The following is a 72,089-nucleotide window of genomic DNA, read 5'->3' as shown; positions in this document are numbered from 1 at the left end:
AACTAGGAAGTTCTGCTCTAATTCATCAGGTCTTACAGAGTCTCAGTGCATAAGCTCTTTAGGGTTTGCTGAGCCCGGACCTTTGAAACACAAAAATAAGGATATATTTAGAAACTGTGATGAGTGCTATATAGGAAAACTCAGCATATCTTGAGAGAGTACAGGAGCCCTGGTTCCGGATGAAGGACTCTCTGAGGACGTGACAATGGATTCTGAGAGTGAAGGTGCATAGAATTAGCTAGATGAGGAGCCCGCAATGAGCATTGCAGGAAGGGGTCCCAGGAGATGCCTTGAGAGAGAAGTGAGAGCGAAGGAGAGACTACAGTAAGTGTGAATTTCCAACCCAAAGAAACTAACCACCAGCTGTGGTCTCATTGAGACTCACTGGCAAGAGGTCAGAAAAGAGACTCAGACCTTTTTTGTTCACCATCTGTCCCTGCCATGTGCCCCTCCACTGGCCCCCCTCCCACCTGCCCCAGCACCATCAAGTCCTGCTGCTGGGCGCCCTGCCTTCCTTGATTGTTCTCTTCAGAATACCTTGTTCCACTTGTCGACTGCTACATAATAAACCCCAACGTTTAATTCTCACAGTTTGATTGGTTGGTTGGTTGGTTGGTTGGCTGGTTCTTCTGCTGGACTCACCTGGGCTCACCTATGCAGCCTACTCGGCTGGCAGGCAAACTGGGGCAGCTTGGCCGCCCCACACCGCTGCCTCTCCACCATCGCCCCATGGCCACGTCGTGTATGTGTGAGTGTGTGTGTGTGTGTGTACACACTGAGGGTTGGGGATCCCCAGGGCCATGACCTCTCCTGAGGGCAGCCTTTCCTGAGCCAGGACCACCCAGTCCAAAAGGTCCAAACTCCATGTTTCCTAGCGTATTCATGCCTATCTGGGTATTTCTAAAGCTCCCTTCTCCACCAGCAGCCATCAGGGAACAGAAAAGCAGAGACCTGGGTATGTGAACTTTTCATTCTCCCTCTGGTGCCATTTTCCTCCACAACCCCTTGGGGTGAGAGAGGTGGGAAAGGGATTTCCCCCTCCCTTATATCTCCTCTCAGCTCCAGCCAAGCCTTCGTGATCCATGCTGGTCGCTGCTCTGTTCCCAGGGGCCAGCACCGTGCCTTGCACACAGTGGGTGCTCACCAAGTGCGCTCTGGATGAGTGAATGCCTTTGCTCCCTTCCCTGACTCTGATCCAGGGGTGCCAGGCCCATTACCCGCCTCCCCAGCTCTCCTTGGCAAATCCTATTTATCCTTCAGACTCCAGCACACACCCACGTTTTCCAGGAAGACCTCCCGTCCCCTCCAGCAGTCAGAGTAACTTGGGGAGGTCCCCTTTCTTCCTCGAGTCTCTCCCCTATCCTCTGGCCCTCTGTTTAGAAAGGATTTTGTTCAGCTCTGTGTTAGAGGGAGTTGCCTATGCATCCTACTCCCATTCTAGGTGTTTGTTACATGTTGATGGGAATGGGAGACATTTTATTTCGCTTTATATTTATTCCCCTTACCTCTTACCCCCATCTCCAGTGGCCAGCACCACGCTTGGCACGTGATAGGTGCTTAATGAATATTTGTTGAACTAATAATAATTATTATTATATTACATATATGTATATATACATTATATATACTATATATAAAGTATATATGTAATATTATATTTTACTTTATATATATATAGTATTTTATGTATATATATACATTATGGATGTGTTATATATATCATATATACAGTAAGTCCCCTACATACGAACCTTCAAGTTGTGAACTTTCAAAGATGCAAACGTGCATCTGGTTCCAGCAAGGAACCAGAACCTGTGCCATCAACGTCAGGCGTGAGTGAAATTGCAGCTTGCCCTCCGTCTCCTATTGCTGACCATCTTTCAGCTCTACCATCTCCCACCTCCTCTCCCTCCTCCAGTCAGTAACTCTTCTTGCCTGTTCACTTGATGCCAGCCCCTGTATGCCAGTCATTGCCCTGTACTACTGTACTTTTCAAGGTACTGTACTGTAAGATTAAAAATGTTTTCTTGGGGCTTCCCTGGTGGCGCAGTGGTTGAGAATCTGCCTGCTAATGCAGGGGACACGGGTTCGAGCCCTGGTCTGGGAAGATCCCACATGCCACGGAGCAGCTGGGCCCGTGAGCCACAATTGCTGAGCCTGCACGTCTGGAGCCTGTGCCCCGCGACGGGAGGGGCCGCGATAGAGAAAGGCCCGCGCACCGCGATGAAGAGCGGTCCCCGCACCGCGATGAAGAGTGGCCCCCGCTTGCCGCAACTGGAGAAAGCCCTCGCACGAACCGAAGACCCAACACAGCCAAAAATAAATAAATAAATAAATAAATAAATAAGAAAATCCTTTAAAAAAAAAAAAATGTTTTCTTTATTTTTTGTGCTTGCTTGTTTTTTATGTATTATTTGTGTGAAAAGTATTATAAACCTATTACAGTACAGTACGATATAGCCGATTGTGTTAGTTGGGTACCTTGGCTAACTTCATTGGACTTATGAACAAATTGGACTTATGAATGTGCTCTTGGAACAGAAGTCGTTTGTATGTAGGGAACTTACTGTTTATGTGCTATATATATCATATATTCTAGTTACAATAAACGCTCCTCCATCCCAAGGACAGTTCTACATTCTTTGCATGTTAACCCATTCCATCCTCCCAGCCGCCTTGAGGGTTGCCCCAGGCCATGCATTTAGTACCAGAAAGAGCTGGGACGCTAACACTGGAGACTGCCTGGTTTTAAGAGTGCATGCCAAGGAAAGAGTATTGGCTATTTGGGCTCAGTAAATCCAGGAAGGCTTCTTGAAGGTGGAGGTAGATTCCCTGGTTATCTAAAGGGGAGGAAGAAGTTTTCTTGGTGGTAATGGACAGAGAAATACAAGGAAGAGTAGGAAGTCCATGGGCAAAACCATTTGCTTTTTTTCTGTTCCTCACTCATCAGGCTCTAAGTCAGCAAACTTGAAAGAGGAACTGCTTTATTTGGTTCCAGGGAAAGATGGTTCCACCGAACATTATCTTGATATGCTGACTGTACCAAGTATCATCACTGCTGGAAAAGGCGCCCCCGTCTCGGCATATCAGACCTTTAGTAAGAGTTCACGGTCAGTTATCAAGGTGAATTACTTTCGCATAGGTATTCAGTGAATGGCAGAAACACCATCCACTGTAGCTAAAGGGCTCCTTCTCCATCTGCATAATTCCCCATGCTGTCAGTCGGTGTGACATGTGTGCGCCGGGCCTCTCACCGCCATCTGGCAGCCTCTTTGACATCGCAGCTCCCCCTGCACCCCCGACCCTGCCCTCCATCAGCAGCGGGTCCCAAGCCAAGACTGTCGGTAAAGCAAGATCAGGACGTATGGACGCCTCAGAGATGACAGCTGTGATTTAGCTGAGCCAATTGCTTTCTGACGTTTCCATAGCTCTTCCCAGCTTTACCTTTGTGGCTGGCCAGTTGAGAGCTGCAGGAGGCAACAAGCAGAAATTGAATTTTCCACAGTGCACTCATTTGGGAGGCTCATTCTTCAGTTCTATAGGCAGCTGCCTGGGAAGTTTCCAGCAGCTGCCGCTGCCCTCCATGCTCTGCCCTGGCCAGCCGCCCTGGGGGGAGCGGACCCCACCCAGGAAGGGCAACTTGGCTCTGGGAACAGATGGGGGTAAGAGTGTTCTCTTCTCTGAGGCTACTGGAGGGGGTGTCTGGAGGCCCTCTCCTGAGTTTCCTGAGAAAGCCCGGGAGAATTTCCCATTTTGTTGACAATTTGACCACACAAAGGCTCCCAAGGGTGTCATGGTGAGTGTCGTTGTGGGAGAGACACCTCAGCACCCATACTTAGCCAACATCAGCGTGCACGCTGGCCAGTTCTCTAAGTCCCTCAGACAAAAGGATATTTGCCCACAGTGAAGTTACACAAGAATCAGCAAGGAGGAGACATTCCCTTTGTCGACCTGACATCAGAACAATAGGCTGATGTGAGGAGACACAGGGGAAGTTAGGGTGCCAGACAGACTGGTTATTTGCTTTTCTGTAACCCTAAATCCTCTTCCTCTGTTTCACTCTAACACCCTTGACATGTGTAACATGCCCTGAGAGATGGCTCCCGAGTTTTGGTGTGTAAAGGAATTTCCTGATGGCCTTGTCAAGACCTGTCTAATCTCCGGCGGTTCTAAGTTGCTTTGAGGTGAACCCAGAAAAATGAATTTTGAACAAGTACCATGCGGGGCTCTCTTGTAGGTGGTTCTCAGCTGTCGTGCAAGAAATATGGTCGCTACACGCCGTCCCTTCCTCCTGTATCGAATCTGTCCTTGAGGGCGACGACAGGAATGCCAATTATGGGATGTTCCTTGCTTCCTCCTTGCCACCCCTTAGACATCGTGTCTGGTCCCAGGACACGTTACTGTGGTCTCCCTCCTACAGCATGGCTTGCTGCTCTCCCAAAGCGGGTGCCCCCCTCACGAGGTCATGTGCTGGGTCTCCACGTGGGCAGTGGTAGAAACAATGCTCTATTGCTCTTCATGTCCGAGGGTGCCTAGCGTGGCGAAGGCCTTACTAAATATCCTTGAGCAATGACATTACCTGGGTATTAAATACTTACCTCGCTTCAGGGCCTGGGCTAGCTGCTAATGAGAAGAAAGAAGGTAGACAATAATTTTAACCCAAACTGATAACAGGGACTAATAGTATAAAGCATCAAACCTATTAGATCCGCAAAGACTGAAAAAGAGAAAACCCCCAGTTTGCAGAGATGAGGCGAAACCCTGACAATATATGTAGGATTGTAAGTTGGCAGGACCATTCTGGAGGGCAATCCAACCCTATGTGACTAACATCAAAATCTCTATTCCTTTCATCCTAAAATTCTAGTCCTAAGAACTTTTCCCAAGGAGACAATAGAACGAGGACACAAAACTGTTCATTTAGGTTAGTCCCCAAACATGTATTGAGAACATACCGTACACAGGGCATGAGCTAGGGACCAGGCAGAGTGTAAATCTAACAGGCAGGGGGATGTCAGTGAGAATGGGTCCAAGGAGAATCACCTCAGCAGGGTTTATCAAAGCAAAAGGCCGGCAGCAACCCAAGTCCATCCAAGGAGGGCTGAGAGTACATTGTGCTACAGCCAGATAACTGAATTCTAAGCAGCCCTTTAAAATGTTGCCGTGTGTCTATAGTCATTGGGGGAAGTGCTCGGTGACATCGAGTGAAAAAAAGCAAACTGGGAAACGGAAAAAGTCTCACTGTGTTGAGTGACACATAAATGCCTACACAAGTACATACATAGAAAAAAGTGTCAAAAACTTCACTGCCAAACGTCAGAGTGTTCAAAGGATTTGTTTCTGGTTGATGGAGTGTTTTGCGTTCTTCTTTCTACCCTTCTGTATTTACATTTTCTACAAGAGCATGTACACAGAATGCAAATATTATCTTTGTAAACAGAATGAGTGAATGAATGAATGAGGAGAAAGCAACTTCACATCAGAGTTCAACAAGAAACTAACTTCTGGGCAAGGCAAAATAGCCTCCCCAGAAGGCCTGGTACCCTCTTATACTCTCCTGGTGAGGATTTGAGCTCCTGGAGGGTAGGGACCGGGGCTGACACAGGGCAGGTGTCCAGCAACCGTCTGTGTAGTTGTGTGACTGCTACCCTCCTGCTGTGTCCCAAGGTGAAACACTCCCCCCCAGAAAGCTTCACGGGGCTCCTCTCATTTGACAACTGCTGGACTCTGTGACTTTCCCAGGCCCCTCGCAACTCAGAAGCTGAAGCTGCTGTCAGCCCACAAGTGAAATCAATCCAGGTCCGACGTCGGGCTGGGAGCTGGCCCGCTGGCCCTGGCCCTGGGCTGTTGTTTCTTATCTGCCGAGGCTCCGTTGAACTGGCCAACTGATGGGGCAACAGCTGAGGCCGGTAAATCTTCCCCAGCAATGCATGTGCTGTCAGGATTATTCACAGTAGCTTGCGTCCCCTGCCCAAGACCCTTTTTCCCCTTGGAAGATACCCTTCCAAGCCTGAATCATGGCTAATAAACCCATACCCAAATTGATCTCACAGCTGTTCTTCAGATGCCGTGCCAGCCCCTCATCAGAGCCAAGCTGTTTGGACCTGCAATAAATAGGGGTGATTTTTCATCTGGGGCTTGTCATTGGTTTCAGAAACTGTTCTCATTCAGCAAAGGCCTTTTTAACACAATTTTTTAGAGCAGTTTTAGGTTTACAATAAAATTGAGAGGAAGGTACAGAGATTTCCCATATACCCCCTGCCCCCCATCCACGCATAGCCTCCCCCATGATCAACATCATTTATCAGAATGGTCCACCTTGTACCAAGGATGAACCCACATTGACATTATAACCACCCAAAGTCCAAAGATTACTTAAGTATTCACTCTTGCTGTTGTACATCCTGTGGGTTTGGACAAATGTATAATGACATGTATCCATCATTATAGTATCATACAGAGTATTTTCATTGCCCTAAACAACCTTGGTGCTCTGCCTATTCATCTCTCCCCAGCCCACCACTACCCCTGGCAACCACCGATCATTTTGTCTCCACAGTTTCAGCGAAGGCTTTTCAGTGGAGACAGTAACACATCTTGGCAACATCATATCATGAATTTGGAAAACTGGCTTTCTCCTACCATCAGATATACTGACCAAAAAAGGCCCCTCAGTCTAACATAGTTTGGTTATTCCATGGCTGTATGATTCGCTCATGAGAAGGAGAAGAGGACAGTGAATGGCCCCTCCCCATAGCTTCCCTCCATCGATTGAGGCACAACTTCAAACAACATGGCGCCGATGTGAGAGGAACCTGGAAATCAAACACCGCTAATCAACTCAGTACTAGGCAGTTGGGGAGAGAGAGGAGGGGTGATTATTTGGAATGAGGTTTCTGGTGGTCCATGAGGACAAGAGCTGCAGACCACTTAAGGACAGCAGTGATACAAGTCCTAGAAGCAGTAGCCACAGTGGTGGGAGAAATAACAATTATAATAACAAACATTTGTGTAGAGCTTTGCCCTTTACAAAGCATGTTTCCATAGATAATCCTATTAGCTTCAATTGAAAAGACAGTTTTTCCCTTAGATGCAAAGCACCCAATGGCCATTCATTCATTCATTCATTCACTTACTGACAAACACTTACTGAGCTCTCTCCTAGGTAATCGTATTAGCCAGGGTACTCCAAAGAAGTGGAACTTACAGGATATTCATATATAAAGGGAGATATTTATTTTAAGGAATCTACTCATGATTATGGAGGCTGTCTAGTACAAAATCTGCATGGTGTACCAGCAGGCTGGAGACCCAGAAAAGCTAATGCTGTAGTTCAAGTCCGAAGACCACCTGCTGGAGAAATTTCCTTTTGCTCAGGGGAGGTGAGTCTTTTGTTCTATTCAGACCTTCAACTGATTGGATGAAGTTCAGCCACATTGTGGAAGACAAACCACTTTAATCACTTTCGGCCGATTTAATTAATCTCATCAAAAAAACACCTCACAAAAAAAAAAAAAAAAAAAAAAACACCTCACAGAAACATCCAAAATTCTGTTTGATCAAATGTCTGGGCACCAGCCCAGGCAAGTTGACACAGAAAGTTGACTTAAAATTAAGTATCATAGTAATGCAGGCACTGAGCTGAAAAAGCCCAGCCCTCAAGAAGATCAAAGACTAGTAGAGAAGCAATAGCACGTGCTAGAATAGTAGTACAAAATAGAAAGCAATACATGCTATACAAGAGACACAGATAACAGTGCTAGAAATCGAAATTTAATTCCTTTGACCATGGGAAGGAGATAAAAGAGCAAAGAGTTCACAGAAGCCTTCCTGGAGGAGGAGAATTGGAAGTGGGATCTTGAAGAATTTGGATGGGTGTATATGGAGGAAGGATCCTGACACTAAGTAGGTGGGAGAGCACGAGCAAAGAGAGATATTAGAATCTGTTCAGGAAGCAGCCAGGAATTGATTGTAGTTGCGGAAAGAATTAACAAGCGATATGACAATCAACCGAATAGACGAAGGCCATTGCACCCTGTTTGAAAGTGGTCTCTCTTGTCCCATTCCACCTTCCTGTTCACTGAGGTCTGACTTATTTCTTTGCACAGTTATGGTTGGCCATGAGCATGGCAGGCTGTGGAAGGCAGGCATCTCCCGTGTTTGCCCCAGCATCCAATAAACCCTACCCATGGCTACTCTCGGGGGAACCGCTCACTCCCTCGCGGATCTCCAGCCCATACTCTTCAGTTTGAACTCTACCACTGGCTTTGAGATGGACCACATGACCCAGTCCTGAGCCAATCAGAGCCTCACACTCTCAGGGCTAGAGTGACTGGTTAGGAATGAACATGTGACACCACTGGGGCCAGTTATACTCTGTGAACTGGATTTTCACTCTTTTACTCTCACCATGAATATGAGGTGATAGAAGTAGAACTAACATCCCCATGGAGTCTGAGACCGAAGCCCACAAATTGGTGGGCAGAGCACAGAAGGGAGAGATGATGGGTCCTTGTACCTTCAAATACAGCCCACAGAACATGGAGGAGGCTACTGAGAGACAGAGTGTGAGCCCAGGGTCCATAAGCAGCTGGTGATGATTGAAAACCCTGATAAGAATATTAACAACCACTTACTGAGCACTTACCATGAGTCAAATACTAACATATTTTGTCTTATTTATCCTCTCAACCCTGAAGGGTAGTTACTATTATTCCCCATTTTATAGCTGAGAAAACAGCCTCAAAGAGTTTCAGAAACTTCCTCAAGGACACCCCTCTAAAGGTAGCAGTAAAATCGAGTTTCAAATGCAGGTCTCCCTGATGTTGAACCCCAAGCTCTTGGCACCTTTGTGGTTCAGAAACGCCTGGGAAGATTTTAAGAAATTCCAGAAACCTAAGCCAATCCCTAAAGATTTGCATCACTTGGTCTGGAGTGGGTCCCGGGCATTGATATTTTTTCTAAGCTCCCGTGGTACTTACTCCTAATGGGCAGCTGGGAGGAAGAACTATTGCATGAGATCATGGAGACGCAGTTCCTATTTCTGTAAAGTACTTTCAGCCACTTGCACAAAAGCATGTGACCTCCCAAATTCCCAGCAACTCAGGGCAACCCTCAGCTTGACTAAACATCGCCATTTGGATTACACGATCCCATCACCCCTGAGTGATAGAACTGCCATCTGACCTAAAGGCTGCAAATGAGGGGTGGGGGGGATGAGCGAGGCGAGAGAAGAGAATGCTCCTTTCCTTTTTAAATGTGGCCTGTCATTTTTAGAGAACACGCTTTACAGGACTATGAAGTATAAAAAGTAGCCGCAATGAGAAGAACTCAGGGATATTCGCTCCCGGCTTGTCCCAGCCATGATTCGTGTTCTGTTCCACTCCTCTTATAAGCACAAATGTCCTTGTGATGTGCAGGGAACAGTATACACAGCTGAGCCCAGCACACACACATACCACAATGAGGGCCAGGAAAGGGACTGGCTAAGGCAGGGCACAAGCCTCTGCTCCATGTCTAGGGGCTGTTTGGTTTTTGAGTTGTTGGGCGGGTGGCGAGGGGGAAGTAGGGGCTTGTTTGCTTCTTTTCCAGGGTTGGCCAAATGTAACCATTTAGGACTTCCTTTCTGAACATTCTTCTTGCTTTAAAAAAAAAGATGCCTGGACTGCAATTTTGCCTTTATGGCCTCTCCCATGAGATCAGCTTTTATTTCAAAAGTAAAACCCCAGCACAAAGGGTAAGGAAGCTTGCAAACCTTTTGAGGCTGGCTGTATAGCACAGGCTTGCATTAAAATGCTTCTGCAACTCCTACGTTTTCAGGAAAATGCCTTTTGCGCTTGCTCTAAAAAATCTCCAGGTTCCTTCTGATTTTATGATCCTGTGATTCTCTCATTTCTAGCACAGTGCCTGGCACATAGTTGGTATTAAGCAAAAAAAAAAAAAAAATTATTTTGAAGGAACAAAAACAGAAAAGAATGCTAACTGACCAACTAGATTCATTCCTTCTTCAACAGCAAGACGCTGCAGGGACTTTGTTATTACATGAAACATGAAATGATTATCGAACTTTTGAATCTGGATGAAACATTTCATTATGGGGCGGCGGAGAATTTAAGAAAAAAATGCAAATACAAAACTATCCCAAGTTTGTTGTTAGTCTGATAATGTGCTTCTACAAACAAACAAAAAACCTTAAAACTATATTCAGAGGGAAAAAGTCAGAATAATAGGAATAGTGCTGGGGAGAATGGTATCTATTTCTAAAAGACAACAGAAGGATGTTCGGGCCCAGGACTCAGTTTTTAAGACTTTCCTCTCAAACTGGTTATTAATCAGCATTCTTTGGCTTTAACCAAAGATGAATCAACCTGTTTGGGCTATATAGCCAGAACACATTTCACCTTCTTGTCCAAAAAGCTATTGTGGATGCCTCTGATAAATATTGCACAAGATCAAGGTCCACCAGGGATTTAGCATTTCCCAAATCCATATTAACCCATCCTTAAAAGATATGAAGTGGTTTAGCATAGGGAACCCATAATAGTACTGGGTGATCACTCTTTTCTTCTATAAGCATGCCCAAACTGTCTAATAATTTTATAAGTGATGGTTGTCACACTAGTCTGGAGTTGCTACAATTCACCCTTTTTTCCTTAAAAAAGAACTAGAAAAACTCTCTTCATCCCTGGCTCTCTCCCCTATCAGTTTTATGGCCATGTCAGTAAGTTGTTTAGTGTCATGGGGTGCAATTTAATTGAGCCTTGGGAATGGCACTAATCTAAAGTAGCTCAATATACTCTCTCTGTCCTCCTGCCTGTAAGGAACCTTTCACTCCTTTCCTGAACAGTTGTTTAAAGGTGAGCCTTTCTGAAGAAGCTAGAAGTAAACTAAATGTGGTCATGGTCTGTTCAGGGCTCCCGCACATGCTAACGTTCTATATAATAATAGCTACATTTACTGAAGAACATACTGTGTGTTCAACATTGTTCCAAGGGCTTTACTCACAGACTCACAGTGATTCTTGGAACACCTCGATGAAGTAGCTATTAACTACCTTGTGCAGATGAGAAAACTGAAGCACAGAAAGGGTGAGTAATTTCTCCAAGGTCACACAGCTAAGTGGCAGAGCTGGCATTCAAACCCATGTCCTGAACCACTGTGCTACACTGATCTGTCCATTCTTTGTCACTTTTTCTGAACTTAACTTTAAAGACCCTTTGTAACATTATGGAATATGGGAGATTATTTTCAGTTTTCTGTTAATATTTTTTGCATCAGATGAGTAGTTGTTTTTAAAGCCCATTTAGGTCACTCTAGCACCACTGTTTGGTCCTGACTTTATGGAAACTTAGCCTTCCTCCCACCAGCCCCCTGGTTTCCCTGCCTCTTTTGAGGTCCTCCTGGCCAAAGCCCCATCCCTGCTTTGCCCATCTCAGCTCATCACAGGCAAGGCTGCTGCCCTTCTCCATCCTTCACCAGGAAAGCCAGTCAGGCTCCTTTCCTGCCTCCTGATTCATTCCCCATCAGTCTTTTCAGGAGTCATAAGCCCAGACTAAGACGATGGTAGAGACGGAAATCTCTTCCCTAGAAGCATCATCCACAAGGAAAGACTTGGTGTTATGGGTTGAATTGTGTCATCCAAGTTCATATGTTGAAGTCCTAACCTCCAGTACCTCAGAATGTGACTTTATCTGGAAACAGGGTCATTTCAGATGTAATTAGTTAAGATGAAGTCATACTGGAGTACTGTGGGCCCTAATAGATTGTGACTGGTGTGCTTATACAAAGAGAAAATTTGGACACAGACACACGGGAAGAATGCTGTAAGAAGGCATGATGATGAAGGCAGCAATCAGGGTGATGCAACAGAAGCCAAGGGATGCAAAACACTGCCAGCAGACCACCAGAGGCTGGGGGAGGGTCACGGAACAGTCTTCCTCAAAGCCCTCAGAAGGAACCAACCCAGCTGACACTTTGATCTGGGACTTCTAGCTTCCAGAATTGGGAGACAATAAATTTCTGTTGTTTAAGCCACCCAGTGTGTGGTACTTTGTTACAGTAGCCCTAGGCAGTGAATACACCAGATATCAAATAATAAAGAGGAAACATGGCCATCCCAGCTAATGAAAGCCTCCGACTCCCCACTTAGATGTCCCTCTCTCAAGAAGCCTTCACGGATCCCCTGACAGTGGTCTACAGAAGAGAGGATGGCCAGGGGATGGGGTTGAGAGACTATTGTGCTATAAGTACCTTTACTTGTGGTGCTTTGGGGTGGAAGGATTGTGAAGCTGGGAGGGAATAAAGCGGCTTACTAGGCTCCATCCTGCCCCCACCCCAGTCCAGGTGAGTTGCTCCTTATCCTTCCCCTGTCCTCACTTCCGGACTGAAGCAGGACCCCGCCCACGTGGTCACCATTGTATCTGTACCATCAACTGCGGGCTTGGCCCACAATGCATTTCTGTCAGGTGGATGGATGGGCACCTGTGTGCACAGAGAGCCAAACAGCTAAGAAGATGCAAAGGTAGGAAGGCAAGGAAAAGAAGAAACAGAGTATCTTTAAAAGCAGGGTTTTTTTAAGGGAGGGTGGTAAGAGCGGGAAGAGAGGAGGGAGGAGGACAGAGGTAGGAGAGAAGGATGAGAAGGGTGTTCTCATTTTTCTCAGGCGGCTCCACAGTTTCTTACCTGATCTTCCTGCAACCAGAGGTTCTCCATATTTGGGATTCCGGGGGGGTCTTAAGAAAGGTACGATGGGGCATAGTCGTATTGGGTCAGCATCCTGTACAAAAACACACTGATATTTCTGCAGCAAAAATAGATGACAAGTCACACAAAGTGGGGTAAAGGAAGATTAAGAAGAGCTCCGGGGCTTCCCTGGTGGCGCAGTGGTTGAGAATCTGCCTGCCAATGCAGGGCACACGGGTTCGAGCCCTGGTCTGGGAGGATCCCACATGCCGCGGAGCAACTGGGCCCGTGAGCTACAATTGCTGAGCCTGCGCGTCTGGAGCCTGTGCTCCGCAACAAGAGAGGCCGCGATAGTGAGAGGCCCGCACACCGCGATGAAGAGTGGCCCCCGCTCTCCGCAACTGGAGAAAGCCCTCGCACAGAAACGAAGACCCAACACAGCCATAAGTAAATAAATAAATAAATAAATAAATAAATAAAAATTTAAAAAAAAAAATTTAAAAAAAATAAATTAAAAAAAAAAAAAAAAAAAAGAAGAGCTCCACATAGTTCAAGTCAGATTTTTTTCAGCTTTAGGTTTTCCAAGGTTTTGGGGTTGAGGGTAATGTTAACGGAGTGTGGCTCTGTGATGGAGCAAAGCCAAGCTGAGATGCAAATCTCTGCTCACTCGTCTCATTTCTAGGAAGGGAAGTATTCAGACAGAGAGCCTTTCCCCAGCCGTTGTGTTCTAAGGTCACAGCCAGGGTGAGTTTGGGGCGCGGGTTCCCAAGAACTGTTGGGGACAAACCATTTGTTCAACATACGAAAAGATGATGCTTTGCTCTCAGTCAAAGCCAGTTGGAGAATGAGAGGCAGGGAGAGAAGTCTTCTCATTGAAACTCAAATCCTTCTTTTAGTTCCAGACTCCTTTCCACCTTTTCCCCACTAATAAGCCACATTTTCCTTTGTTCTCCTTTTCTGGGAATAGTTCTACAGGCATCTCCCCAGCTGCCCAGAGCCCTGCTGTCCCAAGCTGCAGATGGTCTGGGCAGTGTCTGGGTGGAACCCGATCTGTGGGGCCTCCAGGGCAACACCTGGGACCTGCTGAGCAAGGAGAATTCTCCCCTCCTGTAGGACGTGTCCTTGACCAGGCCAAGCTTACTCTTGAATAACTCAAGGCAGCTGCAGAGCTATATCCACTGTCACTTAAGGATCTCAAGCTCGTCCAAGCCTAATTTTCCCTCTGTCTCATCAACATGTGAGGGTTAGAATAAGGCAGAGGAAGAAAAATAAGACTCAAAACCAGGCAGGTTTGACTTTCCGTCTTGTCCTTGCCGCTTGCTTTGTGACCTTAGGCATGTGACTTACTTCTTTCTGAATATCTGTACCCCCCTCTGTAGAAGGGGGATAATGGTGGTCTCTTGCAGGGTTGCAGTGAAGATTAAGCCAGATAACACATGATAGTATATTTTTATAATACATGATAATATATATAATACACATATAATGTGTAATATATGATATAATATATGATAATACATATTCATTCCTATGTTTGCTATTCCATGAACCATCTAGTGACACCTCTTGGGGCCAGTGGCTCACCGTCTCCGAGGTGATATGAGGGAGGTGGAGGTGATGGGAGGGGAGAACTTGGAAGACTTTTGGAGCAGGATCCCAAGCTTCTCCTGCACTGGTCCATATTCCCCAAACCTCAGGCAATTCCACAGCTTTGGGGACTCTCCAGGGACTTACCTTGGAAGGTTGTCCTGGATTTGAGGCTGATTCCTGTAAAGACAGGTTGATTTCAAAACCACCACTTCCAAGATGTCAATGATTCAGAACAGTCCACTGATGCTCCCACCAGCTCATCTATAAATGGTCTTGCTTATCTGGCCCTGCCCTCGTACGGACACTCCCCTGCTCCTGGGCACATCTAAATTGGACACAGCCCCTGTTATTCCCAAGTCAGGTGGTGCAATGGTTGGCATTTCACAGGGCCCTCAGGAGAGTGAGGGGAATTCCGCCAGCACTGATCACTGGAATTGATGTCTGGGGCAGCACAGAGGCCTCCTCAGCATCCCAGATTCCAGAACCTAGCCATGTTAGGTTAGGTCTGGAAAGACTGACTGTGCACAGTCCCTATTATCTGTGCTGTGCTCTTGGCTCCTGGTGTCTCTCTGTGGAGTCTTCATGGCCCAAGATGGTTGCTTGAGTTCCAGTCATCACATCTGTGCTCTCCTTTCTTCCCAGGGGCCTCCCCAACCAGAGTGGCCATTACTGAGTGCATGCCTTATTGATATGTGTGGTGGTTTTAAACATGTCCACAGAGTCTATGACACTCCTATATAGAAAGGTAGAGGTCTAAATTTGGGCCAGTATTTGTGACTCACCTGTAACCAATAATATGCAATGGAAGAGAGGCAGCGTGACTCAGGTCAGAAAGGTCATGCAGCTTCCAGATGGTACTCTAAGGATGCTGGTTCTTAAGAAGTCTCACACCCCAGGACCACCATGCTGAAAACAGTATTGATATAAAGACCATTGGATGGGAATAAGAGAGCCTAATGGCAGCCGAGTGGGTTTCTCTCTTTAGCCTCTCAGGGGGGAGCAAGGCCCACTGTTGGTGTCGGCTCTGGAGGCTAAGTGCTGGGATTCACATGCTGCTTCGTCCACTCACTGTCTGTGTGTCCTTACACAGGCCACTGTACAATGGGAATAATAATAGCCCCTATCTCATAGAATTGGCATGAAAATTAATTTGGCTAATACATGTGACAGGCTTAGAATCATGTTTCACTCAATATTACCTTGTTTTCTGTACTTCATAGCACTGATTATTTCCTGGAATTATTGTGTTTCATCATTTGTGGTTCTCTCTCCACTAGAATGGGAGTATACAGGGCAGGTACCACATGTACCATCCTCACTGCTGTGTCACCATCACCTGAAAGAGTATCTGGCACACAGCAGGGTCTTGTATCAGTTTAGCTGCATGTAACGAATGAACTCATGATAATAAGAGTTTTAAAAGGTAGCAGTTTATCTACCTCTCATGAAAAATGTCTGCAGGTGTGCAACCTAGGGAAAGCTTTGTGGCACTGCCATCATCAGAGGCTCAAACTCCTTCTACCTAGCTACTCCACTAGGCTTAGTGTGTCTACTTCATGGTCAAAGATGGTTGTTTAAGCTCCAGCTATCACGTCTGAATTCTGCATTCAGAACAAGAAAGCACAGACATGTGTATTACTCCTCCCTTAAGGAAACTTTCCAGCAGTCCCACACAATAACTCAGCTTACATTTCATTGGCCTGACCTTACTAAGTGGCTACACTTAACTCCAAGGCAAGCTGGGAAATTTAATCCATTGGAAAGGTGCCGTCATTCCCAGTTAAAGTCAGGGTTCTAGAGGAGAGGTGGGAATGCTGACAAGAAACTAGCAGGGCTCAGTAAATCTCAGACAGATAAATGGTCCAGAGAGGGCCTCTGCCCTTTCTGACTGTGCCATGGGGAGTCCCCTTGAACTGAAAGGCCAGTTGACCTGTCATTTTTGCCAGCCCTGCCTATATAAGACTGACTGAGTGGGAGTGGGAAGGTGGGAAGCTGGCTCTGGAGAGATGGATGGGCCAGGGAGAAGCAGCTCCTCTTCAGTCTGCAGCACCCACCCCCCTTCCCCTATGCAGGCCCCAAATCACTGCCAGTGCAGCCCCCCGCCAGAAGGCATGACTGGCCAGCAATGAAGCTCTCTGAAGGGACAGCCAAGGACAGGGCTGACCTTCCTCATTTGTACCTCCCAGGACTTCATCTGCTTGGTTACCAACGGTCCTCACCATCCGTCACCGCAGGATGCAAAAGATCACCTTGCAGCATGGTCAGTGCAAATGTCAGGAGTCCTCTGGGTGCGGGCCGAGATTCCCACTGATGAGCAGGGAACTTCAGGCCCAAGAGGGCAGACACCCTACTCGGCCTCTTGGGTCTCGAGAGCCCTGCTCTCGCCTCCAGACCTACCCTTCCTGCCTCAAGGGTGTAGCATCATCTGAGAAGGTCCGTCTATGGAGGCTTCCAGAAGCAGATGCCAAGTCACAAGCTTCTGCTTCTGAGGAGGGAGAGCAGGGAGCCAGATTTGGGCAAATCTAGGCCAGGTTGGCACACACTGAGCGGACAGACTCGGCATTTTTTTCCTGGATTCAGCTCCTCAGCTGCTTTCTGGGCTCACGGGTGTCTTCTTCCTGCTGCCCTCCCAGCCTCCCGTGGTGATGCCGGGGCCCCGCAGAGCCATGACCCTAGTCCTGGGGCTTAATCCTCTAGGTGCCTGGAGCAAAGGGTTGCCAAAGATCTCAGTTTCTTTAATGCTCAGGAATAAAAGGTGCATATTCAGCTAACAGGCAATTCCCTCCCTACTTCACCACCACCATCAGCATCAACATTGGTCTCTTCAGAACCTGAGCTTGGAGGGGGGCGCCAGTGAGGCACAGAACATGAAGTCCACCTGCCCTGGAGGAGTGCTGACCCCGGGCTAAGCACCGTGCTATGCCCTTGACACCTATTATCCTATTTCATCTTCTCCTCCATCCTATGAGGTAGAGACCATTGTTATTATCCCTATTTTACAGATGAAGAAACTAAGGCCAGAAAGCAGAAGCTCCTTATCCTGATTTTGTCAGCAGGCCAAACATGCAGCCTGTTTTCATTTCATTTGGGCCTTCCTTGTCACCACGAGTTATTATTTTTTAAAGGTTTATCTTTGGCTTAAAAAAAAAAACTATTTCTGTCCTGTGGACATATCTGGATTTCCCTTTAATACACAAATTTTCATTAGGACCAGGTGTGGAAAAGGCTGAGGTTGTTTGAGAGAGAGCAGAATTCCCTATCAGTATATTTTGGGAGGACAAATGGTTCCCTAGAATGTAGCATCATCAAATTATGACACCTCCCATCCACTGAGGGCTAACTTTATAAGTGATTTGCTAAACACTTTACAATTATTGCATTTCATCCTGTAGTCCCTGCAGGTGGAAATCATTATGACTTTTCCAATCTTGTCATTGAGGACTCTGAGGCTTACCTAGGTAATCTGCCCCAGATTACATGCTTAATAAGTGGCAGAACCAGCTCTAAAAGAGGGTCAGCCCACCATGGCCCATGAGCAAAACTGAACCAGCCTCCTATTTTTGTGTGGCCCATGAGCTAAGAATAGTTTTCACACTTTAAATGATTGAAAAAAAAATCAAAAGGCGAATATTTCACAACTCTTAAAATTATATGAAATTCAAATTTCAGTGTCCATAAATAAAGTGTTAATGGAACACAGCCATGCCCATTCATTTACATATTGTCTGCGCAGATTTTGAGTAGTTGCAACAGAGGCCGTGTGGCTCACAAAGCCTAAAATATTTACTACCTGGCTCTTTACAGGACAAGTTTGCCTATCCCTCCTCCAAAGCACAGGATCTTAATCCTTGTTCCAAAGTTTCCAAGAAAGCTCCAAGGCCAGCATCAGAGCCCTGAGTGCCAGGGTTTCTAGACCCTCCTACCCCTTGGAATGAGGCCAGACAAGCCATCTAAATCACCAAACCTCTCTGGGGCTTAAATGCAAAATACACATCATCATCACGCCCTGCCCAGCTCCAGAGACTGACAGCAGATGAAAACAAAATAGTGTATGTGAAAGCATTTTGTAATCCGGAGAGCACTCTATAGAAATGGGAAGGATTACTAAATTATCTGATGGAAAGAAAGGAGGTTGGCATGAGGAAAATAAGCCAGTTTTGGGGAGGGGGGAGTTCTGCTTTGCTTTTGCATGATTCGTTAATGAAACAGACCAAACCTGCTAGAAATGGCCTTTGGTGTAAACCCTGTGCCCCTCGCTCATCTAGCAGTTTCTTTGGCCCTGCAGAGAGGAATCATCCCTCAAGCATTCATATTCCTATTTGACCAGTGCCCCTGCCCCAGAGAAGTGGCTTACCGGGCCTTCCCAAGTTTGACCCACTTCCCAAGGAGCGGGCTTCCTCCCCGGGGAATCTCAGGCTGCTAGGAAGACTTCCCTATCCCCACATCCGCCCTGTTCTTTCTGCTCACTGATTTGCAAAAGATCACAGAGATTCATTTCTATCTTTATTCCGAACTCTTTAAAACATTTGTTTAAATATTTCTGGAATAGGCTGCCATTAAACCCTACTGGTTTTTTCTATAGTGTGAACAAGTTAGTTGATCACTGGACCAACAGATATTTACTAAGGTCCTCCAACGTGCCAAGGGAGGAAAATATAGTACGTAGATCGATGACCCCAGGAAGGAGGCAATTTGAGGGACCAGCAGGGGAAGCTAGGAGGGCGAAATTAAAGCCAGTGCCATCACCACAGTACTGAACCAACTCCATTTTTCAAAGTGTCTAAGAAAGTGAAAGGTGGAGAGGAAGGTACAGCGAGAGTTCCTGAGGTATAGAACAGTTTTGTCTAACAGAGAAGATTAAAGGTGTGAGGCACGTCTCGAGTAGGAAGGGATATTTGGAGCTGCCGCCTGGTAGTTCCGGGGTGGGGTCCACTGCCGCGATGAACCCCCTCAACCTCTTACAGGAAACCTGCTGTCCTCGGGGCTCTCAACACAAAAGCCAATCTGGAACCCGACGGCAGCCCTGCTCGCCTATATCCCGACCCGCCCAAGAGTCCCTGTTGGCACCGAGGATGCCTGATGCTCAGCCGATCTTTTAAAAGTAAGAGGCAAACAAAACTGTGTGCAGAATTGGATGTTTATTTCCACCATCTGCGTGGCCATACAAGTTCAAGTTACAATGGCATCCGCTCTCCATCAGTATTAGGGAACCATTTAAACATCCACAGCCATTTACTGATTATAAACACACACTAAAAAAAAAAGCGGCAAGTGGCATGTGGCCCCGCACCTGCTGCCTTTGTGTGTCAGTCAATTTCATGCCGAGGAAGCACTGGGCTCCGTGGGAATGGCTATACAAGCAGCTTGGTCAGTTGTGGGTTTTCTTTTTTTCTTTTTGTTTCCTGGGGAACAGCATAAACCAAGTTGGCCCCAAAATGCACTTATTGCAAATAGATGGGAATAAATGGAAAATAGACAATGATCATAAATGCAAACAAAAATGCTGAATTTCCTAATGTTAAAAGGTCCATTTGCTTATAATTAGTAGATTAAAACTAATGAGTATTTTTACTGGCTTTCAAGAAAACTTAGCAGGGGTCACTGTGCAAAAGGCTCCTATCTCCCACCTGCCACCACCTCCACCCCAGAAGGTTTGAGTCACCAGGTGATGACAAATAGGGCATAAATTGAACATGGTGAGAGCAGGCGTGGGAAATGGAAGGCACAAAGAGAAACTGATGCATTTTACAGGGGAAAAAAAAGAAAGTTTACCCAAAAGCTGTGACAATGTTTTCTGGATCAACTCTTTATCTTGCAAAGGGTTTCTTCACCTCCTTCAGACCTGCCCCTGCCCTGTCATAGGCCGGCAGGTGGCTCCTGCCTCAGTTCTGACCTTGATCAGCTGTGTGACTTTGGGTAGTCAGCCATTCTCAGAACTTGTGTTCTTACTGGGGAAAGCTTAAAAGGGGGAGTTTCATTTCCAGGTTAACTTCTTCAAGGAGAGGTTTTGCTTTTGTTTTGTTTTGTTCTGTTCTCTTTTTGTTTTTGTTTTTTGACAGCTTTCTAGCTAAAAGTACTTTCTGCCTTTATGGTGTAAAGGACCAATTTACTGCCTATGAACACATTTTTTGGAGGGGGAAGTGTGGAAAAAACACTCTCTCGGCTTTTTATCTGGTCAAAAGCCCCACGTACTTCCTAAAAGTTCCTGTCTCTCTAAAGTGGTCCATGAGATACATCAGACATTCTTCCCATTGAGTACCACACTCAGCTCCTCTGATCCACCCCGGAGGGGGGCCCTGTCTGCCTCCCTTCTCTGAAAACTGGTTTTGAGATGGTACTCAACCTTCCACTGCTCATTAAACCTGGCTGGCTGGAGCCCAACACAATGACTCAATTAGCCTTCAACACATTTATTTAGAATAAGGGTTCCCTCTATATATCTAGAATGATTACCCCCACTGCCTTATAGGCTTAATCTAATTTGGGGTTCTAATTCGCAGCCTTATGTTAAGGAAGTTGGCATTGAAATTGAATTGTTATACACGACTATGGACTGAAGTCCATTTCTCATGATAACCAGTGAAACCTGGAGCAGGTCAAATGGGAATTTCTCCAGCACCCTGGAAGATCTTTAGGAGCCCATTTGGAGTACATCCTTCATAAATCCAGTATTATTAATCCATGGGAAAGTCGTTAGAAAAACACCATCTCAAGTCTTCTTCTCTCTGCACTTGTCTAATTTTCTCTGGTTCCTCAAGCCATCTGTTTCTCACTTCTTCTCCCTTTTCCACTAAAATCTCCCCTTAGGGGATCTTATTTGGATCATGACTCAAATGTAAAAAAAAACGGTAATTAGAGAAATGAACAATGATAGCATATTTGATGATATCAATATATTATGTTAATTTGGGGGGGTGATACTAGTATTGTGACTTTTTAAAAAATGAGTTTACTTAGGAGATCCATATTGAAATGTGAGCTACACCTTGAAATGTCTGAGATTTGCTTTCAAATAAGAGGGTGGTAGAGGTGACATGAAATTGGACTTGACAAGTGCCAAAGATGAGTGATGAACACTGGGCCTCATTATATGGTTTGCTCTACTTTTGTATATGTTTGAAATTTTCTATAATAAGTTTTCTTTAATAACCCACTCTTAGGGAAACATCTGATAAACTCATACAAACTAAGATGTCACTAACTGATAAGGATAAATAGCAGTTATCTATTTCCTGATGTATCTACATTTTAACAGGAGAAAGAAAGACTTAAGACAAAGAAATGAATTCAACAGTGGCAAATAAGACGGGAGCAAAGGGGAGAGGAGGGAGGAAAGGGGCCACAAGGAAAACAGCCACTTGAACCAAGAACTCAATACGGTTCCAGTCTCAATTTTCTTTTTTCATCTGACCTAATAGGATTTAATCACGATCAGGCCAATAAACACAGCTACATTTTTTTTAATTGAAGTATAGTTGATTTACAATGTTGTGTTACTTTCAGGTATACAACAAAGTGATTCAGTTTTATATAATATATATATTCTTTTTCAGATTCTTTTCCCTATACTCAAAATATTGAATATAGTTCCCTGTGCTGTACAGTAGGTCCTTGTTGGTTTTTATAGTAGTATGTATATGTTAATACCAAACTCCTAATTTATCCCTCCCCCCCTTCCCCTTTAATAACCATAAGTTTGTTGTCTCTGTTTAACACAGCTATATTTTTAAAAGACTATTTCTGGAGCTACTTTATTGAAAGTCTTCTCCATTTTTTTTGTTGTTGCTAACTGCCATGTAGCAATAGCTACTATCAAAAGCACTTGCTGTTTATCAGACTCCTTGCTAGGTACTTCACACACATGATTACATTTGATCTTTATTTCAACTTTTTTAGATATTATTATTCCCATTTTACAGATGAGTCAAAAGTAACTTGTGTACTGTCACTCAGCCCAGGTGGAAGTCTGGCCTCTTACTTACGTCACGGTCGCTATAGTACCTGGAACAGAACTCTCCCTAAAAGTTCAGTGGATGATTTACTTCTCTCACAGTATACGAACCACTTATCGAAGGTGTGCTAAATCAGTCTTGCCCCGTATTTAAAATTTAGTAGTTAGTAATTAGTATTTTAAATTCTGAAATGCTAAAAATCTACGCCAGACTGAAACCACATCATAATCTCTGATTTGTAGGATTTTGGGAGTTTGTACTAGAAGCAACAGAAAAACCACTGAATAGATTCAATCAGACATGATGGGATTTCATACATAGTTATATATTTAATAATGCCTACTGATTCATTCATACAACAAATATCTTGTCTGTCATGTGCCAGGTGCCGCGTAGGTAATTGGGAATACGTGAGAGGACAAAGATCCTGCCCTGGGGGAGCTTATGTTCTAGCCAGAGGGAGAGACATAAACAGTTGAACGTAATAAATATGTAAGTTACATAGTATGCTAGATCTTCACTCTTCGGTGTGGTCCATGGGCCAATAGTATCTGTAACACCTGTGGGTTGGCTATAAATGCCAGCCTCACCCCAGATCTACTGAACTCAAATCTGCATTTTAACAAGAACCCCATGTGATTCTTAGGCACAGTAAAATTGAGGCTCCACTTTCAACTTTAAGAAAATTTTTAAACAACGCTAAAGTGGGGGAGGTAACTACCAGTATGAAAAAGGGAGGGTAGTCTGGGTAGACCTCATGGGAAAGGGTAACTTTGATTAAAACCGTGAAAGAGGTGAGTTAACCAAGCATCTGGGTTGAGATGTTGCCAGGCAGAGGGAATAGCTGGAACCAAGGCTCTGAGGCAAAGTGTGGCTAGCGTGTTTGAGGAACAGCAAGATGGCCAGTTTGGCTGGAGGAGGCAAGGGTGAAGAGTAGGAAGAAAAGAGTCAGATAAAGGGGGTGGGAGTAGGATAGCCAGATGCTGTAGGGCCTCTGGAGACATAGCAAGGACTTTGGCTTATACTCAATGATATGAGGAGTCACTGCAAGAGTTTGAGCAGGTAAGAGACCACAATACATGTCTCAATAGGATCACCCTGGCTGTTGTGTTGAGAATAGACTGTAATGGGGCATGAGGAGAAAGCAGGGAGACTTCTTGTGGGGGGCGGGTGGAGGTGAAGTACCAAAATAATCCAGACAAGAAACATTGGTGGTTGCGACTTGGCTGGTAGCAGCGGAGGAGGTGAGAAGCGGTTTGATCCTAGATAACTTTTTAAGGTGGCTCTTTCTTGATGGATTGGATGTAGGATGTGAGGAAGAGAGGAAAAAAGGAGAATTCCAAGGTGTGGAGTTCAGGAAAGAGGTCTGCTAAAGATGTAAACTTGGGAGCCACGATGTCATTCTACTATAAAGTCATTTAAGAATAGGGCTAAATAGGGTGTGGAGGAAAGGGAACACTCTTGCACTGTTGGTGGGAATGTAAATTGATACAGCCACTATGGAGAACAGTATGGAGGTTCCTTAAAAAACTACAAATGGAACTACCATACGACCCAGCAATCCCACTACTGGGCATATACCCTGAGAAAACCATAGGTCAAAAAGAGTCATGTACCAAAATGTTCATTGCAGCTCTATTTACAATAGCCAGGACATGGAAGCAACCTAAGTGTCCATCAACAGATGAATGGATAAAGAAGATGTGGCACATATATACAATGGAATATTACTCAGCCATAAAAAGAAATGAAATGGAGGTATTTGTAATGAGGTGGATGGAGTTAGAGTCTGTCATACAGAGTGAAGTAAGTCAGAAAGAGAAAAACAAATACAGTATGCTAACACATATATATGGAATCTAAGGGGAAAAAAAAGAAAAAAAAAAAAAGGCCATGAAGAACCTAGTGGCAAGACGGGAATAAAGACACAGACCTACTAGAGAATGGACTTGAGGATATGGGGAGGGGGTGGGGTGAGATGTGACAGGGTAAGAGAGTGTCATGGACATATATACACTACCAAATGTAAAATAGATAGCTAGTGGGAAGCAGCCGCATAGCACAGGGAGATCAGCTCGGTGCTTTGTGACCACCTAGAGGGGTGGGATGGGGAGGGTGGGAGGGAGGGAGATGCAAGAGGGAAGAGAAATGGGAACATATTGTATATGTATAACTGATTCACTTTGTTATAAAGCAGATGCTAACACACTATTGTAAGGCGATTATACTTCAATAAAGATGTTTGAAAAAAAAAAAAAAAAGAATAGGGCTAAATATAATAAACTGCTATGCTTGCGGGTCTGCTGACTATACCAAAAACTTTGGTCAGATAATACAATTGATGTGGAAGTCACAATGAATGAACTTTCTCTGTACATTTTTGCTGGGTTGTGATCTGAAATTTCAGGTACATAAAATAGTTAATGCACTTTAAATATGTTTCTTAAAAAGAATACTCAGGTGTAAACACAAAACAAAAAGAAACTCATAAAAAGAAAAGTAGAAAAATTCTGGAAAAAGAAAAAAAAAAGATCGTCATCTAAAATCAAGTACATACTGTTTTAATTTCCACTGGAGATGAACAAAATTCATTGATGACTCCCTCTCAAAAAACATTCTACTAAAAAACTAATGAAGAAATTTTAATTTTTGAAATTTAATTTAAATCTAGTACAAACTGGTACATTATAGCTTTACGCAGACCACCATAGCAGTTATTAATGGCAAGCGCTATGTTTTAGGCACTGAGTTAATCACTTTGTTATCTCATTTAACTCTCAATCCTATAGGATTGTACCCATTTCACATATGATGAGACTGAGGTTCAGAGAGGTTAAATATGTGAACTCACATGGTCAATAAGTACCAGCGCAGAGATCTAATTCCAAATCAAATGAGAACTACATGTAAAATTCAGATAGTACAATTTAAAAATGAAATTTGCTGAAGAAGGAAGTGACACTATTTTATTTTTATTTATTTATTTTTTTAAAATTTATTTTATTTATTTATTTATTTTTGGTTGTGTTGGGTCTTCGTTGCTGTGTGCAGGCTTTCTCTAGTTGCGGCGAGCAGGGGCTACTCTTCATTGCGGTGCGCAGGCTTCTCATTGCGGTGCCTTCTCTTGTTGTGGAGCACGGGCTCTAGGCGCATGGGCTTCAGTAGTTGTGGCACTTGGGCTCAGTAGTTGTGGCTCACAGGCTCTAGAGCGCAGGCTCAGTAGCTGTGGTGCACGAGCTTAGTTGCTCTGCGGCATGTGGGATCTTCCCGGACCAGGGCTCGAACCCGTGTCCCCTGCATTGGCAGGCGGATTCTTAACCACTGCGCCACCAGGGAAGCCCTATTTTATTTTTAATTAAGGTGTTTCCTTTAGAAAAGATTCAATACTTCTAAGCCTCCAACTTTCTATAGTCAATAGATCCTTTGGGAAATGGTTGCTGGGTTTTGTTTTGTTTTGTTTTTTAAATAATCTAGCCTCCACCCCCGTGACTCATGATTCTCATTATAAAGTATGCCTTTTCTTGCTGATTTTTGGGCAAGTCAATACTGTTGACTGAATCAAAAAATGGGCAAGTAATTTAATGTTAGTTATCTGTACTTTCAAATTGTATCTGGAGCAGTGATTAGGTAAAATAACATAATGCACTATCAATGATTTATTACAAATTTATTTCATGTAATAAATTATACAATTTAGTTTTATTTATACATAGTCTACACCAAAAATATTTTTGGAAACATCTTTTTCTTTTAGTATAACATACAGGTTAGCAGGCTGACACCAGCTTCAATTCTAATAGCTAAAATCCCCCACAATTATACATTTATATGTATAAATATGAAGAACATAGCCTTTCCTCACATTTCTCTGAAAGTTCAAGTTGATACCACTTGATAAAAACAAGACCATATAAACATTTCCAGATTTTGCTTAAGGTCTTAGATTGAACTGTAGAATATTAGGTGGAAAATTATAAAGATATATTCATTAGCCTTGAACTCATCATCTTACATGTGTATATTACCATAATGGCCAACAAAGAGCATGCAAGTAAAAAGGAAGGCACGAAAGGAAGCAGCGGGTAAGTCTTAGACCTGTACACTGAGCGGCCACGAGAGACAAATAATCAACACAATTTGACAGACAAGGAAAAGAACTGTTCGATGGATTTCTTTATGTTATATGTTAACAGCATATTCAATTGTTTTTATCAGATTATTCAGAGGGTATCAAACTTCTGAAATGATCAAACTTCTGTGTACGCAAACTCAGTTACAAAATAAGGTCAGCCTCATGAATGCAAAACATAACAAAACCATTTAAGGGCTTGGCAGAAATTAGCACATCTTAGACAGTGGGAAAGAAAACCCAACTTTCATATGCACCAAATGTGGATGTATTCACAAAAATTTCTCTGAGTGTATTATCAATGAGACTCATCAGGGTTTGTCGTTGTCAATTGTTGGCTATTTTCCTCTATGAAAGAACACAAGAATTTAACTCACGATGAGCTACTAATTCAATATTAAAGTAACATTGCTGGTTAAAAAAATTATCTTTGTTTTAATTTTAATTTTACTAAAACGTATCATAGCCATATAGTCTAAAAATAAAAGCACATTCCGTACCTTAGACCTCAATTACAGTTCTTATTATAGTGGTTAGAGAAACAGAACCACAATAGAGGTATGTGCTACAGCAAAACATTAGAAAAAACTTAAAGTTATCATTCTGCATATCAAGTGCCTATTGGCTGAACATAACTGTATTCAATAGTTCATATTCGGTCAACTTGTCAACTAATGCAAAAAGCTAAATAAAAAGATTTATAGTTGAACACAGAGTTCCTAAGGCTAGTATCACATAGAGGGAGAATCTGTCAGCAGAGAACTTAAGAGCCAAATTGAGAATTGGATTTAAAATACCTTTCCCTGCTGTGTGTATAATTAGTAATACGTTCGGTGACCTAAAGAATATTTCATGTTATTCAATTTTCTTTTCTGGGCAGACTACCACAGCCCAATGACTTTAAAAACCAAACTCCAAAATTCTACCTGATAGTCTTAATAAGGGCAGTTGGATCATAAAGACAGAAAAGGACATCTTAGTCACTGACTGGAAAAGATATCATCCGTTGCCCCTCTGCCCCAGTATGAGAATAACTGAGGCCAATTATGAGGCTTACCAATCATTGCTAGCAGGTTAAAATAAATAACTGTATGTAAATGCTTTTTTATACTCATATGTGGAGATGAGAGACAGCAAGTCAAAGGACACTGGGGTGGTGGCAAAGGAAAGCCTCAATATGCAGAACCTACAACATCCCTTCAAAAATTCTTGTGACTTCTCCAACCTCCAGGTCAAATTGAAACCAGCAGGAATAGAGCTGGAATTCCAAAACCTCTGAAAAGAAAGGACTAATAATAAAAACTGCAGCTGATTTTTATGCACCAGGAATGAAATGTTATATCTATCATTCACATGTGGGTTCATGTAATTTTTCTTCAATTAGAATTATTATCTATTCAGCAGCTGAAGCCCAAGAACTGCTGATACACTGCAGATGAGAAAACATTTGCTGGTCTCTCGGCTCTGGCCTTTCTTAAACTAAATGATGATCAAACAATATAGATCACCCGTTCTATAAAACAATCTTGGCTTACGTGGACGGTACACTGCACTGCCAGCATCTACATCTGCAACATCACTTCATTCCCTTTCACAGATTCGAGAGGGTCTACAGCAACTCTTCAGCTTTGTTAGTTCTACAATTCAGTCTCAAATTCACATAAAAAAATTATACAATTTTTTAATCCAGGATTTACTCCTTTGAAAGAAGTTATTATAGCTATTTAAAGAACCCAGCCACTTCAAATATCTGAACCCCAAAGACACAATAATTTTAAAGTAATCTTTACAATATTTGTAATTAAGTACTTTATCTCAACACAGCTGACTTCCAAGGTTGTCAAGCCAGTGTCCAAAATATTCTAACTTACCCGTGGGAGTGGCAGCTGTCTGAGCTCACATTTAACATAGTTTACAATGCCAAAACAATAGAGAAAAACACCATCCAGAAAGCAACGTGGCATTCTCTACTGTAGTGTTTTCAAAAGTACGTTCAATGGGATGTCGGTAAGTATTTAATTAAAAAAACGGGTTCCATCTTTAGATAAGGATACATTCAAACTGGAATAGAAGGAATTCTTAGAGACTTTTAATATGCCAATAGGCAGGTTTGCAAAGTCCCCAACTTACTTGTCCGTGGAACCTTTTATATCCATGAGCCTCTCTTAGGAATAAGTGCTCCACAGAGCAAGTCTTGAGAAATACACCTTTGACATTTTGATGCATTCAGAGGCTTCACTAACTCCTTAGGCTATGAGACATCAGTCTATTTCTTAAAATTAACAACAAACGTAATAGTTATAGCCAGTAAGTCTGGAATTTCAGACTCAGAAAGTAAGCATATGGGCAATGAGAAGGGAATACACCTGTTCTTCATACTCCATCATTTTCACCTCCCCAGCAAAAATATGTTCAGAATCCCCATGTTAACCACTCTTGACGACAGCTGTGCAAAACACCTGAACAAACCAACCAAATATACAGACTCCTTGAAGCAAAACAATGGAATAAAGTTTTTACTTTCCCAAATGGAAGAATGCACACATGCCATATTAACAATTTATAATTACATATTTAGAAATGGTAACCTCAGTTTTCACTTAAGAATCTATATGCTGTGGAAGCAACCTAAGTGTCCACTGAGAGAGGAATGGATAAAGAAGATGTGGCACATATATACAATGGAATATTACTCAGCCATAAAAGGAAACGAAATTGAACTATCTGTAGTGAGGTGGATGGACCTAGAGTCTGTCATACAGAGTGAAGTAAGTCAGAAAGAGAAAAACAAATACTGTATGCTAACATATATATATGGAATCTAAAAAAAAAAAATGATTCTGATGAACCTAGGGTCAGGATAGGAATAAAGACACAATGTAGAGAATGGACTTGAGGACACGGGGAGGGGGAAGGGTAAGCTGGGATGAAGTGAGAGAGTAGCACTGACATATATACACTACCATATGTAAAACAGATAGCTAGTGGGAAGCAGCTGCATAGCACAGGGAGATCAGCTTGGTGCTTTGTGACCACCTAGAGGGGTGGGATAGGGAGGGTGGGAGGGAGACGCAAGAGGGAGGAGATATGGGGATATATGTATACATACAGCTGATTCACTTTGTGATACAGCAGAAACTAACACAACACTGTAAAGCAATTATACTCCAATAAACATGTTAAAAAAAAAAAGAATCTATATGCTGTGTAGTTGGTAACATTTATAGAGCTACCATCTTTGAAGTACTACTGAATAATTAAAGTTGCTATGGAAAACTTCTCTTTGCTGAGGAGTTCTTTTACTTTAGAGCAGTTTTTATCAACCTCAGCACTACTGACATTTTGGGCTGGATAAATCTTTGTTTTGAGAAGTTGTCTTGTCCATTGTAGGATGTTGAACAGCACCCCTGGCCTCCCCTCACTAGATGTCAATAGCATCCTACTAGGTTTGACAATCAAAAAAGATCCCCAGATTCCCTGGTGGTCCAATGGTTAGGACTCCACGCTTTCACTGCTGAGGGCGAGGGTTCAATCCCTGGTCGAGGAACTAAGATCCCACAAGCTGTGTGGCATGGCCGAAAAAACAAACAAACAAACAAAAAACCCAAAAAAATCTCCAGATGTTACTTAGATATAAGAAGCCAATCATCCCCAGTTGAGATCCATTTCTGCTGAGCAAAAATTAAAGCTTACACCTTGACCTTGACTCTGCTATCCTGGAAAATGTCCATTTTACAGGCATACTGTGACTTACACACATCAACAAACATCTAATTAGTAGCATTAGAGATCTTTCTTAATTCTGTGTGGTCAGAAACGTAAGTAATTTGTGAATGATAGAGAATGGTCAGAAGGAAGCAGTCTACACATTTCAAAGAGAATTAGAGTAATGTGCAATTTTACTATCATTATATTAGTAAGAATTATCTGAATCATAATATTTGGCAAATATTTAACAATTAGAAAAACGCTAATTGCACATTATAACCTGTTAAGGATAATGATTGAGGCAGTCTAAGAACAACACATGTAACAATTGTCAATGGCTAGCTCAGACCATGTTCTATTCCTTGACCAAATATTCTCCATGAAATTCTCAATTCAGAAATCTCAAGTCTTCTCTTTGAACTGCTAGCTTATACTGTAGCCTCATCACTTTTTTTAAATTATCACAAAGAAAACCTTCACATGTCATCAGGAAGAATCCTGGCATGTGCCAAGAAGTACATTATCTATTTTTAAAGCCATTTCTTCTATATCCACATCTTCAGTTTTATCATAATTGTCAACTCCAGATACATCACTCTCTTTATTTTGTTCTTTTCCTACTGTCTTTAAACACTTGTCAAGTCTCTTTATGAACAAGTCCACATCCTGTGTCTTCATACCGATGGCTGATGCGGCATTGAGGTAAGCACAAGGGTAATTATTTGTATGTGACATAAAGCCTCTGAAAGTGTAGCCACTCACCGTCTGCAAAGACCCAAGAGGCACAACCCTGAAAGGGAAAAGATTTACCAATTTAGTATGTCTGGTGATGTTAACAGAGTATCACCCATAAACAAAAGAAAGCTGTGTTACTAAGCCTTACACCTACTTAGTAAGAAGTTTAATAACAGCCATAAATCGTAGCCTATGAAAACAGACTGCAGCCTTAAAATAAAATTATACAATGCACTTCACATAGGAAAGTACTACCTGATGCTTACCATTTACTTATCTTCTATTAAAGAGCTACAAGCTCTAGGAATCAAAAACACCTTTACATCTTCAAAAAGGTAAAAAGAGGGCTTCCCTGGCGGCGCAGTGGTTGAGAATCTGCCTGTTAATGCAGGGGACACGGGTTCGAGCCCTGGTCTGGGAAGATCCCACATGCCGTGGAGCAACTGGGCCCGTGAGCCACAACTACTGAGCCTGCGCGTCTGGAGCTTGTGCTCCGCAACAAAAGAGGCCGCGACAGTGAGAGGCCCGCGCACCGCGATGAAGAGTGGTCCCCGCTCACCGCAACTAGAGAAAGCCGTCGCACAGAAACGAAGACCCAACACAGCCAAAAATAAAAATAAATAAAAAGGTAAAAAGAAAGTTATTTCTGTTTTTGTATCAAATACCAGAATCTGACTTCACATATACACACTTTAATGGAATATTTAAGTTTGTAAATCAAACCCCTTTGATTAACTGCCGTGTATCGTCTCAAGTAATCAATGGACTAGAATTACACCTATCTGATCATGTTATGCAATGGAGGGTTTTAAAGCCAGGATCCAGCAGAAATTACATAACTGCTTACAGTGGGTTGATGGTCAGCAATCAGTAATATTCAGCAATGGTACATGCATTTTTAAAGCTTGATTTCACTGTCATACTTGATATAAGCAGATTTCTAACAGTACTTTTTTTTTAAGAACTTTTAAATTTTTAATTAAGATCTAAGATTTAATTAAGATTTTTTAATTAAGATCAACCTAAACATAAAGACAAATAGTGGCAACACTAAAAAGCAAGGCCAAGAAAACCATTTTAGAAGCGTCAAAACTATGCTGTATATAGATATAGCTCATCAAGGTAAAAGGTGAATTAATCTAAGATTTTTTTCCTTTTAAAAAGTTGTTCTTTGATGTGAAATCTCTAACCTCTGGTAGTCAGAGAGAAATTCTTTAGCAGAAGCACGTAAAGAAGAGTACTCAGAGCAAGGTACTTTTCAAGTCATTTTTCTCTGACCTCATCAAACATAAAATGAAAAATGAAATTCATCTTAAGCTATGTACATATAAAAGCAAAAAGTAGATTTTTCAAAGGCAGTACTTAGACAAGAACTGCATAGCGTTTTCAGTTTAGGAAATGGACTTTTCCTTAAAAACATTTTCACTTAAACTTAGTAATGAAGACAACTTATTTCTAACACCATAATGTGACACCACTGAAGATTATCTAACAAAGGAAAATAAAGACAAAAATTTGTACAGAGGGGTAATGAACTTTGTTTTTGTATGCCTATTAAAGCAAACAAAACTCATATCTTTCCTGTGACTATTTCGCGTTCCACAGGTGACTGACTGTGTGACAGCCTTACAGATTCTCTACCTCATCATTCCTTTCCTCCACGATGAATTCTCAGGTGCAGTTCAGCACATACTTGGGGGACTTATTGTTAAAGAAAGGTGCTTTATTAGTGTTAATTTTGAAAAGAGAAATAAATCCAATCCTCTTTTAAACATACTTACCTGGCTCCAGAAACCTGTCTGGTAAAAAGCATGGAGCCAAGCTGAGTGACAGCTTTGTCATAGTGTTTATCTAGTGTTTTAAGTGTCATAGCTGAAAAAGAAAAAAGTATTCCAGTAAGCCTTGGTTCACCAGCACAAAACCACTTAAGAAACAAACAATCACGGAGACATCACTTTTTTTATTGTGCTAATAAACATATAACATAAAATTTACCATCTTACCCAATTTTTAGGTATACAGTTCAGTGGTACTAAATACATTCAATCTTGTTACACAACCATCACCACCATCCATCCCCATAACTTTATCTTATAAAACTGACACTCTATACCTATTAAACAACAATTCCCCATTCTCCCCTCCCCCTGGCAACCAGCATTACACTTTCTGCCTATGATTTTGAGTACTCTAGGTACCTCATACGGGTGGAATCATACAGCACTTGTCCTTTTGTGACTGTCTTATTTCATGGAGCTATCACTCTTTATGCATTGTCACATGGCACCATTTCACTTTAATGCATTTAATAAATTATAGTAAGGATTTGTTTCCAGATCAGATAAAAATATGTTAACATAAAAATGCTCAGAATCAGAAGAGAATTTCCGTATCACCCTTCCAAAAAGTGAATTTTCCAATTATATAAATGGAACAATGACATGGATAATATGACTTACCATACTAGATACTTTACAAATATAATCTCAACCATTTTTAACAACTTTGTATGTGAGGGATCATTATCTCTACTTAGGGAAAAGGAAGTTAGAGGCTAGTACATGGCAGAACTGGGATTCAAATCATACCATATCACCTTCTATAACATCTACATAGATTATAAACCAACAAAGGACTGATTGGGGTGATTTTATTACTATCAGTGGCCGAAAGGTTTTCCAAGGAAGCCCATTCCTGAAAAAGGCTTCAATTACAAATTATTATTTCCTTACTTTCCTCAGATATACATGAAATATGAACCATATTATACTATATATATTCACAAATTAAAAGGGGTAATCATGAAGTTTAAAAGTTAGTTAAATGCATAAAAGTCAACATTCTTTTTATCCTGTTTAGTAGCTCTTGTACTACATGACAAAATGAAATGATCATAAACACAGATTTCTCTAAGACAGGCATACTCAAGAAAATAAATAATAATAGCATTAAAAATTTTAAGAATATCTTTAATGTTATGGTGTTTTGTTAACTGGTAGAAATTTTAAAATATTTATATAGAATCCTTATCAGTGACCAAGTTATTTTGGTGAGAAGCAAGAGTTAAAAGTATTATTTTCCATATATTCAGTATAACACTTAACATAGATTTGAATTCTTTCTTCAGCGTATAGGTTTTATCTTAGAAATACATTACAGCATTTATAAAGGGTGACTAAACTTTTAAAATTTACAAATTAGCACTGTAATGAAATTAGAAACATCACTGTAACCAGAAAGAATTCATACTCTTTCTAGAAACACCAGCTTCCCACTGGGGATGGTTCAGAAGTACTATTTTTTTCTTAAGAAAAAAAATTACCTAAAGATATGGGATTGTGAGGTGTATGCAACACTCTTTCATTGTAGGCTTCTGACAGCTTCTTTAGTTGGTTGGACAAATATGAAAACATTTCCTGCAACAACAAAATGTTACATTTAAAGAAAATCAAATAAATACTCACTTGCAACTTGTTAGATTTAATAAAACAACCCTGATTGGTGTACAGTCTATGCTGTAAATTAAGTCATTCATATGCCCTAGGAGCAATTCTTTTCCTTTGCCACAATATAGAAAGATTTAAAGCTGCCAGAATTACCAGAAACCACAGGGTTTAAAGGTAAAGAACCAGCACATTTCCTGCTCTGGGGCCATCACATTATCTATCACAAATCCTTCCTCTTTTCAGAACCTCCAGGGCTACCACTCTAGTCCAAGCAGCCATCAACCTCTCCCCTGGACCACAGCAATAGATTCTAAATGACTTCTCTGCCTACTTTCCCACCCCTCCAGACAGAGGCCACAGTGGTCTCTCAAAAACGTGAATCAGATCATGTTCCTCCCAACAACTTCCTCCTGTTAAGTGTTAAAAAAACCAAACTCTTCATCCACGTGACCCACCCCAGCCAACACACCCAACTCAGTGACAGTCATTCCCTCCGCTCACTACATGCTAGCTAGCCACGTCAGCCTCCTTTCCAATCCCTGAACATGTCAGAACCTTTGTGCCTGCTTCCCCTGGACTTGGAAAGCTCTTCTCCCAGATGATTCCATGAGTGGTCCCTTTCGTCACAATGTAAGGAGACCTTTCTTTATTACTTCCCTATTAAAGTAGCTCTCCGACTCTGCCCACCCCCAACTCCCAATCTCCCTCCAACACCATTACCTATTTTGGTTCCTTCACTATACTTATCACAGTCTGAAATTGCTCTTGTATTTGCTTAAGTAAATATTGCCTATGACTACCTATTAGAATGGAAAAACTCCTTGAAAGCAGGGACTTTCTATCTTCTTCACCACTGCTTTCCCAACACCAAGAAAAACGTGCCAGACTTTTAGTATGTGCCACGCTTAGGAAGAGGCAGTTTAAAGATGTATTTCCTTTAAATATTATAAACTTAAAATTAACAATTCCCTTAACTCAATTAAAAGAATACAGCAACTAAAAACTTGTATTTGCTGTAAATACAAGTTTACAGCAAACTGTAAAATTGTTTCTTGATCCTACTCTGAAAAATAGTGTATACCCAGTAGTAAAAAATAAAAATACATATATTTTACAAGTACAAAATCTCATGTGCACATGTATGTGAGAATTTAATGAAGCTACAAATAAATATTAAGTTGGCAACTGTTTGACCTAAAATTGTATTTTCTTCTCCTAGTAAGCACTTTAAAAAGTGTTGAAATGAAAATCTGCCCAAGTGAGTCTGCAGCTGAACAAAACCCATTTGCACTGACCTCCTCCAGCCACAGTCAAAACATATAAGCTCTAATGATGCACCAAAGAGCCAAGGGCCAACAGAGTACCCAAGTGGAGACATGAGGAAATGATACTTCAACTTCAAAGACCACATAAGCGGCTTCAGTTTTCTCTAAGGTGAGGGTTGGAGAGTCTGATCCCACACTGAGACCCAGAGTAGCTTTTTCATGTCTAAAGTACGTAGTAGATGACTAACTCCACCTTTTGTTAGGTAAAGATTTAAAAAAGAGGAAAATTCTTACCAGGTTTATGAATTATTAATGAGTCTCCTTAAGACCACAAACATTTTTATCCTTGTCAACACAGTATATTTTATATTCTGAACTAAAAAAACTTTAACTAATAGTCATTCTTAAATTTTTAGGATATTTTATAAGATCAATTCTCAGCATGCCAGAATGATGAAATCTTAGATCACTAAAATGTACTGATTCTTTTTATATTCAAAAAGTTAACGCCCACATCTGTCATGCCGAATGAAGCTATAAGTAAACACACTGTTATATGTAATAAGTCTTTCTCTTTTGTCATTAAAAAAAGTGTATAGAAATACTTAAGGATGCATGTTATCACCATTTGCAGAAACAGAAAAAAGAGTGGGCATCTTTTCTTAGACATATAAAGATTTCCTGGCCCCTCCTTCTTAAAGTAATATCGATGTTCACTTCAGAAGGTGAAACAATAAGAAAATCAAATGAAATTTAAAAATCGAGAGTTTTTCCTGCAACTGAAACAATTCATAATCTTTTAGTACCACACCAGAGTTAATGAAGAGTAGAATTCCTAGGTTTCATTTATATATTTTCATCTACTATGAAGTAACTAGGTCATAATTTAAATGCTCAGTGTTGGGAATTCCTTGGCAGTCCAGTGGTTAGGACTTGGTACTTTCACTGCCGAAGGCCTGGGTTCAATCTCTGGTCGGAGATCTAAGATCCCACAAGCCGCGTGGCGAGGCCAAAAAGAAAATAAAATAAATGCTCAGTGTTGTTTAAAAAAGAAAAAAGGGGGCTTCCCTGGTGGCACAGTGGTTGAGAATCCGCCTGCCAATGCAGGGGACACGGGTTCGAGCCCTGGTCTGGGAAGATCCCACATGCCGTGGAGCAACTGGGCCCGTGAGCCACAACTACTGAGCCTGCGCGTCTGGAGCCTGTGCTCCACAACAAGAGAGGCCACGACAGTGAGAGGCCCGCGCACCGCGATGAAGAGTGGCCCCCACTTGCCGCAACTAGAGAAAGCCCTCGCACAGAAACGAAGACCCAACACAGCCAAAAATAAATAATAAATAAAAAAAGAAAAAAGGAGTCACATATTTTAATTTAGATATTAACTGTTGATTCTTCTTCATTATATTATACACCAAAGTCTTAATCTGCATCTAATTCTCTCTTACTCTCAAATTCATTAACCTCTCATAAGCAGAAACAAATCTGATAGCCAGGAAATGCCTTTTACAGACTCTTACATTCTCTCCCCTAACAACAAAAAAACTTATTTCAATTGTGAGGGCCAATTTAGAATATTATTCTATCTAGTCATGGCTCACAGTAATCACCAATGCGGTTACACTTGTAGAGTGAAAGGAACCTGATGAGTAGTTAATTTGTCCTTAATTTGTACTTAGCTATTTCTAAAAAAAAAAAAAGAAATGTTTCCTTAGTAACACCCCTGGAGGGTGCTTTTAAATTTACTAATGTATATGTGGCTATTAAAAAACAAAATTTCCCAATGTTCAATTTCTAATATTTAACAAATTAGTTCTAACCAGTTCTATCAATGACTTGCTAATGCCACTAGAACTGTAGCTAACATTAGGATAAAAATCTTCAGACTATGAACGTAATACTAACTCAATCACATATCACTAGTATGGGAGTAATTAAACAAAAAAGAATATATTAGTGAGTCAAGTTCACATCCATCTGCAAATATTTTTAGTATCTCTACTCCATATAAAGGGTTATGATAGGTAATCCAATAAGCAAAGCAGTTTATAATATCTTAAAGCTCAATGTACTGAATCCTACAGTATTTCTCATATTAAGGTCCTAAATGCTCTCCCACTGATATCACTACATTTAAAAAATATCATTTAAGAGACTGTACCACTATTTCCTACACTAATACTTAGCTAAGCAGTTTTTATCTGATATATCAAAGGTATTCCAGAACCTGCACTATTTTTTGCTACAGTTAGATCTATAACTGACATTTATTATAAAATACTTCCGTAAAGGGAGAAATTTATAAGCACCCCAAGCAAATGTATACAGAAAGATCTTACTTAAAAGAAATGAAATATTATCGATTTTCTATGTCTCTTGTGCTGTATTTAACTTAATTTTAAAAGACTCTTCACTAGAGATAAACTGAACTGTATACCTGAATGCTAATGTCAGCTACATTTCTAGAATAAAAATACAAAACTTTATACCATAATTCAAGATGTTAATGGAAGAGAAGTTGAATTATATTAAGCATTATCTTTCGTACAGTCTTTTGCAAATTGATTTGCAGTTGTGAAGCCCAGCATCTAGCTTATCCCTTCCCAGAACCCAAAGATGTGCATAATTCACTAAATTTTAAAGAAAAAGGTCTTATGCTTATACTGCTTCATATTACAGGATAAGATAAAAGAGAACTTCACATATTATTACAATATGCCTCATAAGGTGGGTAATACAAAAAAAAGGAAACATAACAAGTAGTCTGGTATTTCATTGATAACATGAAGGATGGATGGACAACGGACTGTTGGTACGTATCCACACACACAGATGCCCTTAAGTGAAGACAACAGTACTAAATGAGGGATGCTGCTATCTATGACTGTGGCCAGGCCACAGTGTCCAGGCATACTCCTTGCATCACAGGCTAAAGCACTGCTTTCAAACTCTTCTGTTGAAGCCCCATATCCAGGCCTGAAATCTGACACTTTTGTTGAGATTCAACTACTCTACTTTTAGGGCTGCAAATCTTCTAAGTTCCCAACTTAGCTTTATTATAGGACATTGTTTGAAGCTGTATGTCTTACGTTCTCCAAGTTGCAGCTAACAAAGTCCAGCCACTGAAGCAGCCAGTCGTCATTCCTCTCCTGCGCTGGTCCAATTCAGCAGATATTTGCAACAATGAATGATTATCTGCCTGCCCTGTTCAGCAAAGCACTCTTCTAAAAGTAAAGCTAAGCAGAATTATAATGATCTTCTCCAGAACCAAATGTGAAGTAAGGATGAACGTCTAAGACTGATCTTTCCTTCTACACAGAGCAACTCAAAGAAATAGTTTCTTCAATTTTCACCCCTTTTCTTAAAGGCCTCTTCGGTTAAACTTCCTGGTCACTTCTCCCCTCAATGAAGCAGATGTGTTGATCAGGAAGGGGCTAAGAGCAAAGAGGTTCAATTCACACCCAGAGTTCCACTCTCTTTCATCCTTTCACCCTTCAAAAAAAAAACAAGGCTTGAGAAGGAATGGCTTCAAGCTGAGTTCTTGTCTGCCTCTACTGTGAAAAAGATAAACCCTTTTTGGAAGATGCAGAGCTAGATGAAATAAACTCTAAAAATATCATTGTGGTGAATAAGGGCAAGGAATAAAAAAAAAAATCCTAAGTTGTCTTTTAACGTTCCTTTTTTAGTAGGCAATAACACCAATAATATAAAGAGGAACTCTCAGTGATGGTATATAAATAGCTCTGGCTGGAGCAAAATAGCTTTGCCTCAGCTTCTCCACAGCTAAACCAATAAACTATCACGATTAAATTTCCACAGTTCAAAAGCAAGTCCATTTAAACAAAAGAGGCCTTTACTTCTGCAACAAATCCAATAAAAAAACAATATTTATGCTACATATATGCAATTACGGTTTATGGAGGACATCCACATTTTTCAACAAAAAGACTTTTCTGTTGAATGAAGTTGTTAAAAAGCAAACTTTATGCTCTTACAATGATAGAGTTCTCAAAATTCTCAAATGAGCATTTTTATACTCTGACAATTACTACTATAGACAGTCTCTGTTCTAAGTAAATTCTATACAAAGAATTTTAAATAAAACCAATGAATACATTAGAGCCTTTGGGGTTTTACACACCTCCACTAGATAAGAATAGAGGTCAGGAGATTATCATTCTGATGGCTCAAATGCTTAGCACACAGCAGGTAAACACTTCCACAACAGTGGATGGGTGACTGGAAGCAGTGGGAAGAGTGGGAAGACAGAAAGTGCAGAGGCTTTAGCATCACCTAGACTTGGGTTTCAATGCAGTTCTGGCACTTACATGTGATCCTTGGGTAAGTATACTTGTTCTAGCCTCAATTTCATCTGTAAAATGGGGATAATACCTACCTCAGAAACTTGTTCTGAGTAGTACATGAAATGAATAATGAATTCATTATAATGAATATAATGAACCTAGCAGAATTCCCGGCATACAGCAGACATTCATAAAAATATTAGTTTCCTACCCACCTACTTTTCCCTTAGCCTAAAATAGTTTTCAGGTTGAAATAACTAACATTAGCTAGCAGGACTCCTACAGACACATGCTAATACCCTGCAGCTATAATCCCATTCTTGTCCTGTCCCTGTTCATTCCATTCTACACTATCTAGAAAAAGGAAAAGAACAAAGTTCTGGATGTTACAAAGCGAGTTACGCTTGACATCTAAAATGGAGTCATCCAATTCATAACACTAAAAACATAAAATATCCCCACAAAATATTTACCCAATGATTCATAAAGGACAAAGTCACAATGAAAAGCAGAGCTGGGCTGCCTACTGGATCCATTCACCAGCTGAGCTACATATTGCTGCAGGCCAGTCTCAAAGAAGGTGGATTTTCATTCTTGCTAAGCAAAATGTACACCTGCATGGGCCTTTGGTATCACCTAAAAGTAGCTGAAAATTTTAAAGTCAAACCCCAAATGTCAATGGTCAGAAGAAGCATGGCATAAAAGAAATTCTTAGATTCCAAAAAGATGACAGAACACCCCTAATATCAACAATTCCAAAATCCTTAGGGGTAAGAAAAGTACTTTTGGAAGAGGAGTATCCACTAGGGAGGAAGCCCTACTCCCAGAAGTACAGTGCCTGTTACATACAACAGGTAATCACCATTTTAACTTACTCCTTTTCACAAGTTTTCAACTATATCCATATGGAGAAATGTCTCTATAAGAACATCTAAGTCACAATGGAAGTCAGTATCAAAATGTTATTTGCTTTCTGCCTAATTTTATAGAAAGATACTTATTCTGTGTAAAACAAGAAAAGACTGTACAACAGTGGACCTATGTGTTCCCAAATGCCCTGCATTAGTTCATTCTATAAACATCTGATGAGCATCTACTATATAACAAGCAAAGAATAGAGGGATCGATCGGCAAACTCCAAAGTAGGCAGTAATCTACTTGACTACCCAAAATCAAGGACCAAGTTTCACTTCAGACACCTGATGGTAATTTTTCAGGGATGTGCATTCAAACAGTCAGTTTAATTTGCTAATTAAATAAGTTTACTATAAAATTACTCAAGACTTATATTAGTTTATACAGCAAATATTTAATATTATTAGCTATTATTATTTACAGTTTCAATTCAAGAAGAACAAAAACAGGAAAAACTAAATAGTATGTTTATTTGATATTATAATAACAGCATATAAAAATTTTAAAAATTTGTATCTATATAATAAAGTATAGTTTTAAAATGTCTAACTTAAAACTTTGTGTAATGGTTTCATTGTTTGAGCTACAACATATTCTATTTATTTAGTTTAAAAATGAAATTTTAGCCAAATCTGCAGACTGATCAATATAAGGTAAAAAGTAGCTATGGTATAAGAAAAGATTATAACTATGACAATTAAAACTACCAGAAATAAATAGAAAACTAACAAGTTATATTTTCAAGCTTTGATATATGCGATATTTGTGCAGTTCATCTCAAACTCCATGAAATATTATCTATGTATAAGTATTAAAATGCTATGATATTATATATTTCCTCTCCAAGTTTCCGTTATAGATACAAGTGACCTGTGTGCCCCAAAATAATGGGTTTTAAACTTGGGTGTGCATCAGATTTATCAGGGAAGTTTGGTTAAAATGCAGTGTCTAAGCCCCACTCCAGACCTACTGAGTCTGAACTTACCCTAAAGGAAAGCGATCTAAATCACAAAATCTCCAATAACTGCACAATACTTTGCTTTCCAGACTCAGTCTAAAATACCCTTTAAGAATTCTACAGTTATGCTAGTCATCAATTCTAGCCTACAATTAAACCATGGGGGCCACTTAATAAGTGCACGAGTTGCATTTTCATAGAATAGATGTCACTTCTCCTGGTGACACTTGACCCTGTGAGAGCTGGGCTAGGTGCCCCAGCTGGGTTAGGTGATATATGCTCTCAAATACTCTGCTTGTTCTTTCATAACTCTCATCAGACTTGTAATTATTTATTTAATATGTAGACTTCCCCGACTATAATTTCCTTAAGGGTAACGACTATGTCAGTCTTGTTTGTAAATTTAACCTTAGGGCTTATGCATAAACATTTCTTTGCTTGAATGAATGAACAAGCGGGGGCCAATGCTGCTCAGGTAATGTGGGACCAGAGCACAAAGGATCATGATGGATCATAATGGGAGGCTAAGGAGTTTGGATTTTGCCTTACAGGCAACCAAAACCCAAAGCGGAATAACTTGAAGAAAGGTGCATTTTTAGAATATAATTTTTTTTTTTTTTTTGGTCACACTGAGCGGCTTGTGGGATCTTAGTTCCCTGACCTGGGATTGAACCCGCGTCCTCGGCAGTGAAAGCACACAGTCTTAACCACTGGACCAAAAGGGACTTCCCCATTTTTAGAATATAATCTGGCACTGCTCTACAACATGACAAATTAGAGTAGACCAAGACTGGGGATCAGGAGAAGAGTTAGTAAGTTATTGTAACCACCCTGGTGCGATATGGTAAGGGCTTTAGTTAGGGAGTCATGGCAGGGACAATGGAAAAGAAGAAATGAATGTTTGAAACATTATGAAGGGTGTAAAAGGTATCGAAAGTACCAGCATTAGACAAACTATTATATACAGAATGGATAAACAACAAGGTCCTATTGTATAGCACAAGGAACTATATTCAATATCCTGTAATAAACCATAATGGAAAAAAATATGAAAAAGAATATAATATACGTATAACTGAATCACTCTGCTGTACATCAGAAACTAATATAACATTGTAAGTTAACTATACTTCAATGAAAAAAAAAAAGAAGTATCAGCATTAGAGAAATCTAGTTTAAAACAAAAGAGGTAATTTATTGGTCATCTAACAGCCAGTTCTACAAGCAGGTAAGGCTGGATCCAGAGACTCAAATGATTCTCAGTTCTGTTTTCCCTCTTAAGTTCTCTACTCTAAAGAAGGCTTTCTTGGCATGGCCAGAAATTTGGCAGCTGAGAGTCATAAGATTACATCCTTACAGTTTACTATCTGCAAAGCAACATACACAACATCTCTAAATGAACTATCAAATCTGCTGGAAGGACTCTATCTCCACATGTCCACCTGCGAACGAGGCTAGCCAGATCACACGTCCACCCCTAAGAAAGAGGAGAAGGGACCCTGTGATTGACAGCCTCACCAGGACCACCTGGAGTCAAAGAGGGAGTTCCCCAGCAACAGTGGTTCTGCACAAGCAAATAGTGTATATCTAAAATACAACTGAGCTTTTTTGGCCAAAGCAGCTAAATGTACTATTGTTTTTGCATCCTCTGGATATTAGTAGACCTAGGTCTTCAGATTTATAGCTATTTAAAGTAGCTACATTGCTACCAAACTAGATTATTTACCTGTATTAAAAAAAAAAAAAAGTACAGTTTAGAGGTTTCAAGATAGAGGATCAGAAGCCCAACTGCCTAGATTTAAATCCATGTCCCACAATTTACCTCATACATATTACTTCTCTGTCAAATGAGGATAACACTTCACAGGGCTGCTGTGAGGATTAAATGAATACATGACAAAGTGCTTCAAGGAGAGCCTGCCACATGGTTAACTGCTCAGTATTAGGGGTTATAACTTCATATATATACCTAAGTGTATTTACACATATATGGTATCTGCTAGATAACACAAGCCCTGCATTGAAAGACTATGTTAAGAATGATTTTACATGAAACTTTTCTACCCAGTAGTCAAACCTTAGTGCTCACTCTACCTGACCTATCAGTGGCACTGGGCAATCACACTTCCCTCCTTGATACACTTCCTTCACTTGGCTTCTAGGACTCCACACTCTTGCTTTCCCTCCTTTTCAGTCTCCTTTTCTGGTCTCTTTCCTTCTCCCAGACCTCTTAATGTTGGAGTGCCCCAGAGATCAGTCCTTGCACTTCTTTTCTGTTTAGACTCATTCTCTTAAAATCTCAGCTAATCTCTTAGCCAATTAACTTCCCCAACTTTTTATGTCCAGCTCAGCTCTCTCTCTTAACACTAGACTCGTATCGCGCTCCATACCTACATCTCTACCTGGGATTTCAACTTTGTCTGAAACTGAACTCTTGGCCTTCCCCTCCAACCCACGGGCTTCCCCATCTCAGTTGATGGCTCCTCCATTCTTCCAACTGCTCAGGTCAAAAATCTCAGAATTATTCTTGATGTCTCTCTTTCACTCACAATACATTCGTCTGGAATTTCTGTTGGCTCAATCATCAAAAGAGAGCTAGAATCCAACCGCTTCCATCACCTCCACTGGCGCCATCTAGATCCAAGTCAACATCACTTCTTGATTTCTGCAAAAGCTCAACTTCTACCCTTGCCCCCCTAATTTGTTCTCAACACGGCAACCAGAGCCATCCTTCGACATACAAATCAGATCACATTACTCCTCTATTCAAAACCCTCCAATGGTTCTCTATCTAAGTCACTCAGAATATGAGGCAAAGACCTTATATGGCCTAGAAAGCCCTACATGACGGGCCCCACCCCCAATACCATCCTGACCTCAACTCTCACAACTCTCCTTGATCACGCTGCTCCAACCATACTGGCCTCTTCCCTGCTTCTCAAACACACTGACTCGGCCCTGATTCCTGGTGCTGGCTTTTTGCCTGAAACACTCTTCTCCATCATACATGTATACTCCCTCAAACTTCTTCAAGCCAACCCAAATGTCACGTTCTCAATGAGGCCTGCACTAACCACTGCATTTAAAGAATCAATTCTCACCACTTCCCCACACACATCCTCCCCAACCCCCCCCGTTTTACTCTATTCTTTTCTTCCATAGCGCTTTCAGCTTTATAATTTATGTATTAAACAAACATTTATATTTTATGTGAATATAAATAAACATTTATGTTTTTGTGATTTGTTATGTGATTTGCTGGTGTCCTCCATATGAAATGCAAGCTCCACAAGAGCAGGTATCTTTGTCTGTTTTATTGATTGCTCTATCAATATTATGTGCCTGACACATAACAGATGCTCAACATATATTTAGTAAATTAAGTATTTACTCAATGAAACCTATCCTACACTCAACTTTATCTACTTTGAGTTTCAAAGAAATACTAGTCCATACTGTAGACCATGCTATTTTAAATGGGCTTGTCATTGTTCAGATGGGGGGTGGGAGGGGTCAAGACAGCCTAATGGGGGCGGAAATGGATAGGAGGTACCATGAAACTGAAGAGACCATCATCTTAAAAAATTTCAAACTTAAAAAAGTTTGATTTATAAATTATCCATATGATTTGTGCTGGATTACTAAAGTACAGGCCAATTCCCATGATTACAATGCTCAAGGCCCAGAAAGTAGCTGTTTTATTTCAGGAAATATTCTATAATCTTTTAGAACTAGAAGTGGCCTGAGATAGCAACTGTTTCTTTCACAAGTAATGAAATAAAATCTGTGAGTTCAAGAACCTTTTCCATAGTGAAACAACTAGTGACAGGAGAGCTAAGACCCACTGACATCGGATACAACTCAACTCTCATACAGAGAGATGACGGTTTTCCGCATCTATAAACAGTCTTCACCTGTCATACGGAGAAGGGCCCTTGAAAGATTCTGCTGAGGTTTTCTCCTGGCCAGAACAAGATGATTACTTCTTGGAGTTTATCAAACTGGAGTGTTAGTCTAATCATTTAAAATTTCTTTTCAGGCATAATTTACATATAGTACAATTTCAGGTGTCCACTTCTATGAATTTTGACAAACATACAGTCATGAAACTACTCCCACTATCAAGATACAAAACATTTCACTACCATTAATAGCCCCCTCCCCCAGCCCAAGCCTCTAGCATCCAGTGATCTTTTCTCTGTCCTGATATTTTTTTGCCTTTTCCAGGATGGCATATAAATAAAACCATACAATATGTGGCCTTTCAAGCCTGGCTTATTTCATTTAGCATAATGCATCTGAGAGTTGTTACGGTATTGCATATATCAGTAGTTTGTGTTCCTTTTTATTGCTGAGTATGTACGTACCACAGTTTGTTTATACCCCAGATGATGGACATTTGAGTTGTTTCCAGGTTTTCGCAATTATGAATAAAATCACCATAAACATTCACATAAAGGTTTTTGTACAGATACAAATTTTCATTTCTCTTGAGTAAACAGCTAAGAGTGGGACAGCTAGTTTATGTGGTAAGTAAATGTTTATAAGAAACTGCCAAAGTGTTTTCCAAAGTTGCTGTACCATTTTGCATTCCTATCAGCAACATCTGAGAGTTCTACTTGCTTGAGATCCTTGCCAGTGTTGTCTGTTTTTATTGTTTGTTTGTTTGTTTAATATTAGCCCTTCTCCTAGGTGTGTAGTGGTATCTCACTGTGGTTTTAATCTGCATTCCCCTAATGACTGAGGTTGAGCATCTTTTTCTATATCACGTAAATCTTAAGAGATGTCCTAACAATGGAAAGTAAATAATTACTTTCCTATGCGTTGAATTAGTGGAGAGAAAGGGACTAGGGTAAAACAGGGCACAGAAAATGTTAAACTTCTGTTACATATTCATAAGGCTGTTGAGAGGATCCATCAGATGACGTACATGAAAATACTTTAAAATATGTAAATTACTATCATAAATCTAAGGGACTGTAATTGCTACTAAGTGTTAGAAAGTTATACAGACACAAAAACTGCACCAGGGGCCGCTAGCTCTCCCAGATGGGAGATGAATAAAACACCTTAGTCTGACCTGCCCTACCAACACTGTCTCTGTCTACAATTTTGGAGTTGTCCCTGAATTAAGCTAGTTTTTAGTGCTGGAGACAAAGTCCAATTTTTAAGCACAAATGTCACTTTTCTTTTCATAACCAACATAATCAATGAGTTCATCAGCATTCCAATAATGCCAAGGGATGGATTTATTATTTTAGTATGAGAAGCTGGCCAACATCTGACCTGGTTCTTCCTCCTGCAACTGACATGTCACAACTAAACAAATCTTCAGGCTTCCAAAACTAAAAAGAAAAAATTTGTCCATTTGTCTTTTAAGAGCCTCTACCTATAAGTGATAAATGAATTAAATTTTACCGAAATAATAAGAATCCCTTATGCAGGAGTTTCTTAAGACAAAAACAAACACAAAAGCAAAAATCACTTTTCCAAGATTCCTCAGGATATCTGAATAGACAGGATAACAATGATTAATTGAAAACCACATAGGGAGGGTCCAGATCAAAGTAAATCCCCTAGGACTTTGCTAGGTATCTACATCCCAATGTGATAAACCAATAGACAAAAACACCAATTCTTTGGAGAACTGTTTTAGTCAACAGTATTGTTTACACCTAACAGGAAAGCTTACCTTTCTTTCTTTTAATAGCTTCTTGTAGCCATTCGATCCAAGTGATAATAAAGTAATAAGGACATCTAAAGTAGGTGAAGCTGAAGCTCTTCCTGAAATAAGGATGATAAGTTACATTCAGAAGGGGAAAAAAGCTTTATAAATTAAGATTTATTACAGTAGCCTATGTACAAATGGATTTTTGTTTGTTAGTTACTTTTTCTGAAGAGCAACTGATTTATTTACCTGGATACATCTTGCTGATTTCCTGAATGAAGGAATCATTAAAGCCAGCAATTATAGCGCCACCTACTGGAACCATAAAATTTTTGTCCAAGCTCTGAACGAAAGCGTCTATTCTACCAACCCGAGCCCCCTAGAATGGAATAAGATGTAGTATTACATATTAGTTTCTAGAAGAAGAGACAGCAACTGCTATTAATAAATACCATTAAAACAATGCAGAAATAAAAAACAGATGAAAGATTTTTATTTTCTTTGTACCGATGTCAGTAAAATATTTTTAAGCATTAAACTGAGTTTTTAAATGCTGCTCCTTATATGTGGAAGAGCACTTTATAGTTACAAGCTGCTTTCACACATAAATCATTTAATCTTCACACCAAGCCTGTGAGGAAGGCAGAGTTTCAGCATCAGTTCAGGTGGGAACTACATTGAAACAGAACTTTTCACCTTAAAATTGGGTAAGAGAGAGTGAATTCCTCCCGTGCCTCTCATCTGTGATCTTCTATTTGACAATAAATAACAACAGTGCGTCCTCAACTATTAAGTAATTTTAAACACCCTCTGTGAGTTCAAGAGTGGTCACCATAATCTAATGGACTGCAGCCACCCATGCTGCCCATCAGTAAGTTATACATTAAGTGCCTCTCTTTGATGCTTGGATAATCTACTAACCTGCGTGACCACTTTAAGCAACAAGCTCTGCTCCTACCACCACTTGGATAATAAAGGAGAAAAGAAAAATTTTATTTTTAACTTCAACTAATGGAATTTTTTTGGTATACTCTTGGCATAAGAGTCTCTACATAAGAGTTTCTACATAACTTATGTTTCCTAATGTTATAATCTTAGATGATCTCATTCCACTGCAAATGAACTTCAAGTGAAAATCTCGTATTCTGGTGAAAAATGGAATACTTGCTAGAAATGTAAAACTACGTTCTAGTCCCATGCGACATAGTCTATTAACCTTCTGCCTAATGTGCTTCAATTTCCTCCTCTTAAAAACTGAGATACTATCTAAATTTCAACTAAGATAGTTTTTTTCTTTATCTGTAGCCACAGATTTTCAATCTGTATTCACAATCTACATTCCTATTAATATTGTAACCATATTTGACCTTCATCCTCCCACTTTATATCCACATCCATAGCTGAGGGAGAATAGAAGGAGCAGATAGAAGAGAACAGAAGTAGCCTAATCTAAGAGGCCAGATCCAGGCAATAGGTAGAAGCAGCAAAAGCAGAAAAGGGAAGGGGCACAGACAGCTTTGGAGGCTATCACATGATTGTTTAAATCTTAACCTTCCCCTGTCATTCTCCTTTCTAACTTCCTCATAAACTATGATCAGAGAAAATCTCACCTTATCACAGGAAAACAGAGAGAAGCATATGAGACTAATTGAATAAATAACTGAAAACCATGCAAAGTAGCGCATAAAAATAAAGTGGAACAGTCAGAGTTGCCTTTTTATTAACATTTAAGTAGTGCCCAAGGTCTCCTGAGAGAAATCTGAACCTAAATTAGGAGGAGTACTAAGAGAGCAATCAGTGCACCAGACTTTGCTAGAACCCCTTCATCACTAAAACACAGAAAGCATTCAAAGGGTAGCAAATTCTGTGGCAAGAAAACAGACAGGCTGGACCCAATCTCAGGAACGGTGTATAGACCTCATTCTCCACACTAAAGTCTGGGGCCATTAATGAGGAGGAGAGAAAAACACCAGAAGGCTGGAAGGGCTTAAACAGAATAGGAAACACAGGAGCATGTCCTATGAAGTGAACGGTTGCCATTTATCAGTTCATCCATTTACTCATTTATTCAGGGAACAAATATTTGGGCACCTATCATCTGCCAAACATTGTTCCAGGTTCTGGGCATAGCAGCAGTGAATAAAACAGATCATTGTTCATATAATAATTACGGCCAGAATTTACTAAGAACTTACTATGCATCAGGCACTGTTCTAAGCACTTTACATTCTTAACTCAGTTAACCCATGCAGTAGCTATCTGGGCAGATGCCACAGTAATATCTATTTTACAGATGAGAATATTAAGGCACAGTGAAATTAAAGTGACGTGCCCAAGGTCAGAAATGTAGTTAATAGCACAGCTGGGATTCAAATCCAGGCAGTTAAAGCACCTTACTGAAAGTCACCCAGGCAAAAACCTAGGTAATCAGGATGAAGAGCCCATGTTTAAAAAATAAAATATTATTCCTATGGCATTTGCATCCTTCCAGCAACTCAGGCCAAACGTCTTGGTGTCCCTGAATCCTCATTTCCTCATTCCCTGCATCGGGTTCATCCGCATACCATGTAAGATTGACTCTCAAAATACATCTGAATCCAACCATTTCCTAACACCTTAACAGCAACCACCCTGGCCCATGCCACCAACGCATCTCACGTGGGCTGCTGCAACGGCATTCCCCGCTTGCCTTCCTACAGGCCATTCCCCACAGCGCAGCCGTCACACGTCACTCTCCTGCTCAAAACCCTCCAATGGCTGATGACCATACCAAGAATAAAATCTCAAATCTTTAACACACCTCAAATCTCTTTACGACCACTGCTGCCCTCATTTGCCCTGGTCCGGCCACGCTGGCCTCCTTGCTATTCCTCATGCATTCCAAGCACACCCCCGCCTCAATGTCTCGGCACTTGCTGTTACCTTCTGTCCGGAATCTCTCCAGAGAGCTGCCCAGCTCACTCCTTCATAACACTCGGGGCTCTGCTCAAATGTTACCTCTCAGAGAGGACTTCCTCGATCACGCCATCTGATACTCCTCCCCCACCAATACTAGAGCATTTATCAAGACCTGTCATCCTTATTGTTGACTGTCTGCTTCTGTTCCAAGAGGATAAAGGTTTTGTTGTACTTACGACTGCATCCCCAGTGCCTACCCTGCTGCCTGGCACATCCGTGGGAACACTGCAAGTGTCTGTTGAGTGAACTGACGATTAGGTCTATGAATAACTAGTATAACACCTACTTCTCTCAAATTCTCAATAAACAAAGTTGCTGCTTCCCACACTTGCGGAGCTTTACAATCCTTAATTCTATGTATTTCTGTGACTCTACTACAACCCTCTCTATTAATGTGTCCTCACATCCATATTCCATGAGTCTCCTAAATTAGTCAGTTTAGTATATGTCAGAAGTATAGGTTCTGCAAAGCTAATTTCCTGGGGACTACATATGCATATCAGAATGCTCTATGTGCTCAGCACTGAGTCATTCTGGGGCACTGCCCTAAAAGAAAAAAAATTCTGAAACATTTTAGTTATACCTCTTTCTTCAGTATTTGCTTGATTATTACAATACTATCTTCTCAAGAAAGCTTCCCAGTTTTAGTACTTTGTTTTTTAGAGGAAGATAAAGGGATTTGGAGTCACACTGAACTATATGGGCCATTTTGCAGCTTGGGACCTTAGGCAAGTCACTTAATATTGCCGAGTTTGTTTCCTCACTTGTAGAACGGAAACAATGAGAAGTACACCTTAAACTGTTAGGATTAAGTTAATAAACTTTAAAAGTCTAGCAGGATGCCTGACACATGGTGGATATGGGCACTCAGTAAATGGTATGTATTAACTGATAAAAACTACTGAGATAAATTAAAGCTAATTTTAATTTTTTAGAATGTCATGAAACAACTAGCACTGAATAAGACCCAAGTATTTATTTGGCTGAAAGCAATAGGGACACCACCTCTTTTTGTGAGGGCCAATGTTTATGTACTGCTTTTTTTTTTTTTTTTTAAAGAAATGTCAATTCTAGAAGGTAATACAGTATCTGCAACAATACAACAGCTACCTTATAAAAATTCATTCACCATCTTATAGTGTTATTTTCTCGTTAAAATTTTAGTAAAATTATAAAATTTCATTCACCATCTTACAGTGTTATTTTCTCGTTATAAAAATTAATTCACAATCTTATAGTGTTATTTTCTCGTTAAAATTTTAGTAAAACCACCTCATGAATGAAGAGAGGTGATGACAAAGTAGGGTATTTGTGATGCACAACTCCATGGGCAGCTTTCATATTGTATCCTGGAGCTTGTTTTCATTTAAGAGTCTTAATCTCTTCAATTACACCACCAAATTTTCTAGTATTCAAAAATATGTCATGAGCACCAAAACAATGAGCACTGCTGAGTTAAATACATAACATTTGGGTAAATGCTAAGGAGCCATTAAACTGATCATTATGAAGACTTTATAAGCATGTGGAGAGTATAGAAATATAATCTAAGTTTATATTTAAGTTTAAAAATTAAATATGCTTTTGACTACATTTTAAAAAGTTAATACTAAATGTACACAATGGCTATAACCATGTAAAAAGCAATACGTATATGTATTAAAGAAATAGAAAAAAGGGATACACAAATTATTAAGAGTAATTGTTAGGGTAACAGGGTTATGAGTGATCTTCTACCCCTTCCTCACTTTTCTAAACTTTTAGGAGTGCTAGAATATCTGACTTTTAAAAGAATTAAGGCTGCTAAAAATTAAAGAGGAGGAGAAAGGAAAAAGGGGAGGAGGAATAAAAATGAATCACTGAAATAGTATGTTTTTCAAGATTTCCAGCATAGATAACTGTACAACCTTCCTATGCTACCATTCAAATTAGATATAATCTAGTCTGAAACTGTGATAAGCCTTAAAAAGTTAAGGAATAATGCAATGCAAAAGGATACCAAGGAAACAGTAAATGGTCTTCCACAAAGGTTTTAAGAAACCCTCGCTTACCATGCATACAACCACTCCACCTCTGGACTTCTTTTGTTATGTAAACTAATCTATTTCCTCATTGATTAAGCTAATTTGGGTTGGGTTTTTGTTACTTGCAGTCAATTACTTTCTAACTGGTACAACCTTTGAGTAAAGAAATGAAGCAAATCAGCTAATACTATTGTATAAACCATATTTATATCAGAGATAATACTAGTACTCAAAATAACAAAAAAGAAAACAAAAAAATTTATGAGATAGGATCTACAGGGCTAAGGAGCATTCACCACCACATGGCAGAAGGCCACAGATAAGCTGTGAATAACTCTTATCCACATAACACAAATCACATGTGTGTCAAAACTGAATATTTGACTAACATCACTATGCACGCAAATCATAAAATTCGTATCATACCTAGATAATATCTATCCATATCCTGATATAGTGTGAATAATTAATCACTGTAAGTAAATATAATACATCATTTATTCATTCAGTTGTTTGAGTAACCAATTATTGAGTGTCAATTATGTACCAGGTACTGTCCTAAGTATTGAGGACATAACAGTGAACAAAACAAAGTCCTTTCCCTAACAGAACCTTAATTCTAATCACTACCAATAAGTAGACAGTAAACAAACATCATATCAAATGGTGACAAGTGCTATGGCGAAAAAGAGCAAGAGGCCATCAATTTCAAGAAGCACCATTACTTTACATACCACTAGGTAAGAATAAACATTGCCAATTAACATTATAAGACACCTCAATTTCAGAGATATAACATGGAAAAATGTGTACTTTAAAATCAATGAATATGGCAAAACAGAAAAAGAGGGATAGAAAATGCTGGCAAGGAATAAGGTGTTATTTTAGATAAGGCGTCTGAGAAAGTCTCATCAACCTAAAGAAAGTCAGGTAAGAAGCCACGCAACTCTCCAGAAAAGCAACCTAACAAGAGGTATGAGCAGGAGTGGGGTGCACACGGGTAGCACAAGAGAGGAAGAGAAAGGAGGCAAATGTGCCAGGAGGGTGGGTAAGAGGGAGAGCAGCAGGAAACGAAATCAGGGAAGCTGCAGACGCCTGAGGACACAGAGCCGTGGCTGTGACTCTTACTCTGAGTGGGATGGGAAGCTCAGACATGTTTTAAAAATAAGAATCTAAAACAGATGACTGGGATCTAGGTGATGCTTATAAAAATAAAATAAAATAAAATCACAGTTTTTAAAAACCTGCCAACTCCATAGCTATACGTTAGAATGTTTATAAATGAAGTCATTTTCAGTCTAGGATATAAAGGTAAAGTGATTCCTTAAATACTAAATATAGAATATAGAACAAGTAATCAATATAGTTTTAAAAACACTATAATCCAGTATATTAGAAAAATGAAAACACTGGCAATGGAACAGTCTCAGAAAGTTAAAAAAATAAGCTACTAAAGTATTTCCATGTTGGTTCTGACCAAAACTATAGTCCAATGACACTAGCAAAGAATAATGACTTTTACTGAGTGACTACTGGATGCAAATTTCTAATGCTCCATGAATGAGAAGATGCTAGATTAACTGTTTTTCTGTATTAGGTTGTAAGAAAAACAAAGTAATAATCCCAAATGTGTTAAAATCCATTTTTTCCTGACATATCTTTTGAAACTCTCTTACCTGCTGAATGAGGTGCATGCACTTTGAAGACTGCACTCCATAAGCATTGTTAACTATATGTGGAATGCCATAATTAGCACAAATCACAGCCAGTTCTTCTAATCTGTAAACATATTCAATAGAAAGACATATTCATACTCTGCCTTAATAAATTACGAGAAAAGTTTTTTAATTTAATAGTTATCCTTAAAGTATACTAGGGAAAAAAAAAGACAAACTGAAATTTCTACAGCAGTATTTTAGCATATAGTTTGGCACCTTGGAAATGCACAGCAGGCATTTAAGGATAAACCTGAAAAAGCTTTTAAATTAATGTCACCAATAAATAAGAAAATGTGTATTTAGAAATATCTTACATAGATGGTAGCTTTTAAATCACTTGAAAATTTCCTATATAAAAAGCAAGAAGCAGATTATTTATAAAGACCTCTTACAAGGTTGATATGCTCATTTTTAAATGCTTTCGGTTGCTTATCATCCTAAGATAATATCTGCAAAATAATCAGCATATCTTGAAATCTTAAGAAATCTCACATTAAGCATCTCATAAAGTAAAAAATACATTTTCAAATAGACTTTAATGTGTTAAAAAATACAGAACATTAAAATATTTCAGTACCAAAATAACATTTTCCAACAACTTGGATACTAAAGAATCTTTTAAATAGCTGCTGGTTTTAAATTCACTCGTACTCCTTCATTTGACACTCCCCATATTAAAACAATCTGAGAGTCTAACTTTATGCAAAGTAAGGTAATAAATTTCAATTAGAGTATAATAAATGATGTTCCTTTGCAAAACCAAATAATACTTGTGACTGAAGTCATCTCTAACAGAAATGTCTTCACGCTATGAAGCTAAAACTAAATCCTATGGTTTGATAAAATTAATTTTTTAAAAATGTTCTCTCTACAATATAAAAAATTTGGAAGCAAAGCATTTTGAGAGAATAAAAATTATTTCTCAGATAAATGTACTACAAATATATATTATATGGTTTAATTATCAACTTACACATAATACATTTTCCTTTTATAGTAGCTGTGCATTAATATGTTTTTAAACTACAAACAGAACTAACATTATTCTATTCAACTGTCAGAAGTTTTCAATTTACTTCCCTAAAAGTTTTATGAATTAAAAACTTATTTTATCACTCATTTTCATAAACCTCACAAATCAAGGCAGAAAACTAATCAGATTTTGTTTTTAACAAAATGGACCTTCTGGGATACACACAAGTATTTTCTTCATAAAAGGCACTTTCACATGTTTGTGTTCTAATATTCCTTAATAACAAGCTTCCTTGAGAGTAAGGCACTATAATAACATAAAGCACTTTTTTAAAAAAAATCACTTGAGTAGTTTTAAATATTCTGAATTGATCAAATTTGCTAATATTTTCAATGTGTATGAGAAAGGCAAAGAGAAGCAGAAAAAATATTTTCCATGTGAAATCAGATTGTATTCTAAGTTAGAAGCCAATTTAAGGTGTTTCTCAATTTGAAGAAATGATGCTCTTCTTTTTTTTAACATTTTCTTTGATTTTGCCCCACGATACTCTGTCCAGTTAACTAATAAAGACAATATATACGTTCAAATTAAGACTATAAAGGAATTAAACTTAAAGAAATCAAAATGTATTTTTAAATTTAATAAAATCAGAAATTCAAACATATTACTAATAACTGAGCATCACCATTTTCCTAAAGTTCACTCTAATCAGAAACATTCATTATGTAACACCACCAAAAACAGTATACGAGAATTCTACTGACTGAAAAAAAACCTTTTTGATTTTTTCCAAAGGAGACAATGCATGTAAAATGTACTTAGCACTATACCAGGCATACTGTAAACATTCCAAAACAGGTATTCAAGATGATACAGATGGCCAATGGGCACATGAAGAGATGCTCAACATCGCTAATTATTAGAGAGATGCAAATCAAAACTACAATGAGGTATCACCTCACACCAGTCAGAATGGCCATCATTAAAAAGTCTACAAATAATAAATGCTGGAGAGGGTGTGGAGAAAAGGGAACCCTCCTACACTGTTGGTGGGAATGTAAACTGGTACAGCTACTATGGAAAAGACTATGGAGGTTCCTTAAAAAAACTGAAAATAGAGTTGCCATAGGATCCAACAATCCCAATCCTGGGCATATACACAGACAAAATTCTAATTCGAAAAGATACATGCACCCCTATATTCATAACAGCACTAGGTACAATAGCCGAGATATGGAAGCAACCTAAATATGCATCTACAGATAAATGGATAAGTATGTGGTCTGTATATATAATGGAATACTACTTAGCCATAAAAAAAAATGAAATAATGACATCTGCAGCAACATGGACAGACCTAGAGATTACCATACTAAGTGAAGTCAGACAGAGAAAAACAAATACCATTTGATATCACTTATATGTGGAATGTAAAATATGATACAAATGAACTTACAAAACAGAAACAGACTCACAGACACAGAAAACAAATTTATGGTTACCAAAAGGGAAAGGGGGTAGGGGAGGGATAAATTAGGAGTCTGGGATTAGCAGATACAAACTACTGTATATAAAATAAACAAACCACAAGGTCATACTGTATAGCACAGGTAATTATATTCAATACCCTATAATAAACCATAATGAAAAAGATACAAAAAAGAGTATACATATATATGCATGTGTGTATATGTTATATATACATATAGACATATACATATGTATCTATACGTATAACTGAATCACTTTGCTGTACACCAGAAACACAACATTGCAAATCAACAATACATCAATTAAAAATACGTCAATTAAAAAAAAAGTTAGTCAAAATGAAACAAAAACAAAGATATCCTCAAGGATAAATAATTTAACTAATACAAATATCCATATGGTGTTTTTGGAAATGTAATTTATTTCAATCTCATTAAAATTTTTCTAGATAGCAAAAACATCAATGAAGAAAGACTAAAGATGCTTATTTAATACTTAAATATAAATTTAAAATTTGATAGATAAGTAATGAATAAACAACTAAAGCATATGCAACATGATCTGAAAATAGAATCCAGACTCGTGAATGAAGCAAGGTAAATTTTCAAGAGCAGGGTTTTAAAAGTGTCTCTTAAAATCTGCCTATAGTAAAAGCTAACATGCATTCATTACTGCCAAATTATATGACTCCATGAATTAAAATCAAAGTATAACTTGATGCTATGAAAATAGTCCAAAGTCAATATAGTTTTTTTTACAAATTATTAGCACTTCTGTTCAAAATGTTAAAATGAAACCAACAGTTGCTGTCAAAACTAGAAATATGTATTACTATACCTAAGCCTACTACATTTTCAGAATAAAAATTTGTGGCCATCCTTTAGAAAAGCAAACGTTTGCCTTTTTTAAAAAAATTTTCTTTTTAAAATATAAAATAAAAATAAAAATATATATTTATAAAGATATAAAAATATCTGCATTTTTCTCAAAATGCAAAGACAATTATATACCTAACTGTATATCTGGGTTACTCTTGCAATTAAAAAAAAGTTAGAGGACAATAATCCTAAAATTTTCTATTTAAAATCTGTTAATACTGATAGTTCCTATATATGAAAACTAATTGTAAGATCAAAGTGGAGATGGCAATAAAAACAAGTATGTAAATCCAAAATTTAGCTTAGAAATTTCTATTAAACAATAAGGAAAAAGATGCAAGATGCCCAGAAACATAAAGAAGAGCAAGAAAATAGAGACGCTCTGCATGTACTCAGTTGATAAAAGGATCTCCACTTGGTACTAGTTGTTTTTCCTTCTTCTATATCTAATTTTTATTTTCCCAAGCCATTATGTTGTTTCTTCAACAGTCCATTCACGTAGTATTTACTGCCAAATGTTATTTAGGCATCTGTGAGAATTAGTATAAGTGCATTTTATGTAAAAGACTGATGAACACTGAAGGACAATATTCACAAATCATTTACCTATCAGGCACCCTTGGAGCAAAACAGGATGTAGTAGAATGAACACAAAGAACGTAATCAGGCCCAAGTTCCTGGACTTTAGCCTCCACTGCTTTCAGGTCTGTGCGTAGTTCGTCACCTTCTAAAACGTTCTCTATCACCACAGGCTCAAAACCTAACCAAGCCAACCAGAAACCAAAATGTTAGTATAAACTAAAATAAGGGGAGATTGTGAACTCTAGGAAGCACTGCTATTCTACACAAAAACTCTTAAGCATTTATTCTAGTCAATGAACCCTTCTCTAATAATAAAGACCTGGCTTAATACCAGTATGAGTCAAAGGCAGGTCAAAATACTGTGAAGGACATCTAGACCACAATTAGGACCACAAATCTACTTAACATTTTGATATGATACGAAAGACTAATTCTGGGAAGTAAGGAAGCAAATGTTAAATAGATGCCTACAAAAGTAATAAAAGAGTCACTGATGACAAAAAGGGTCACTTAGCCCAGTTCAATTTCAGTCCATACAAAAGTAAATCTACTCATTCTCTGGCAACATTTAAGTTTTATTTTAAATTTCTCTGTATTTCAGAGATGAACAAAAATAATAATTCAAGTATTGAAACAAATCACAATCATCAACTTAATGTTTTACCTCTAAAGAAAAATACAAGACATTTTAGTAGACCCATCTCATAGCTTACAAAAGCCTTCTATAATTTAAATATAAAAATTGTTTTGCGCGCGAGTTATTATGTACTCACATCTTTAGCCTTCTCAAATACCAGACCTAGCAGCAGGCTAGATTTGTGGATTTAAGAGCTATGAGGGATTCAGAAACCATTTAGCTCAACTCACTCACTTCAAAGACAAGGGAGCCAAAGTTTAGGAAGATTAAGTGCCTTCCCCAGGGTCACACAGCAATTTAAAGCAAAGTTACAGGCAAGCAGTCCTCTGTTTTAGAATCCACATCAAGCTGTCCGCATTCTATCTACAGAAATATAAAACTTCAGCCACTATAAAATCATCAATTCATATACGGTGGTCCACAGAACTCTAGGTTTCATATCTATACAGCTATTAAAACAAAGAAAACTTTACTTAAATAAGTAACTTCCTAAGGACAGTTAATTCTCTATTATTTCTCAAATTCTCTACACTGAACCCTATTTTTGCTTTCAAACAACTATGATGCAAGTTTTTGGTTTTTTTTAAGAATACAACCATCTTGCTTCCTAAGAACATAACATAGTCCAAGTCATAACATCATTTGGAAAAAGTTTCCAGTTTTTCAATATGCCAATCTTTCTGTAAGTTTGGTTATCAGTTCTTTGGTTAATAGTTTGCAAATTAACAGACTTGACAGCTTTATGCCACTTAAAATAAACCTTTTAAAAGTCTACCCATTTCTGCTATATGTCCTTATTATGAATCCCTTTACACGAGTTTCTTTAGGATTATTTAGGTAGTTTAATTACAGCCCAATACTGTTCATTTCATACAACAGACTGAGGCCATTCAAAAAATAACTTTAAATTCTCAAATTCAACTTGACCTAAGCAAGCCAAATACTAAAATACCAACTTAAAGTTTTTGTCTCATCTATACTCAATGATGCCTGTATCCTTGTACTTTGATTCATGGTAATTATTTATGTGTATTCCACTCATGTATACAGAACAAACATTCCTGAAGCACCTCTTATACTCCAGGGATTATTGTTGGGCATTTCATATGTCATCCCACTTAATTCTGAACAGTCTTCTGAGGCATGTAATCATATCCCCATTTTAACGAATAGGGACATACGACATAGCACTTCCATTTCTTAGTGTGTACTGAAAAGAATTCAAAGCAGGGTCTCAAACAGGTATTTGTACCCCCATGTTCATAGCAGCATTATTCACCACAGCCAAAAGGTGGAAGCAACCCAAGTGTGCAACAGTGAATGAATGAATGAATAAACAAAATGTGGGATATATATACAATGGGAGTCTTAAAAAAGGAAAGAAATTCTGGCACATGCTATAACATGGATGAACCTTAAAGACATTATGCTAAGTCAAATAAACCAGTCACAAAAGGACAAATATTCTATAATTCCACCTATATGAAGGACAAATTTATAGAGACAGAAAGTAGAATAGTGATTGCTAGGGACTGAGGGTGGTGGGGAGGGGAGAGTTATTGTTTAATAGGTAGAGTTTCAGTTTCAGAGGATGAAAAAGTTCTGTAGAGAGATGGCAGTGATGGTCCACAACAAGAGGAATGCACTTAATGTCAAGGAACTATACATTTAAAAATGTTTGTTAAAAGGGTAAATTTTGTTATGTATATTTTTACCACAATAAAAAGAAGGAATAGGAACAGGTTTAGTTTCTTTTTCATTTATCTAGCTCTATATAAAAAGTTTGAATTTTCTGTGACATTGAAAAACATATATGTTACTTCTCTTCTTTTACCTGCAGTGATCATGGATTTAAAGCAGGACTTCTGGTCTATTCGTGGCCATATAATGTACTTTGCTTTTGGTCTTTTGTGTCGTAATGTTAAGAAACACAGGGTTAGACTCATACCAGTTGCCATCGGAACTACAAAGCAGTTGGTCACCGTATGGACACCTACAAATAAGAAGAAAAACAGAAATTAGTTATTCCGCTGAAAAAACAGCATCCTTCTTAAAGAAATTATATACTTCTATCAAATAAAAAGAGTTAACAGACTTAGTGCTTATTCTTCTGTACTCACACTCAGGAAGCTCACTGCTAAATTCATCCTCCAGGCTTATGGCTCTGATTTTCTATCTTATCCTAAAAGTTTTATATATATATATATATATTTGTCTTTTCAAAAGCCATTTATACTCTTTTTGGAGAGAAGCATTAATAAAAGAAATTAGGCAAAGGTTTGTGTGACTGGTCAGCCAAAAGTATTATGATTAACACAGTACATACCAGCCAACTTTATGATGTCCAGGACCAAAGAATTGGTAATTTTGTTCAAAAGGCTAGAACCTGCAGCTTTGGGTTGCACAGCAGAAATATCACCCGATCGTCCAATTCCATGAATGAACCTAAGCAAAAAATGGCCAACAACTGGACAAAAATATTCAGTGTTCTAAGTAATCCACTGTATAAGTATACAAATACAATAACCAAATAAACACTATACTTGACTATTAATAATATGAAAATATCTAGCTAAATCAAAACAAATTCATCAAGTATGCTGTGGTAGCTAGTCTTTATGATGGCCACCATCAATTCCTTTTCTCCCTATGCCCATATGCCACTGCCACACCAAGAGATGGGGTCTAATTCCTCTCTACCTGAAGCTAGGCTGGCCTTAGTGACTTGCTTGGTCTGGAAGAATCTAGCAGGAGTGATGGTCTGGAACTTCTGAGCTAGGTCATAAGAAGCCTTATATCTTCTATCTGGCCTCTTGAAGGGTTTGCTCAAGGGGAGGTGGGGGGCAGGGGGTCCTCTCTTCAAAGCCAGCTGCTATGCTGGGGAAAGCCCAAGCCAAGCCACTTGGAGAGGCCATCTGAGCTCCCAGCCATCTGAGTGACTCAACTTGGATAAACTGCCCAGTTGAACCTTCAGATGACTAAACTCTCAGCCAACACCTGACTGTACTACATGAGAGACCTGAAGCAATAATCACCTGCTGAGTCCAGGTAACCTGTCAGAGACAACAATAAATGACTGTTTTAAGCCACTATGTTTTGAGGTGGTTTGTTATACAGCAATAGGAAACCAGGACATATGCAACATTAAATTCTCTTCTTTCTTCCCATTTCCCTAATCAGAGCAGTGAGCTAACTTCTAACACGGATGAGCTGATGTTTCAAATACTGCCTTAAGTTTAGAAGAAGTACAGGCTCCTTGAAAATTAGTGTGCAAATACACTCATTTTAAATTTGGTCATGTAATACACTATTTAAAGACACCTCTGAATACACTTCAAAATCAAAAATCTGTCATTTATAGTTGCCTAGATCAGAAATTCTGCACACTGGAATTATCACAGAACACATGTCACACTCTATTACCACTGCAACCTCACATACAAAGCATTTTTTTACATATATTATCAACCATGTTATCACCTTATTTTTAACCATTAGTTTTTCATCCAGGTCATGCATTCATTATCATTAGTTTTGACTGCAATAGTTTCAGTTGAAATAAAATTCTACTATTCCTAGGAAAATTTCATCATGATTTAAAATCATGGAAGACGGGAGTTTGAAAGAGTTCACCTATATTTCTCAGAAAGGTTGGAGAACAGAGAAATGATCATATTTGGAACCACTAACAACTAAATGGTTATCAGAATTGATGAAAAGCTTTCTGAATAATGCAAAAGAAAAAAGTGACTTAATAATCTAAAATTATAATATACCTTTCCTACATCTACTGCAACAAAGCAAGATATTTATAAAATGGGATTCAGTTTAGATGCAGATGAATGACGTTAAAGTTCTATAAATATACCATTCTCTAAAAAAACTTGCCATGTTAGAAAAGAAACATGGAAAACTATAAACAACCTTAGCATATTTTAAACTCGTAACAACCAAATAGGTTTATTAGGTTAAACACTCTTAACAGAATGTATAGACAGTACAATCATTCTTAACAGGACGTACAGCCAGTATCCTTAATCACCCAGAAGCTGACAGGGTACAACCACCTCATATTAGAACTTTTACCCTATTGTCCTGAAAAGCACCTACTCAGGTACATTGTTTCCATCTCCCTGTTGCATCTAGTTCACATGCCCATTTAAACAAGAAGTAGGTTACAAACGGACATTTTATAATTTAATATGATTAATACTGCCACCATTGTTTTTAACAAAAAAAAAAGGGGGGGGGGGAGGAAATGCTTTATACTTAAAAAAATCATACCTGTAATGTCGCCGAGCAACTAATGCAGATGCCACTCTCCCTTCCCTTTCTCCCACACCACAATTGCCCAGGAAATTGTTGCTATCCATAATTGCAAGTTCATGTAAAAAGAGTTCAAGTGTACTTTCATCCCAACCATCCTCTGGACACTTGCCCTTAAGAAAAGAAAAAAGAAAACAAAAAAAGGCTTATGACTATATTTAAGAAACCATCATTCCCCAGAACCCTACTTCAGTGAACTTTAAAACTTTTCCATGCACATTTTGCCATGCTCCTTGTTTTCTAAAATTCAGACATAAATTCAGCACTCCGAAGAAACTCTGAATAGGCAAAATGTTTGTGTTACACTATTACAATTATCCACACGATGCTGCGAAAAGTGATGATAAATACATACAATTAGATTACTCAGGTTTAAAGTTGCAGTTAAAAGTAACTGAAAACGAATAAACCTTATCTTCAACTAGGATTTTTCACACCAGGGTGTTAGAACTAGGGCTGTCAAACTTTAGTGACATTAAAATTCAGGATGCTGGCAAGAACGAGACCTGTGACGTTCCTCAGCAACACCTGCTTCGAGTTAGTATATCGTAGTTTATAAATATCATGTGTTCCCCAGGAGTAGTGAAAGATGGAAGACACGAACTTTGCCCTATCCGCAAACAAAAAAGTAAATCATGCCGGCCTTCCCCTCGCTTCCCCAACCCGAAGATAAGGGGGAAAAAAAAAAAAAGGGCTCAAAGTTCCGAACTCCCCACATCCCCTAATAACACTCTCTGGGTTTTTGCCAGCATTGGCGAGGCTGAGAAGGAAATGAGCGGCGCAAGCCGGCATATGGCATGCCCAGCTGCTAAAGACTCTGAGGACAGGGCTCAACCAGCAAATACAAGCGGGTGAGGCAGGTCCTGGAACTAACAGGGGCGCTGGGCGGAGCCGGAGCCTGGGGGGCGCGGCAGTTGGGGAGGGACCCGAAAGCTCTGTACCTTCTCCAGAAGCAGCCGTATGAGGTGCTCGTGCGAGCGGCGGGCCTCACAGCCCTGCCGCATGTAAGCCGGCGACACCAGCCGCTCGCCCGCCGCGAAGCTCTCGCGGTTCATGTCCGCAGTGGCGACTGCTGCCGGAGAACGACACACGCCAGACACACTTCGAAACCAGGAGGCGACTCGCCGCCTGGACGGTACGGGAAGACCTTGGGACAAACATCTACGTCTCGCTCTCGCACATGCGCAAGCCGCTCCGAATAGCGTGCCAGGAGCGGAAGTATTTGAGCATGCGCAGAGGTGTCAGGGCGTTTGGCGGGCTTCAGGCTGTACAGAAAACGAGCCCCGCCTCCCTGCATCTGATTGGTCCAGTTAAACCCTAGTGTGCCTAAGACCGCCTAGAAGGAAGGACTTTTCTTCTGTGAGGAGGGGCTGAGGAGTCAGGGGCAAGTGCGTGGCCTCTCTGAAGAAAACATTTCCGAAGTTATTCTGTGTTCCACTCCTGTTGAATGATGAGCTCTGGGAGTCTGTGCTTCAGCCTTACTCAGGTCGTGTTTCTCAGATCCCTGAACCGTTCATCCTTACCCTCATACATTTCAACCTTTACAGTTGCCTGGCAACCCCTTTTTTTTTTTTTTTGACCGCACCACCTGGCATGGGGGATCTTAGTACCTCCACCAGGGATTGAACCAGTGCCCCCTGCAGGGGAAGCGTGGAGTACTAACCACTGGACCGCCAGGCAATGCCCTGGCGACCCCATTTGAAATAGTGGTGCCCCACTCCTTTTCTCCTTTGCATTACAGAATTTTTGGCCATAGCACTTATCATTCACCTCCTGATATAACAGACATTTGTTTATACACACACACACACACACACACACACACAAACACACACACACACACCCGTATGAATGTAAACTCTCTGAAAGGCAGGGCCTTGGTGTTTGCTGCTATACTCCACGAACACCTAGAAAAGTGCCCAGAATATAGAAGGGACTTAAAAAAATTTTTTAATACTGAATTAATGAATTAGTTTCACTATTCAACAACCCAGCACTAGGTGCCTGAGATACAGAAATGAAAAGGCAGATTCCCTGCCTTTGATTTCCTCCTAATCTTCCCTTTAGGTGAGCCTACAGTAATTCCTGAAATCACTCTTATCTAGCGGTATGCTAGGGCCCACTTGCACTGGTTCATACTTGCTTGCAAGAGCTGATTGCTAAAAAAACGTTCAGTAATTTTGTGGGCTGGTTTTTAAATACAGCTTCTCTTAATTGTAATTTTACAATTAAGCCAATTGTATTAAAAGCAAAAGTAGTAAATACTCAAAGTCATCGCTTCCTAATTATTTTACTACATTTTACTATTATCTCTGCTCTTGAGATTTACATCTGTTGTACCTGAATAGTGGAAATAAGATATATTGGCATCCTACTGCCCATCTCTTTCCAACTCCCTTTTTTAGTGGCATCATGTTGGTAGCTTGAAACTGGCTGTGGTAGGAGTATTTACACCGTGGAAATCAGCAAACTCTACAAATCCGACTCTTACCTTCCCCCCATACACCACTCCCCTAGGACTCAGTTGTTTAACATATACCAACTCACCACTATTCCTACTGCATGTTCCCAGGGCATCCTGCCATTTATCAGCCATAGTGCTTGTCAAATTCCATTTCAATTGTTAATTTTTTGTCTTCCTCAACTAGACTGTGAGCTCCTGGTTGACAAGGACTATACTTGACGTCTGTGTTCAAAGCACAGCACAGAACACTGTGTAATAGATGTTCAACAGCTTCCCCTTGCCAACAGCCTCCAGTCAGAGCACACCTGAACCCTTCCTCTTTTTCACCGTAAAGCTTTTCCACTCCCCTGCCTGCCTTTGAGTCGGCCAAATGCAAGTGGTAGTAACTAACTCTCTTGCACTACCAAGTTCTGAATAAATAGTCTCTGTTGGTTATTTGGATGGTCTTCATTACTTTCCACAGTTTTCCTGAAGACTCCACTGAGACACGGACTGCACTGTCCATCACCATGGACCCCAGCCTTCAGCCAGATGAGGTTCTCACAAAGACCGTAGCGCCTTGCTCCTTGTTGCTGTCAAGTCTGTGCCAACATGGTAAGTCAGTGCCGAATCTGAGCTCCACTATTTTTGTGTTGAATTCCTCAGCTATTTATTCTAAGTTTGGTACCCAGGTTTTGTTATTGGTTCCGATTTTGTTTGACATCCTTGGTGGAATCAGACCATTCCTTTTCATGCTTTTTGGTTCTCTTTTGTACTTCTATTTTGTACTGAGCTGTCGGAAAGTGTGGTCATAAGAAGAAGAATCATGGGGTAGAACACAGGCATAGGCCCTATAAGCCTATGACTTGTTTGAGCCAGCCTCACAGACTGATGAGTTTGCTGTTCCTACCAGACCGGCATACATTTGGACAAACTTCGTTGCGAGTCACCAGTAAAACTGGATGAGGTTCTCCTTTCCTCTTGATTTTTTGTTCTGAGAGCTTGCCTTTGATCAAGAGGGAGTTCACTCTAATTTTTCACCTGCCAAGGGGCACAGATTGTTGGGTCTGTGTTCAGAGGGGTCTTGAAACATGAAGAGAACAAACATCGCTTTTAACCAACCATTGCCAGCTCTCCTGAGGTCATCAAAGCTTAAAACCTCTCCTCCTCTGGGAAAAAATGGCTGCTTCTTATGTGTATTTTTATTACAATCCTAATACTGGTGCCTAGTTGTCTAAATGGTGTAACTTCAGCAGTGAGTATTTGGGCCTTCAGTGGCCACTCTGGGGAACATTTGACTTGAATACATATTTTATTGATAGGCACCTTAGAAAAGAAAGGGAATTCAGATTTCTCAGGCCCAATGGGCAGCTGTGTTTGATTAGTATGCAGAAGCCTCCAAAGGAAATTCTCGTTCGAAAAGTATTTCACTAAAAGATTCTTTAGCCAAAGCCAATGAGCAATTTAACAAACTTCTGGGTTTTTTTTTAAAGATTTTATATTTTTAAAAAATTTATTTACTTATGTATTTATTTTTGGCTGCGTTGGGTCTTTGTTGCTGCGCGTGGGCTTTCTCTAGTTGCAGCGAGCGGGGGCCACTCTTCGTTGCGGTGCGCAGGCTTCTCATTGAGGTGGCTTCTCTTGTAGCAGAGCATGGGCTCTAGGCGTGTGGGCTTCAGTAGTTGTGGTACATGGGCTCAGTAGTTGTGGCTCGCAGGCTCTAGAGCACAGGCTCAGTAGTTGTGGTTCACGGGCTTAGTTGCTCTGTGGCATGTGGGATCTTCCCGGACCAGGGCTCGAACCCATGTCCCCTGCATTGGCAGGCAGATTCTCAACCACTGTGTCACCAGGGAAGTCCCAATTTAACAAACTTAAGCAACAATAAACTAGACTCCTTTCCTAGTAAATCCTCCTCATCCTTGTTGCCTCCCTACATCCAGATGCCCCTCTTCTTCCTTGTCCTCGTGACCTCATCAACTCTTCCCTTCTCTTCCTCTTGTCCACATCCCCTCCCTACTCCCAGAAACTCTCCTAAGAGTACAAAATGCCAGTTGCCTCTAAAGATCCATCCCTCCTATGAGCCAGATATATGGGCAACTGCATAATTTAAACTTTGGCCCCAAGATGAATTAAGAGCTATAATTAAGCATCTCTGCTGCCATATAAGACCAACAACTATGCATAGGAGAATTTTAAATTAGTTTGGGTGTATATGATTCAGGGTTACCTAACCTATATCAACTTGTACACATGTTGGTCCGAACCTCAGAACCTCAGCTAAATCTTGGATGGCAAAGCTGATTGGATTGACCCAGAAAGGCATCTACAGAATCTCTCTTTCTACAATAAACCTGTCCAAAAAAAAGGATCTAAAATATATATATATATATATATATATACTTGAAAAGCAGGACAAAGTCTCCTAAAAGTACTGTAGTATCCCCAAACATTTCCAATAAAAATTTATTGGACCATAATTGAACCATACAAACAGAAAAATGGTGAAAATATAGGAGATTTCCTTGATTTTCTAGTAGAAAATACCTTCTGACAACATTCAGGAGTTAATGAAGGTGTCAGTTGTAAAAGTAGTCCTTACATCTCATTTTGTCAATGGGGTTAAACCTGAAACTGGAAGCCTAATTCAAAAGTAGAAATTAGAATGCGAAATAGCTCCTTTGCCTGAACTAAAACACCTGTCAGAACATTTTGAACAGCTTTAGATAAAAATAAGACAGAATCCAAAATAAACTATAATCATGCAGACTCAACAGCTAGGTGGCCCACTTCCCAAGCAACTATTTTTGTCAAGGTAGACACTGTAAACAAAAAGGAACTGGAAAAAAAGAATGTCCCATCCTATAAAAGAAAAACCAAGATGAAGAAAATCCCTCAGTTCTGATCAATGGGGGTGCTCTGAAAAAGGAAAACACTTTCAATATCCTGACTTACCCTTAAACACTCAAGTTGAATAAATATAGATGGTCAACCTCATCAATTCCTGGTAGATAGGGATGCTACTCTTACTACATTAAACACCATCTTTGCTCAACCTCTTCCTCAGAGTAACCATACACACAAGTGACAATTCTTTCAAATAACCCACAGATATTTCTTATCTCCCAGCCCTTAGCTGTAACACTTGAGCCCTTGAATAAAAAACATTCCTTCCTGCTCTGTGATACCACCCTGCAAAATTTAATAGGGAGAGACTCACTTTGCAAATGGAATTGTAATATTAAATACACAACAGAACGACTATTAAAGTTCCAGAGGACTCTTCTATTCATAATCAAGTTGTGTCTGTTCTGGATATACCTTTGCCTTCTCTATTATATTTGATGCATACCCCAGATAAAGGTCTTGACATCATACATGACATTCTATGACCTTAAAAGTCTCCTGACATAGAAAACTAATTAGAGCAGTAAATAGATCCTACCAAATATCCCCAATATCCCTTGAAGCCAGAAACGAAGGAAGGTTTCAAAGCTGTAGTTGAATGCCTTATATCCAAAGGTCTTCTTATATCCTTCACTAGCCCTTGTAACACTCAGTAAAGACACCAAATGGTTAAGGATATCAATTTCTTCAAGACCTCAGGACAATCAACAAAACTTTTATCCCTCACTTCCCAGTGATACCTAACGCAAATACTATCTTGGCATCAATTCTACCTGAAGCTACTTGCTTTACTGTAGTGGACCTTTGCTTTGTCTTTTTTGATGGCCTCTAGATCACATCTAGGACAGTCAATACCTTTTAGCCTTCACCTGAAGAAGATAACAGTATTCCTAGACAGTCATGCCCCAGAGGTTCACTGAAGCCCCCTCCTATTTTTCTCAGTTCCTCAAACAAGTCTTAACAGATCTAAATTTCCCGTGTTATTAAGTTCTGTTACAACATGTAGATGATGCCTTACTTTATTCAAAGATTAAGAAAACTTGAAAAAGGATTCCATTTACTTGCTCTCAGTCTTAGAAGAAAAGGGACAAAGTTTCAACAGATAAACTGCAGTTTTTCCAAAACACAGTCCATTATTTAGGTCATGGGATATCTAAGGAGGGGAAAACGCTCTCTCTTGATAGACTAACGACTATCCAAACTTACCTTAGACCTCTCACAAAATAACAGTATGACAGGATTTCTAGGTTTAACTGGATCTTGCAGACAAATTTTTATAAGATTGCAATGCCTCTTTATGAGTTGACTAAGTTCTCAGTAAGAGACCTTCTTTTCTGGGAACCCAGATATGGAACAGGCCTTCTGTAATATGAAGAAAGTTCTTCAGTAGATTCATTCACGGGCATTCCTAACTACAAAATTCCCTTTTGTCTATATGTGCATAAGTGATCTGGAAAAGCCCTTGGGATTTTAATTCAACTTCATGGGAACCATCAAAAACATATTGCCAGACCCTTGACCTGGTTGCAAAGATTTATTCCCCATGTCTTATAGTAATAGCTGCTGCTAAAAATAAATAAATAAATAATTGTTGAGGTTTCTGCTGAGCTAGTTCTAGGCTCCTTGCTTGACATCACGGTTCCTCATACAGGACAGACATTACTACTGGCTAAGAACATGCAACACTTTTCAGCCAGCTGATTAACCTCCTATGACATTGTTACTCTTGTAGTCTCGCATTGCTAACTATTCACCACTCCAACACTGAATTTGCCACTTTGCCAGACGAATGTGAACCTCACAATTGTCTTAACCTTTGCTAGGGAATGTTGTGTACGCATTCAAATGTATTAGAGAATGCCACTGAGAACCACAAACTAATATTATTTGTTGATGGCTCATACCTCAAAACTGAAACTGGAGGTTATCAAGCAGGATATACTATCACTAATTTCAGCTCTCCTTTGGAATGCGGTCCTCTGCCCAAGGTAAAAATCAGCCCAGATGCCAGAACTTTTTGCACTTAATGGAGCTAGTCAATTAACCAAAGGCCAGAGAGTAAGCATATATAGAAAGATAGAATGTATGCTTTTGGAATAGTACATGACTTTGAAAACAATACTGGAAATCTCATTCAAAAAATGGACGAGTTAGGAAACTTTAGGTGCATTCCTACATCTTAGAGAGGTGGCTGTTATGAAAATGGAGGCTCATGCAAAAAGGGATAATATGGTAAAGAAAATGCTCTAGCAGATCATTGTGCCAAACAAGCAGCCTTAACCAACGTTATGATCCTATCTAAAGCTCAATGCATCAATCTACGGAGGTATTCAAAGAGGCCATTATAAATATCAGTGTTTAACCCCTGATTTTGAAAGGTAAAAATGGAAAAACTCTGGTTGTACCTTTCACTCAGTCTCTGGAACTCCCAAGATGGCTGCTTGGTGGCATCAGATGACTTCAAATGGAAATTAGCTAAATTTCTCCATGAAACTACTTATCACGTTAGAGACAAATCAGTTGCTCTCTTAAATCAGGACTGATCAGGAAACTCTAAAAGGTTAGCTGAGGTTATTTTCAGGTCATGTGTCACCAATCAACAACGTAAACCTGAAAAAAACCATAAAGGTGGGACGTAGCCTGTAAGCAAAGCCTCAATAGCCTTTTGAACACCTTCAATTTTTTTTTAGTTATTGTATGTCTATTTTAAAATATTTTTTAGTGATTGTATGTCTACTTTCAGGATGAGCTGCAGCATTTCCTTGCCAAAAAGCTATAGGCTTCACAGCTACTAAAAATCTGCTTGATTTTTATTTCTAACCTGGGGCATAGCAATTTGTACATCAGGTGACCAAGCACACACTTTATGGTAATCATTATAAAAGAATTCTGTAATGCATTACCCCTTACTCAAAAACTACATTGTCCTTACTACCTACAATGTTCTGGAAATGTTGAAAGAACCGATAGCATCCTTAAATTTAAATTAACAAAACTTTCAGAAATGTTTGCCATCGCTTGGCCAAAGGTAATCCCACTCCCACTAGCCTTTATGGCCATATGGTCCATCCCCTTGGGGACACATCACACATCACATCAGTTATTCCCCTATGAATTGGCAACTGGAAGGCCCAAGCATTTAGGGATTTCACCTCTAATAATAGTCTCTGTCCTGCTGCACACAGACTTGAGAAAATATTGCAGGGACTCATGTACTATACCCCATCCTATCACCAAGATCATTTTGCCATTATTCCCACAACATCTTCCTAAGCAGCCTCTTTGTGATCTTCGGCCAGGAGATTTCAGCTATTGGAAGAGATATAAGAGACAAACTGTTCTTGAACCTCATTGGTAAGGACCTTATCAGGAACTGCTAACAACAAGTACAACAGTGTTACTCCAGAGAGTCAATCATGGGATTCAAGTTTCATAACTAAAGAATCAATTCAGAATTCCATGCAATTAGAAGATTACTCCAATAAGGCAGCTCAAAGTGAAGATTCTCAGGGATCTTCTAGAAGAAGCCAATCTTTGGAAGTTGACAGCTGACTCAAGACCTTCAGAAAAAGCAGATGACCTCAAATAGTAGACAGCTTCCTCCCAAGATATTGAACCAAGATCCCTGCCCTATTCCTGTTTTTTATCTGCTTGCTTATTCTCTACCTGGGAGAATTACTGATTCATTGCTCAGGCAGGGTCCCCAGTGGTGAGAATCATACAAAGAGAAAAGACTATAAGAAACTTGTTGCTAACTAAAGCAGAATTTTTCGATGATACCATTTCTGCCCTAGATGGAATACAAAT

The 72,089-nt window shown here is 39.7% G+C and overlaps 1 protein-coding gene across 1 annotated transcript; it reads right to left on the bottom strand.

Annotated features, from left to right (window-relative positions):
• Positions 1-25,613: 25,613 nt before the first annotated feature.
• On the bottom strand, positions 25,614-64,088 carry SEPSECS (Sep (O-phosphoserine) tRNA:Sec (selenocysteine) tRNA synthase). Its single transcript, XM_007168447.2, has 11 exons — positions 63,877-64,088; positions 62,894-63,048; positions 60,936-61,054; positions 60,444-60,602; positions 57,997-58,150; positions 54,007-54,109; positions 47,598-47,727; positions 47,373-47,464; positions 34,118-34,211; positions 32,577-32,667; positions 25,614-30,850 (listed from the first exon to the last, which is right to left on the bottom strand). Exons 1-11 carry the CDS (start codon positions 63,988-63,990, stop codon positions 30,547-30,549), a joined length of 1,515 nt encoding a protein of 504 aa, XP_007168509.2. The 5' UTR covers positions 63,991-64,088; the 3' UTR covers positions 25,614-30,546.
• Between the last annotated feature and the right edge of the window lie 8,001 nt (positions 64,089-72,089).

Source organism: Balaenoptera acutorostrata, chromosome 5 (genome assembly GCF_949987535.1).
Source record: "Balaenoptera acutorostrata chromosome 5, mBalAcu1.1, whole genome shotgun sequence".
Classification (NCBI taxonomy): Eukaryota; Metazoa; Chordata; class Mammalia; order Artiodactyla; family Balaenopteridae; genus Balaenoptera; species Balaenoptera acutorostrata.
Note: the sequence above shows the minus strand (reverse complement) of the source record. Positions and strands in the feature narration are given on the sequence as shown.

Excerpts from the sequence above, each read along its gene's own strand:
- SEPSECS (XM_007168447.2), bottom strand. The coding sequence starts at position 63,990 with ATGAACCGCGAGAGCTTCGCGGCGGGCGAGCGGCTGGTGTCGCCGGCT. Across the intron at positions 58,151-60,443 it reads TAAATCCATGATCACTGCAG|GTTTTGAGCCTGTGGTGATA; the intron begins GTAAAAGAAGAG and ends TGGCTTGGTTAG. Across the intron at positions 47,728-54,006 it reads GCATGCACCTCATTCAGCAG|GGGGCTCGGGTTGGTAGAAT; the intron begins GTAAGAGAGTTT and ends ATTCCATTCTAG.